Below are 72089 nucleotides of genomic sequence, written 5' to 3'. Positions count from 1 at the left end.
ATAATATTCCATCTTGATAAACTGACATAATTTATTAAAGCATTCTCTTAATTTAAATAGCTGACTTTATTTAGTATTATGAATGAAGTTGTCACAAACTGCTTCGTGCATATGGATATTTGCTTCTGTTACATTATTTTATTGACGTAAAGTTCCAGGGATAAAATTCCTGGGCTAGCATGTAAATCAATGAAACTGGAACACACCCTCACACCATGCATGAAAATAAACTCAAAATGGCTTAAAGGTTTAAATGCAAGACAAGACACCATCAAACTCCTAGAAGAGAACATAGGCAAAACATTCTCTGATATCAACCTTACAAATGTTTTCTCAGGTCAGTCTCCCAAAGCAACAGAAATAAGAGCAAAAACAAACCAATGAGACCTAGTCAAACTAACAAGCTTTTGCACAGAAAAGGAAATCATAAAAAAAAACCAAAAGGACAACTTTTAGAATGGAAAAAAATAGTTTCAAATGATGCAGCTGACAAGGGCTTAATCTCTAAAATACACAAACAACTTATACAACTCAACAGCAAAAAAGCCAACAACCCAGTGGAAAAATGGGCAAGAGACCTGAATAGACATTTCTCCAAAGAAGATACACAGATAGCCAACAAGCACATGAAAAAATGCTCAACATCACTGACTATTAGAGAAATGCAAATCAAAACCACCATGAGGTACCAGTCAGAATGGCTACAATAAATGTCTACAAATAACAAGTGCTGGAGAGGGTATGGGAAAAAGGGAACCCTCCTACACTGTTGGTGGGAGTGTAAATTGGTACAACCACTATGGAAAACAGTATGGAGGTAACTTAGAAAACTATACATAGAACTACCATATGACCCAGCAATCCCACTCTTGGGCATATATCCAGACAAAACTTTCCTTGAAAAAGACACATGCACCTGCATGTTCCTTGCAGCACTGTTCACAATAGCCAAGACGTAAAAACAACCTAAATGGCCACTGACAGATGATTGAATTAAGAAGATGTGGTATATATACACAATGGAATACTACTCAGCCATACAAAAGAATGAAATAATGCCATTTTCAGCAACATGGATGGAACTAGAGACTCTCATACTAAGTGAAGTAAGTCAGAAAGAGAAAGACAAATATCATATGGTATCACTTATATCTGGAATCTAATATAAGGCACATAAGAAACTTTCCACATAAGAGAAAATCATGGTCATGGAAAATAGACTTGTGGTTGCCAAGGAGGAGGGGGAGGGAGGGGGAGGGACTGGGAATTTGGGGTTAATAAATGCAAACTAATTCCTTTGGAATGTGTGACTGGGTCACCTTGCTGTACAGTAAAAATTGACAGAACACTGTAAATCAGATATAATGGAAAAAATAAAAATCTTTATAAAAAAATTACTGGGCTAAAGCTATGAATAGCATTACCTTGTACTAATTGTTTTTATATGTATTTCTCAATGTATACTGATTTTAAATAAATTTTACTGTAATAATATTAAATAACATTTTTATTTGAAACTTGTGTAGTTCAGTTTAATTTGATCAATAAACTCCCTTGAAATACAGATATGAATGTTTATTTTTAATGTGAAAAGATTTTAACTCCCCCCAAAAAATAAACTTCAAAAAGCTTTTCAGTGGTATAAAGAAAGCTCTTCTTTAAGTCCCTCTGATATGGACAAATAGTATATATGGATGACAACGCTTTGGTTGCAAGTACAAAATCAAACATACAAATTTAGGCAAGAATGAAGAGTTTGGAAAGCTATGTTAGGCCCCTATAATAATTTTAAAAGCTCAGAAGTACAACATCTGAGCATCACTAGAGACTTTATTAAGAATGGGAATATTATAAAAACTCTCTCCTACCTCCTCTGGCCAGACTCTGGCTTGTATCCTCCTGCTATAGACAGATGTCTGTGCATGGAGCTCATTCCCAGCAGCTCCACAAAAGGAAAGGAGCTGTGGTATATTGGAGGATGGACCCCAGGTCTTCACCCCTCCACGTATGCACACACTAGCCATGGCCTGATCATGCTGGTATATATTTCTGCCCTGGCTTTGGGATGGTCCATGTGACTTGCTTTGGCCAACAACATATAGGCAGAAATGACAATGTACCACTTCTGAGACTAGCTCTCTGAGACTTTGCGTGTTCTCAATTGCTTTCTTATGGATCACTCCCCAGCTAGTCTGCCAGAAAGTAAGAGACACATGCAACTGACATGCAAACCAGCAGTATGGAATGGAGATACCCTAGCTGTTACAACCTAAATCAATTCACCCACTTCCAACCTTAAGACGCATGAGTAGGCCCAGCTGAAATCTGCAGAGTCTGCCCAGCAGACCTGCAAATGTGTGAGATGAATAAATACTCACTGCTTCGAGCCACTTCGATTTTGTGGTTCTTTGTTATGCAGCAATAGCTAACTAACATAGGAAGCGCCAACTCTAGTTTGAAAAGTCCCAAGGAAGAATGATTTCATCCAACTTGTTTCAAAGGCCCATGTCTGTCACTAGGAAGTTAGGTACTTTAAGAACAGGGTACTGGTGCTGGTTGTCAGACAAAAAGAATAACTTTGAAAGTTCCCACTGTGGCTCAGTGGGTTAAGAACCTGACATAGCATCCATGATGATGCAGGTTCAATACCTGGCCTCACTCAGTGAGTTAAGGATCCAGCATTCCCACAAGCTGTGATGTAGGTTGTAGATGTGGTGCATAGCCAGCATTGCTGTGGCTGTGGTGTAGGCCAGCAACTGCAGCTCCAATTGGACCCCTAGCCTGGGAACTTCCATATGCCACAGGTGTGGCCCTAAACAGAAAAAAATAATAAGACTACATAATCTGAATCTCCTTTATGGTCAGATATGAGAGAAAAAGAAGAAGGAAAAGAAGAAACAAAAAGCAATATTAACCAAAGCTCTGAGAAGCAGCAACATTTCTTTACATAAAAAAATCTTAAAATGTGTATTTGGTAATAAATATATTTTAAAATCCAAGAAATAAATAAATACATTTTAAAATCCAAGGAAGAGTTTTTTTAAACTTTCATTTAAATAATAATTTATTAATAATATTGTGTTAGTTTCAAGTATTCAGCAAAATGATTCAGTTATATAGAGAGAGCGAAATACATGTATATATAGTTTTTGTTTTTTTGTCTTTTTAGGGCCACACCCACTGCACATAGAGATTCCCAGGCTAGGATCAAATCAGAGCTGTACACTGGCCTACACCACAGCCACAGCAACATGGGATCCTTAACCCACTGCGTGAGGCCAGGAATCAAACCAGCATCCTCATGGATGCTAGTCAGATTCGTTTCCACTGAGCCATGATGGGAACTCCATCTTTTTTTTTCGATTCTTTTCCATTATAGGTTATTGCAAGGCATTGAGTGGAGTTCCATGGGCTATGCATATACAGTAGGTCCTTGCTGGTTATCTTTTTTATAGGCAGTAGTGTGTATATTTTAATCCCCAACTCCTAATTCATCCCTCCCCCCATTCTCCTATAGCAACCATAAGTTTGCTTTTTGGTTTTTTGTTTTTTCACTTTTTAATTTTAAGGGCCACACCTGTGGCATATGGAGATTACCAGGCTAGGGGTACAATTGGAGCCGCATCAGCCGGCCTATGCCACAGTCACAGCAACACCAGATCCGAGCTACATTTGCGACCTACACCACAGCTCATGGAAATGCCAGATCCTTAAACCCACTGAGCAGGGCCAGGGATTGAACCTGCACCCTCATGGATACTAGATGGGTCCGTTACCACTGAGCCACAACAGGAAATCCATCCTAAGTTTGTTTTCTGTGTTTGTGAGTCTATTTAGAGTTTTTAAATTAACACTTACCAGAACCGAGAAAAACAAAGACTGTTTTCCCAGGGAAAGAGAGTATATTGTCTCTCAAGTCGCAGGTTAAAAGGCTGCCTCAGTATCCTCTTGTTGACATCTGGCACCAGCATTGTGTCCCAGCAAGGGATGAGAATCAACTATTTGGTGCCAAAAGCAGGTGAACTGAGATAGTAGAAGAAGATAAAGAAGGACATGAGCCAGAAAAATGAGGCAAAGGAGAATGAAACCGTACAAGGATGAAAACAGAGCAAGGATGAAGACTCACAGCCAGACAGAGCCCAGAGAGGGAGCTTCATAGCCTTCTAGTTCCAAGGGTCTAGGAACAAGCACAGAGGTCATCTTTGCTAAGGAAGGCAGTGCACAACTGAGCAGAGAAGCCTGGAACGTCAAACGGCTGCTTCTAAAGAAGCCCATCCAAAATCGAAGCAGGAACAAGAGCGAGATCCATAGGAATGACATTCACAAGAGGAAGGTGATGCCAGCCAGCTCCCATCTGGGAAAGAACGCAACAGCATTTGAAACCCAAGCATCTAAGAGAGTCAGGCAGAAAGAGGCTGGGTAGGCAGCCCAGCTAACTTGGGAAGGGCATTCCGAGGATCAATAGCTTCCAGTTACGAAGCAGACAAAAATTATTTCCAAATTCCATTATTTCCAAGGACAGTTCTATTGATATACTGCTGTTATGATCTCTCCTTGGACCCATGATGAGTTGAAAACAGCCTACAGATGTAATTGAGTACTTAGTATTAACAGCCAGAATGGGGTTAGAGCAAAGCAAAGACTGAAACCTGGCGGGGGGGGGGGGAAGGGGGTCGGGGGAAGTGGAGTGGGGACTGTTGCTTCTGCTAAAGACTTTAAAGACTTTAAAAATCATGTATTATGTAACTATGGGCATACTGCAGTAGGAAATCGGGTTAAATGCTAGAGGTCTCTCCCTTGCCCTTCATCTTTTTAAACATTTATGACCCCCTGCCATGAATTATTAAGAGCAATGGATGCAATAGCCAGAGTTATCCAGAGAAATAGAAACAGACTGATAGAATAAGTATGTATCTATATACATATATACAGTGGAGCTCCTTTCTAGAGATGGGACGGTATTCATGTCACTCAAAGAGCGTGGTTTGTGAATGGGGAAGGGGGTGGCTCTTCACTGGCTGGAGAAAGGTACATTACATGCTGGAGAGATGACCAATAGAAGCCCACTACCACCAGCTGGCAAGAAAGTGTCAGGGCCTTTCCCCTTCCATTCATTTCCTTCTGTGAAGTGAGGAACCCATATAATTACAGGGGGAAGAAATCAAAATATTCTGAGAAAAACTTCATCCCACCTATAAAACACTCCTCATCCACGCAGTAATGTATGGTTTTCAAAGCACTTTCCTGGTCAGCACTTGACCTGCATAACAGCATCTCTAGGGGAGCAGCCTAGTGGGTAATACTGTCCCATTAGAGGCCTGAAAAAAAGTCAGGCTTCTTTTCTCATCTCAGGACATGGCCCTCTCAGGCTCACTGCAGAGGAAACTCCCAGTCTACACATATGCTGCGGGAGGGAGGTCCCAGGAGCTTCCAGGAGAGGGTGCTGGAAGGCTGAGTGACAGTAAGGACAGCAAGAGGAGGAGAAAAGATTCAAGGCAAGACAAAGAAAGTTGCAGAATTATGGAACAAAGTGACCGCTACCAACAGCAGGAACTGTATTCATTTCCACAAACTGGGTGACTTACACAACAGAAATGGATTGTCCAATGGTTCTGGAGGCTGGAAGTCCAAGGTCAAGCCTCTTGAAATGTGGTTAGTCTGAATGGATATGAGCTATGAGTGTACAATAGACACCAGGGTTCAAACACTTAGAGTAGGAGTTCCCATTATGGCACCGTGGAAATGAATCCAACTAGGAACCATGAGGTTTCGGGTTCGATCCCTGGCCTCGCTCAGTGGGTTAAGGATCTGGTGTTGCCGTGAGCTGTGGCGTAGGTCGCAGATGCATCTTGGATCCCGTGTTACTGTGGCTCTGGCGTAGGCTGGCAGCTACAGCTCCAATTAGACCCTAGCCTGGGAACCTCCATATGCCACGGTACGGCCCTAAAAAGACCAAAAGAAAAAAAAAAGAAAAAAGACAAACAGAGTGGATAAAAGAATGTAAGATACCTCAACAATATTTCTATCAATTACCTATTAAATAGCTGTGAGCTGTGGTGTGGTTCACAGACGTGGCTCAGATCTCACGTTGCTGTGGCTGAGGTGCAGTCTGGTAGGTGTAGCTTGGATTCGCCACCTAGCCTGGGAATTTCCACATGCTGCAAGTGCAGCCCTAAAAAGACCAAAAAAAAAAAAAAAATTGCCGCTTAAAATGTAGATGGTAAATATTAAACTTTATACCATTATACACTAAATGTGAAATACCTTTTCATCTAACCTAAGTGGCAGCAGATATGTTTGATCAATAAAGACCACACTTTATTTTTATTACTAAGAACTCAATTTGGAACAGGCCACCCAATATCTTGTAATAGTGGCTCCCGTTTAAGGTAATCACGTTTTCATCCATCTTGGATGAGAAAAATGAGACTATGTCACAAGGGTGATTTTTATTAATGACACATCAGAATGGTACCAGTCTTATTAAAGACAGTTTTCCAAATGAAGTCTTGCATATGCTCTATGCAGGTAAATCATGGGTTCCTTAGTGAAGTCACATCAATGTAGATGTATTTTGCTTTAGAAAATGCGCTGGGTTATAAATACTCTGACCTTGTTTATAAAGGAAGCCCGGTTAGTCCTCTTAATGAAGACATTAATTTGCCATTCGTTGTGGACTGATTACTCATTAGCCACCCTCTCCTGACCAATGGCTCTGACTTATAAACTCAGCAGGTTTATCTGACCGTAGGCAGTGGTGTGCTGCCACCTACGGCTGGAAAGAAAAAAGGATAATGTGAAGAGAGTTCTGATAAAGCCACAACAATTGAAAAGAGTTAGAGTGAGAGAGAAAAAGGCTAGAACAAAACAGATTTAAAGGCATACTCCTATGGACCTTTCCCCCTGTTACAATCATTGTAAGACATTGACTTTGCAAGCAAAATAAAACTTAGATGAAGGAAGCCATATAGCATCACAACTGCAAAGCCTTAACCCAATTATTTTGGTGGGCTGGTGCTGTAAGTAAGATCAGCAATACTGATAAAGTCAAACAGTATATAATCTACTATAATCACTTTCTACTATAATCACTTTCTAAGCCTTGCCCAGAACTCACCTTGGGATTTTTTTTTTTTTTTCCACGCTTCAGACCTTGTCTCTACTGTAGTATCCCACAACAGCAACACTCAACAAATATTTTTAGGGACCCTCCAGTGTTCCAGGCATCCATCCTAGATACTTGAGATGCAGCGTGAACAACACAGGTCTCCTGCCTTTGGGATGCTTACTTTCTAGTGGAGTGAGACCGATAAGAAACACTTAACAAAAGAAAGAAGCCAATTAGCTAGTAAGTTGGAAGGTGACAGGTGTTATGGGAAGAGAAAAGGAAGGACAAGATGAAGAGACTGGAGGTAGGATGGCAGAATGGAGGTAGGGTACAATCTTAAGTAGGGGAGCCTTGTTGAGAAGGTGACACAGGGTAAATGTCTTCAAAGAAGAACCCCTTGGACCAAGGTCCCCTGGAGTGACAGTGTGTGTGTGTTAAGAGAGAAGAGGCCCGAGGAGCTGAGGGCGCAAGAGAGGAGGAGGTCAGGGACAAAAGAGGGAGCCCATCACAAGAGGCCTTGAGGGACCCCATCAAGATTTTAGCTTTTAGCTGAGTGAAACATAACTTCTGGCTTTTTTTATATTTCTGGCTGTCACGCCCTTAGAGTTTTCTCTTTCTGGTTTTGGTTTTAAAATCATGTTTAAAGAAAAGCCTGGAGTTCCCGTCGAGACTCAGTGGTTAAACAAATCCGACTAGGAAGCATGAGGTGGCGGGTTCGATCCCTGGCCTTGCTCAGTGGGTTAAGGATCTGGTGTTGCTGTGAGCTGTGGTGTAGGTCGAAGATGCAGCTCGGATCCTGAGTTGCTGTGGCTCTGGCGTAGGCCGGCAGCTACAGCTCCATTAGACCCCTAGCCTGGGAACCTCCATGTGCTGAGGGTGCAGCCCTAGAAAAGACAAAAAAAAAAAAAAAAAAAAAAGAAAAGAAAAAAAGCCTAGGAAAAGAACAGAGGTGAGGGGATGGATGCCAGGCCTCATGGACAAATTCAAAGGCCTATGGCAGCTGTGGGACTGAGAGGTTGGGAAAGAAAAGGATTTTACTAACTCCAACAGATCTAATAAAAGAAGCTGGCTTGGTCTCTGGAAAGAGGTTCACAGTCACTGCAGGTCCTGATCTCTCTAGCCTGAGGTTCTGAAATCTGCTGGTGGTCCTCAAAACTGCTCCACAGGATGTAATAATACATGTGACTAGACTGTTTTAAGAGCAAATTAGTCTCACACACATACACACACATACACACACATACAACCCTTGGATCCATACCTATTTCAAAGAGAAAAAGAGAAATAATTACATACCACCAGGCTCATGGAAAGGGAGCCTGAATATAAATTTTTGCTTATATGTCACTATGACATCTTTTATACCAGTAACAATTTTTTTTACATTTTTGATTTCTCCTTCTCAAATATACAGAAGCTTTTTTTTCACTTTCATCCACTAAAAGCTATCTTACATATAGCTTTACTCCCCTTACGTCTAAGTTTACAAATTACTAGCATCTACAAAGTTTTGATAGTCACTTGTATTTTATATTTCTATTATTCAATTTATTATTGTTTAACTATATCTAGAATTGTTTTGTTTTGTTTTGTCTTTGGCCACATCCACAGCAGGCAGAAGAACGTGGGTCAGGGATCAAACCCATGCCACAGCAGTGACTCAAGCCACAGCAGTGACCACATTGGATCCTTAACTCACTGTGCCACCAGGGAACTCCCTACCTGGAATTGTTTTTGATAATGTGAAGCGAGGACTGCTTCACTGATTGCTATTTGTTCTAGCATCATTTATCAAAAAAAATAATAAATGTAAACTTCCCTTTTCCTAAAGATTTATGTATATATTTCCAAGGGAGTGCTAAAAAAAAAAGATACATCAGTACTAGGATGTAATGTACAACATGATAAATATAATCAAAACTGCTCTGTGTTATTTACGGAAGTTAGAGTAAATCATAAAATCTCTCATCACAAGGAAAATTTTTCCTCTATCTTTAGCTTGATGTCTATGAAAGAAGATGGATGTTCACTGAACTTACTGTGAACTCGTATGGTGCTGTATGTCAATTCTATCTCATAAAACTGGAAGGAAAAAATAGAAAAATCCATTAAAAATTAATGGATGAACAAAGCGTGGTATATACATACAATGAAATATTATTCGGTCTTAAAAAGGAATGAAGTTCTGATACATGCTGCAACATGGAGAAATCGGAAACATCCTGGGAGGAGGAGAGATTGGGAAGTTACTATTTAATGAGTAGAAAGTTTCAGTTGGATGATGAAAAAGTCCTGGAAATGAATAGTGGTAATGGTTTTGGACATCTGTAAGTGTACCACAGAAGGCCAAAAAACATGTAAAGATGCTCAACAAGCTAATTATTAGAGAAATGCAAATCCAAACTACCATGAAGTATCCCTCACACCAATAAGAATGGCCATCATCATAAAGTCTACAAATAAATGCTGAAGGGGGTGCAAAGAAAAGGGAACTCTCCTATACTGTCGGTAGAAATGTAAATTGGTACAACTGCTATGGACAGCAGTATGGAGGTTCCCCAAAAAACTGAAAATAGAATTACCATATGATCCAGCAATCCCTCTCCTGGGCATATATCCCAATAAAATTATAGTTTGAAAAGATACATGCACCCCAATGTTCACTGCAGCACTAGTTACAATAGCCAAGACATGGAAGCAACCTCAGTGTCTATCAGCAGAGGAATGGATCGAGATTACATGTATATATGTATATATAAAATATTACTCAGCCATGAAAAAGAAGAAAATAATGTCATTCTTTCACTCCACAATCTGCTCTCCTCATATAGCCAAAGCAAACTCCCTAAAACACAAGAGTGATCATATCACATCTTTAAAATTTTTCGCATTGTCTTTAAGGTAAATTCTAATTTCTACAGTACAGTATACCTAAGAGGGGCTAGACTCTTCTCACCCCTCTCTCCACTCATCACACACCACCCCTCCAACCTGGAGCCATCATCTCCCTGACCACACACACACACACAGAATTCAATCATATTAAACACATTTCAGTTCCACAAATAAATCAAGCCCCCTCTTATCCCTCAGCTTTTGCACATGAAATCACCTAGGCTCAGAACACTCCTTCCCAACCCTTCTTACCCAGCTTCTTGCTCATCTTTCAGACTTCCTTTGGTTGGCTCCTTGCAATCCCTCCTCAGCATCTGTATTTGTAAACCTCAGATTCTTTCATTTAAAGCTGCCCCAACACCTGGCAGAAGCCCTCTTGTATTGGATCCCTGTGGAAATGAGCCCAAATAGACTTCCCTTGGATTCCATATCTAGTGGCTGGAATCCTACAGCTCTGACCCACACCAATGCAAATCCCACTTCTTCCCAAATATAGCCCTCTATTCTGCTGCCACAGGTGGTCCATCCATTTATGGACCATCTGTGGGTTGTTTTTGCTTTTTGTTTTCATGAGTCAGGAACCAGTCCTTTGCATCCCCCAAATTCTAGGTGACTTATGTCACAGCTTACGTAGTAGGTCCCTCATAGCCCCTCTCCCTAACTGTAAGATGGCTATATTCCCAGCAAAATAATTGTCTTTTTAAAAGAAATTCTCTATCTTCTCCAACAAATCCCTGTATTCTCAACAATCTCTGTAGGATGGAGGGTGGTGGTCAGTTTAGGATTCCCAAACCAGTTCTCGGCCAGCTCCTTTCAAATGCTGCTTAAGAGATGGAGGAACACGTCAGCAAGTTGAAGAAACAGAGAGAAGATTTCTCACTGAGAGAGAATGACAAGAGAAGAACATGATATGAAATGTAATCAGCGGGATAGGAAGGATGGAAGACCATGATAAAGAGTTTATATATTTTTTTTTCAATAAAGGAAAACTACTGGAGCATTTTTAGCAGAGGAGAGACATGACCTGCTCATATGTCATAAAAGCCAACCTCTTTCCTATGTGTAGAATGGGAGGTAAAGGGACAAGGCGGAAACGAGGAGACCAGTTAGAAGGCATCTCAGTGGCTCGGTAGAGAGATGGGAATGGCTCAGATGAGAGTGTTGACCTCAGGTAAAAAGACCACTCAATCAGATTAAAGCTACATTTTATCATAGAACCAACAGACATGGCTGGTTGACTGGATGTGAAGAATGAAATAAAAGGACAAATGAGGGATGGGTCTAAGAATTTTTCCTCAAGCCATGGAATAAGTTACTTAGTTGAAAATGACTAAAGGGGGAAGCAGGATTCCAGTCAGAAGAGTATTCAAACATCTGTTTTTAGAGAACAGACTTGTGGTTGCCGGGGGGGGATGGGGAGGGAGTGTGGGGTGGACAGTGAGTTTGGGGTTAACAGATGCAAACTATCATATTTAGAATGGATAAGCAATGAGATCCTACTGAACAGCACAGGGAATTATAGCCAATCTCTTGGGATAGACCATGATGAAAGATAATATAAGAAACGGAAAAAAAAGAAAAGAAAAGGAATGTATGTATGACTGGGTCACTTTGCTGTACAGCAGAAACTGGCACAGCATTGTAAATCAACTATAATAAAAAACAAAAATTAAAAAATCTGTCTTGGGAGTTCCCGTCATGGCTCAGTGGTTAACGAATCCAACTAGGAACCATGAGGTTGCGGGTTCAGTCCCTGGCCTTGCTCAGTGGGTTAACGATCCGGCGTTGCCGTGAGCTGTGGCATAGGTTGCAGATGCAGCTCAGATCTGGCATTGCTGTGGCTCTGGAGTAGGCCAGCAGCTACAGCTCCGATTGGACCCCTAAACTGGGAATCTCCATATGCCCCGGGTGCGGACCTAGAAAAGACAAAAAGACAAAAAAAGAAAAAAATCTGTCTTGGTTATATTAAGTTTAAGATGATTATTAGACATCCAAATGGAGAGGTCAGAGGGCAGCTGGAGTCTAGAGTCCAGATGTTCAAACATTCCAGTCATCCTTTTTCTTTGTAACCACCCCCCAAAACTCCATGCCATAACTATAATTTTTCTTTATGCTCATGGAATCTGTGAGTCAGGGACACAGATGGCTTGTCTCTGTTCTATGATATCTGAGCCCTCAGCTGGGGAGACTCAAACAGCTGGGCATGGCTTGAATGGCTGGGGGTTAGGATCATCTGGAGGCTTCTTTACCCACATATCTGGCACTGAGCCTGGGATGACTTGAGGGTTGGGCTCAGCTGGTACTGTCAACGGGAGAACGTACACATGGCCTTTCCATGTGACCTGGGCCTTCTCCCAAGCCTGAGGACCTCAGAGTAGTTGGGCTTGTTCTTGGTGGCCCAGGGTTCCAAAATCAAGTATTGTTTTAAAAAGTGGAAATTGCCTGGCCTTTTGAGATCTAGGTTCAGAAGCCCCATAGAATGAGTTCCATAGTGTCATATTCCAATGAGGAGCAGGTACCTCTCTCTTCACACAGACCACTCTCCTAAATTCCCCTCCCCCCCCCTTTTTTTTTTGGTTTTTAGGGCCACACCTGTGGCACATGGAAGTTCCCAGGCTAGGGATCTAATCGGAGCAGCAGTTGCCGGCCTAAACCACAGCCACAGCTATGGCAACATAGGATCCGAGCAGCATCTGTGACTTATACCTCAGCTCACATTAATGCTGGATCCTTAACACACTGATCAAGGCCAGGGATCGAACCTGTGTCCTCATGGATACTAGTTGGGTTTGTTACTGGGAACGCCCCAAATTCTTAAGAATACACATCAGGTTCACCCAAGAACCCTTTCCTGGGGGAACATCTAAGCTTCTGCAGCTCAGACATATGCAGCCAGAAGTGGCTGTCAGACTTCGCTTCCATGAGACAGCCCTATCTCTATGCCAGGTTCTCCTGGCAGCCACTTTGCTTGACTTGTAGGATCAGAAGCTCCCCCTCCACTCTCCGCAGCACTCTCCACTTTGATGAATTCACTTGAAAGAATCTAGTCGCTCAATGAATCATGAGGCTTCTTTTATCTAGAGACTAGAGATTGTCTGGCAAAAGATGGATTTGGCCACCGCAAGTAAGCCCTGCATGGATGTGTCTATGTGACAATTTCCTTAATATGTGGAGCACTTGCCTCCCGCTGTCCTCAGCTGTGAGGCTTGAGCTGAAATGCCAACACAACAACGTCCCATGACACTCCTATTATATACAAAACTATATTTTCCTTGATCTATCGATGTCAGTCTATTTAGCACTATGCAATAGAACTTTCTACAATAACGGAAGCGTTCCAGGTACGCCCTGGGCAAAATAGCAGTCACTAGCCACTCATGGCTATTAAAATTTTGAAATGTGGGAGTTCCCGTTGTGGCTCAGTGGTAACGAACTGGACTAGTATTCATGAGGATACGAGTTCTATTCCTGGCCTTGCTCAGTGGGTTAAGGATCTGGCATTGCCATGAGTTGGGGTGTAGTTTGCAGACGCAGCTTGGATCCCGCGTGGCTGTAACTGTGGTGTAGGCTGGCAGCTACAGCTCTGATTCAACTCCTAGCCTGGGAACCTCCATATGAGATTAATGCAACTGAGAAATTGAATTTTTAATATTGTTTTGTTTTAATTGACTTAAAATTGCCTCTTGTGGCTAATAGGTACTGTATTGGATGGCATTCTATATAAAAAGCAGACGAAAACTTTACTACATTCTAGCTGTGTACTAACTGGTCTTCTGATAGGAATTAGTCCATACATTCCTTTGATCCTTACTACAGCCATACAAAACTGGTGTTTTTCTCCATTTTTACTTTATAACTTAAGCCAAAAATAATTTTCAATGTATAACCAACTAAAACTCACTTAACTTCCATCAGTGTTTTATGCAAATGCCATCTTCTCAGATGAATTTTCGCTGGGACCAGCAGATGCAAACTACTATGTATGGACTGGGTAAACAACAAGATCCTATTGTATAGCACAGGGAACTATATTCCATGTCCTGCAGTAAACCATAACGGAAAAGAATATTGAAAAGAATACATATATATGTATAACTGAATCACTTTGCTGTTACACGGAAACCAACACAATATTGAAAATCAACTATCCTTCAATAACAAATAAATACATTTGAAAATTAAAAAAGAAAGAATGGCTGCATTTTCAGGTATTTGAAAACCCAGAGCAGAATCTATTTGAAATACGTACTGTATTTTGAAAATCTGGTAGTTTCACACAAAAATCCAGCAGCCTGGCTTTTTTGGAAAACTTCAAGATCTGATACAAGATCAGCTACACAAAATCACCACCCTGATCTTCCTCTGGTGCCTATTTTTCTCATGCCCATCATCTCATACATTCTATGCTTTATAACTGTGCTTATTGTCCATTTATGCTGACGAGAATATTAACTCTCTAAGGACAGAGATTTTTGTCTCTCTCTTTCTCTGATGGATCCCTGGAGCCACAGTGTTTAGTGGTTCTTCCTGGGGCTTCCTAGGTTTCTGTTGAACGAATGAATGAGCTGCCTCCTAGAGGGGAGAGATTCTGCTCCAGGAAACATGCTGTGTCTTGCTGAGCCCTTGTGTGAGGTTGTAAGTAGATAGAGTCCAAAGCCATCCTCAGAGGTTGAGACTGGAGAGGGCTGGACTGCTCCACATATTCCCAAGAGAAGAATGTAGGCTCCCAAGGGCAAGGGGAGGAAGGAAAGAGAGCAGAGCCAGCGGGCTGGAATGAGGCTAAGACGCAACGTGAGGCTGGGCAGCCTGTGAAAATTCCCTAGTACAGGGATGTCCTCAAGACAGCTTTCTAACAGTGTTTACATTGCAGCTGTCTCTATTGCTGCGAAATAAATATATTGCCCACGTTTTCAATAAAGCCTACTCTCCCCATAAAAGTCTAGTGTCAGAGGTATTTTTTATTGAACTGTAGTTGATGTACAATATGTTACAGGTGTAAAATAGAGTGCTTCACAATTTTTAAAGGTTATACTCCCGTTATTAGAAAATATTGGCTATAACCCCTGTGTTGTACAATAGATCCTTGTATTTTATTTTATACATAAGAGTTTGTACCTCTTCATCCCCTACCCCAGGGGTATTTTATTTGCTTGTTTATTTGCCTACTTGACTTATCTGCTTACTTATTCCTTTGGGTGAAACTAAAGGAAGTTACTGAGTTTAATGGCTCCGTCAACAATGTATCAAACAGCATAAAACAATGATAAGCTGAATTGTTTTGATGGAAGCAGGTGCCTAAGACTGGGTAACCATGAGCCTCTAAGCTAATTCAACCACAAATACCCACACTCACACTCCAGAAATCCACCCCTCCTCCCCAATTTAAGGAAGGCATTCAATAAAAATGAGTTTTAATAGCTGATTAGGACTTACGTAAGGTGTGATGAAAGTTTGAGTCAATCTGACTTTGATCTCAAGGGCCAAAGGACCCGATATAGAAGATGTACAGACAAGGGAACTATGGGGAGAAATTAAGTGCAATTTCCTATGGCTATTCAGTGACTAAGTGTCAAAACCAGGCTTCAAAACCAGGTCTTAACTCCAGGTCCATGTTCTTACTATTCACTTCCACAGTCCTCTTTCTGCAAAGGCCTGGATTTATGCCCGAGGCATTGCCTAAATTTGTGTAATTCCTTTGGTCCTTAAGTGCATATTTCATCTTTAGCCTGTTTAAAGTATGTTTACAGCTGTTGGCTGTCCCAGACCCTAGTGAGCCCAAGGCTAGTCTATGAAGTGCTTGGATTAGCCAAATTCTCCTACCTTATCTTAATTTATACGTGGTCCACTCCTCATTCTTGGGCGTTTCCGACCCTATCCTTGATTCCACATCAAGCTCCTCTTCCAGGATACTCAATTATCTAGTTAGCCAAAACAGGGGTCTCTGAGTAGATACCCAAAATTCTAGGAGTAGTAAGGAAGACTTCTTGGCAGATTAAATTGTCCACAATGTCCCACAGCAGACACCTCAAATACCAGATGTGAAGCGTAGTAGTTGAGGTCTTTAAAAAAGAGAGAGAGAGATCTCAGACAGGTCCAAAACAGTGTTTAAAAAAATTGTTTTCTTGGAGTTCCCGTCGTGGCGCAGTGGCTAACGAATCCGACTAGGAACCATGAGGTTGAGGGTTCGGTCCCTGCTCTTGCTCGGTGGGTTAACGATCCGGCGTTGCCGTGAGCTGTGGCATAGGTTGCAGACGCGGCTCGGATCCCGAGTTGCTGTGCCTCTGGCATAGGCCGGTGGCTGCAGCTCCGATTCAACCCCTAGCCTGGGAACCTCCATATGCCGCGGGAGCGGCCCAAGAAATAGCAACAACAACAACAAAAGACCAAAAAGACAAAAGACAAAAGACAAAAAAAAAAAAAAAAAAAAATTGTTTTCTTTAGAAAAATTTATTTTAAAGGTACTAGTAGTAGTTCTGTTCATCTAAGTTTATTTAAATCAAAGCCAGCAAAACAGAAGTTTACTTATTTTACATAGGAAAATTCTTTGAAATTAATATGCCAAAGCAAAAAGACTTTAAGTTTCTGAGTAGGATCAAAGAGGTATTACTTTAGAAGTCATAGTGGATATTTCCATATTTAATAGTGCTCTGGGTATTATTCACAAGACCTCCTGGCAAGAGATTAATATCACACCAGAAACCTGTGTATCAAGATGGTATCTAGGAGTTCCCACTGTGGCAGAGTGGGTTAAGGACCCAGTATTGCCACAGCTGTGGCATAGGTTGCAGCTGAGACTCCGATCCGATCCCTGGCCGGACAACTTCCATATGCCGTGAGTTTGTCAAAAAAAAAAAAAAAAATATCTAAAAAATGATTTAGGTCCAATCTCCTGAAAGAAGGAAATTAACCATTCCCTTGTGGCTCATCTGGTTAGCAACCTGACATAGTGTTTGTGAGGATGCAGGTTCATCCTTGCTCAGTGGGTTATGGATCCTTCGTTGCTGTGAACTGTAGCATAGGTCGCAGACATGGCTCGGATCCCAAGTTGCTGTGGCTGTGGTGTTGGCCGGCAGCTGCAGCTCCGATCGACCCCTAGCCTGGGAACTTCCATAGGCCCCAGGTGAGGCCCTAAAAAAAAGAAAAGGAAAAAAAAAAAAAAAAAAAAAAAAAGAAAACAGCTGGGTTTCTGGCTTTCGGGACGGTGATTAAATGTAAACTAAGAGAGGAAAAGAAAAACTATCTGCTGAAAAGACCATTATTTTTAAATGAAAAAGGAATGTGTGATCATCAATTTAAAAAATCATTTCCATCATTTTTTTGTTTAAACTTCCAGGACAATCTAAATAACAGAGGTGAAGGAGAAGAAAAAGAAGAAGAGGTGTTTGGGCTCAAGCACAAGGTAATGCTTTGTTTCTAAACCTAGGTTCCCAATAGGAGTGGAGGCTGGGAGAGCGAATCTGTGACTTTCATCGTGGCTGGCTTCTCTTGAATACCTGGCTGTTTCTTGTCAAGTTTCCAAAGCCCCCAGACTGGCCATGGAGATCACTCCTCGCCACTTTTTCCCCTTCATCTCCTATGTTTCAGCTTCCAGGAGAGCTTCCCTTAACCTCTTGATTCACTCCATTCCTGGAGAGATGGAGTGACCTATCTGATGGATGGATTTGAGAAATAATAACTGCTCTTCTCCACTCGGCATAGGCCTTCTTCCTCTTGGGATAGCCCTGTAGCACCAGTTGTGCTCAGCCCCTCTGATGAGGGTACAGCAAATATAGGTGGTGTGGTGCTGCTGAAAGAAGCACCATGCCACCTCTTCGTGGGAACCAGAAGTGTAAGTCACTTCCCTCCAACAGGAGACAAACTGATAACACAAACTTGCCCCATTTCAGAGATCCCATGAGGCACTCTCTCTAAGCGACTCCTTTGATTACTCTTCATTGAGGTTTGATTTCAGTTTTCCATCCACCATGCCTTCATGGTATTTCTCTAATTGTTCATAACTCAGGAAAGGAATATGACATGCTCCTCTAGAAGCCCAACATTTGGAGGGGGTGGGGGAGAGTGCTTAGAGATCCTGAGAAATCAAAACCCTAAGAATAGAATTTGGGGGAGTTCCCACTGTGGTGCCACGGAAACGAACCAATTAGTATCTGTGAGGACTCAGGGTTCAATCCCTGGCCTCGCTCAGTAGGTTAAGGATCCAGCATTGCTGTGGCTGTGGTGTAGGCTGGCAGCTATAGATACAATTCAACCCCTAGCCTGGGAACTTCCATATGCTGCAGGTGTGGACCTAAAAAGCAAAAAAAAAAAAAAAAAAAATGAAGAATAGTTTGCTAGTAAAGTATACATGTCATCTGGAACCTCACTGTGCCATGCATGGCACACAAGAGAGGCCAGGAATTTTAACTTTGGGCTGGTGGAGGCTTGAAGTAGGCCCAGTGAGTTTTCACAGCACTGTAGCACAGGTGGTGGCCTGGGTAAGAGATTTTAGGCGAGCCTGTGAGTCTTTTGAATCTGGAGGGTCACTGTTGCTTATGGTATTTTACTGGCAGAATGGGACTTTCTCCGGGGTCCCAACTGCAGAGGTGAGGGTCACCTCTCCCAAAAGCAATGTCATCTCTTCAGGGACTCAAAAGCTGTAATGGCTTCATGCCAAGAGTCTAAAGCAACTCAGAATGATCATGACACACAGGAGGATCACACAGCATCTGTGCCACCTTGTTTGAAAACGAGCCAATCTCCAATCATTAGAGCAGTTATCTCCGGAAAAGTTACATCCCTGGAATACAGTACCTAGTGTACCCAAAGGCTGTGGTGGACATCAGTGATGTGGAGAGATTCCTTCTATCAGTGTCCCCTGATGCCAGTCAATGCCCACTTGCCAGAATCTACAGTCTGTGAACTTAAACTCAATTGGCAGAAATATCAGTGCCACACACCCCCCAACCGTGAACTTGGTGGACTGCAAGAAGCCTTAGAAGATGGGTGCACTGTGGCACAGATTAACTCCCAGGTGGCAGGTCTGTGGGAGTCCTCTGCAACACCAGCAGTGCTGCAACCTTACAAAGGCCCAGCAGCAGCCGGCCCTCAGTCCAGACAGGCAGCCTCTAGGTACTACCGCTGCAGTTTCCAGGGCAAAGCACTTCACGGGGCTCTTAAGCAGAACTGGAAAAAGGATGCGTTGCTTTCCTGCTTTTTTTCAAGGCAGCTGGGTTCCATGCACTACAGAGTGCTGGGCAGGTTCTAGCTTTTAACTGGTGGAGTCAGGAAGGTATCACCAATGCTACACTCATTGTCCCCAACTCCCTTTTCATGCAGGCCCAAGAGGGGGATGGTAGGGACTAGCCTTGGACCCATATGGCTTGTTCTTAGTTGCCTCTAGATTGCTTAAGTCTGTGTAAAATATCCCTGGGAGACAGGTTTCTTAAACCTAAACCTTGCTTTGGAAGGGGACAGACTACACATCCTTAGGTTCAGGCCTGAAAATGCCTATTCACAGGAGTGTGGCCTCAAAGCCCCTAGAGAGAGCCCTCACTCAACCCAGCCTGGGTGCCGGAAACACCCTGTAGGAAGGGGAAATGTAAATGAAAGCAACCCAACTGAAGAAGGGGCACAAGACCTGAGACCAATAGGCACATGAAAAAATGCTCAACATTACTAATTATTAGAGAAACACAAGTCAAAACTACGAGGTACCACCTCACACCAGTCAGAATGGCTACAATAAGTAAGTCTACAAATAACAAATGCTGGAGAGGCTATGGAAAAAAGGAACCCTCCTACACTGCTGGTGGAATGTAAACTGGTACAACCACTATGGAAAACAGTATGGACTTACCTCAGAAAACTAAACATAGAACTACCATATGATCCAGCAATCCCCACTCCTGGGCATAGACCCAGACAAAACTTTCATTAAAAAAAAAAAGAGTTCCCGTTGTGGCTCAGTGGGTTAAGAATCCAACTAGTATCTATGAGGATGCAGGTTTGCTCCTGGTCTCACTCAGTGGGTTAAGGATCCAGCATTGCCACAAGCTGCGGCATAGGTCACAGATGCAGCTTGAATCTGACGTCGCCGTGGCTGTGGTGAAGGCTGGTGGCTACAGTTCTGATTTGACCCCGGCCTGGGAACTTCCATATGCCTCAGGTGCAGCCCTAAAAAAAGACAAAAATAAAAGATTCATGCACCCTTATGTTCATAGCAGCACTACTGACAATAGCCAAGACATGGAAACAAACTAAATGACCATCAACAGGTGAATGGATTAAGATGTGGTACAGATGCACAATGGAATACTACTCAGCCATAAAAAAGAACAAAATAATGCCATTTGCAGCAACATAGATGGAACTAGAGACTCTCATACTAAGTGAAGTAAGTCAGAAGGAGAAAGACAAATACCATATGATATCATTTATATCTGGAATCTAACACATAGCACAAATGAACCTATCTACACAACAGAAACAAATTTATGGACATGGAGAACAGACTTGCAGTTGCCAAGAGGGAAGGGGAGGGAATGGGATGGACTGAGAGTTCATGGTTAGTATAGGTGAACTATCTCATGTGGAGTGTGTAAGCAATGAGCACGTGGAAGTATATCCAATCACTTATGATGGAACATGATAGAATACGAGAAAAAGAAGCACATATATGTATAACTGGGTCATTTTGCTGTATGGCAGAAATTGGCAGAACACTGTAAATGAACTATAATAAAAGAAAATGTTTTTAAAGCATTATGCAGTATCTTTCTCCAGGAAATGACCAACGATCAATGAGCCTAAGGCCAAAACTAAGCCTCCACACAGGATGCAACATCACCCCCAACTGAGCCTCACAGTTACTAAACCAGAGGACAGGGATCTGGATTGCCAACAGCTCTGAGCAGTTGCTCAAAGCTTGACTACAAGGGCCTGGTTAGAAGTTGAATGTAACACAGTAGAACTGACTCAGCAGATAAATTTTTAAAGGACTGAAAGAAATACTACTCCTTAGAAAACCTACTGCTCAGACCAAAGACTAGACTAAAATTAAATCAGAAGCAAGGCTAATGTCTGTGTTTTCTTAAATGCTTGATTGCTGGAGACTTCTTTTCTTTTCAGACATGTTAACTCACAAAAGGCTCCTTCATACAAATGCCATACTCATACTGTTTACTGTTGAAAGACTAAATCAGTAAATTCATATGAGGTGAAAAAATGGAAATGGAATGTACAACTCTAGTCAATCAGAGGCAATTTGAGAATCAGAGGCAATTTGAGAGAATTTTATTGAACTGTCAATTTAATCAACATCTAACATTTCTAGTTTTGCTACATTTGGATAAGCACATCAGGAAATTAAATTAAATACTATGAGAGTTCACTTGTAATGAAACATGATCTTAACAGGATATGGGTATATAAATTTAGTGGTTTTATTGCATTGTTAGAAAATTATATTATGAAAGATACAAAAAAATCAATAGCTGTTATTACTTCTGTTTATTTTACAATCAGTATGCCATCTTTTACCATTATGGCTTTAAGTTTGCATTCTGCCCAACAGATTTCAAAGAATAGTTTATTATACACATGCCTTAATAAAACAGTTAAAATATTTACAAATTCAAAATAGATGTTTTATAACTGAAAAAAAAAAGTTCACCTGAGAATTCATTGTAGCATTGCCATTTTAAAATTTTTTCCAAGTTGTTAATGTGGCTACATGTCCACATTCAACTTGTATCGTCCACGGCATCAAATATATTTGATTCCTTATTTTAAATTAGTTGCACATTAAGCTATAGTAAATTGCTATAAAATGCACAGAGGAGAATGTAGATTTGTACCCATATTTGTTTTTAACATAATGATTTAACAACAAATTATGTGCTATAGCTGCAGGATTCAAATAACAAAAAAAAATTTTTAAGGTACAGTTATTTTACTGAGAGAGACCTAACAGCTTTTTAAAAATCATCAGGCAACGAGAAGGCCAACTCATAAAATAAGGAACAATGATTATGTAAATATGCAATACACAAACGGAAAACTACCTTGCCAAAATTCTGCATGAAGGAAAAGATATACACTGTATACACATAATCCTGTCATTTGTCTTCGGCAGCCTCAAAAAAAAAAAAAAAAAAAAAAAAAAACTTAAATTTTCTTAGAAAAAAACTTCTTTAGAAGTTAATGTTAAAATAGGCATAAATGTGTAATGCTATGCAATATATAAAAAACTGCCCCACTTTATGGCCAAAAGACAAAGATAATTTTTTTTTCTCTCTCTGTCCCTCTGGATTACAACTTGAAAATCATGTAGGTATGAGGTAGTGTAGTTTTACTTGTATTACATGCTGGCTATTAAAAGTAATGCTATATTTTATGAAATATTACACTTGGCCAAGAATCAGAGTATCATTTAAAATAAACCCTTAATGCTAAACTATTTATATGTAGAGAGAAATTTAAACCAAGTGCCTTAAAAATCATATTTAAACTCTGAAGACTATCATAAAATAAGTATTTCAAAGCAGTTATTTACAGTAGCAATTAAAGCAAAAGATGATTTGACATTTGCACATACACAAACTGATATGACAAACAGTCCCGTGTACACTGAGGTAGGAAATCCAGGAGTCCATTGGCTTGTATAAGATTTTACATTTTGTAAACCGGAAACGTTTTTATATTATTTTCTATTTTGAAGTTAAAATTAAAGGAACAAGTATCAAAGAAATAGCTACATGGAAGGATCTATACACACATACGCACATATTATTCTTTTATAATATGGGATGGACTATCACAGAGTTAACATTCTCCCTGACAAACTGAGTATACCTCTAAAAGCCTCTAGAAAATAAATGAGCCCAACTAGTTTTCTCGTACAACTAAGTTGATAACAGAGATAACTCACAAATCACTGAAGATACCAGGCAACCTCTCCACCAACACCCCCCCACCCCGCAAGAAAAGGGGTAACACTTGACAAATTGCTCTGAAATATGAAGTCTGGTCCCCAAACACTCACAGCAAAGGCCGCCTGGCTTCAGACCCACTGTTCTGTGGGGGATGGAGACCTCCCGCATCGGCTATGCAAGCCCTTCGCTAGACTCAGGGTTTCATCTACAAAAGTCTCTCTCTCAGGCATCTAATTTTGGTGAAATGAGATACTTTCTAACCCAAACACTACAAATTACTCTTTGTACCCTTTCAAACTGTGTTCTGCAAATGCTTCTGTGAATGTGAATATACATTTTTTTTCATTGTTGAGAGGCTCATAACTTGACCCCCCAACAAATCTATAACAGCAGAATGGCTAAGAACCACTGCAAAATGTTATGGGGCAGGTGCTCAGATTATTTAAAAAAAATTTTTTTTTTCTTTTTGGCCACACCAGCAGCATGTGGAAGCTCCCAGGCCAGGGACTGGACTGAACCCATGCCACAGCAGCAACCCCAGCCTCTGCAGTGACAGCACAGGATCCTTAACCACAAGGAAACACCTAAAAAAACTATTTTAAAATAGACCTGAATAAACACAAAGACTGATTTTTAAAATGCCCAAGTCCAAAATTACTTTTTTTTTTTCTTTTGCCATTTCTTTGGCCGCTCCCGCGGCATATGGAGGTTCCCAGGTTACGGGTTGAATCAGAGCTCTAGCCGCCAGCCTCCGCCAGACTCACAACAAAGCTGGATCCGAGCCGCGTCTGCGACCTACACCACAATTCACGGCAACACCGGATCCTTAACCCACTGAGCAAGGCCAAGCATCGAACCCGCAACCTCATGGTTCCTAGTCGGATTCGTTAACCTCTGAGCCACGACGGGAACTCCAAGTCCAAAATTACTTGTGTGCCCTTATACACTAGATTTGGGGAAGAGAGCAAGATTAAATCTGGCTTCCAGTTCAAATCCACAGTGGGACAAGATCAAGTTTCATCCTATTTCACAAACCTGCATGGTTGTTGTGGATACATTTTTATCTATAATAATGCCTTTTGCAAATAAATCATAGGACTTCAAAAATAGGATGGAAAATGAACTGCCATTCCTGACAAATGTAGGCAATTTTTGTCTCCCTGCAATATCTGGTTTTCTTGCATGGGTGACCTATGTAGGGCAGGCAAACAGCCTTGTATTTGGTGAGCCCTCCAGGACTCTAAGGAGGCTAAGACAATACTGCCAATGCATTAGCTCAGGCCACTGCATCCCGAGTCTTATTTCTTTTTCCAAAGGGACAAGAATGGCAGGAAGCAGAAAGACCATGATGGACTCAGATGCGGATGAGACTGAAGAGAAAAAAGAGGGAAATGACACTTATCTACTGTTGTCGTAGTCAGAACTCTTTTAAAGTTGACACGGAGGAGGAGCAGAAGCCTCTGCCTTAGGCCAGCTACCTGCCCTGTTTCCTAACTACTCCCCCAGAGCTCAGGACTCACAGTGCAGGCCAACCAACCTCTGGCTTTACTAGGAGCTGAAGAACAAAGTGCCAGGATTCAGGCAAGATGCTTTGTTTATTTTTTCACACTGCAGTTCTACACAAATATTCCTGAGGAGCTGACACCCTACTTCTCAGAAGAAATGAACTCTATCCGTGTTACTTGGGGGAAATTTTTCCTTTAAACCACTACATTGTAAGAAGGTCAGATTATTAAACTTCTGCAGGCTGTTTCTTTGTAGTAGGAACTAGCTGCAGATGTTTCAAGCTATTTAACTTTTGTTTGATTTGCTACGGTTTTTGATTTCTTATTTATTTTGAATCCTGGGCAGAGTCACTACTAATAGTTATTATTCTTTAGGACATGAGTTTTCAAAGCCTTACTACATGTTCACATGTGATGTTTCGGCATCCAGGAGGCAAGTCATTCCTGCCTCTCCTACCGAAATCACGGGAAAGGTCAAGGGAACTCTCTTAACAGCAAACTACCAGGGGAGAAAAACAGTATCGTTTTAGAGACAAATGGCTACATCGGGCTCTCAAGACGCTGTCCAAACTTCAGCAGAAAATGAGACGGTTTGGAGGAAGTGGATGCAAGTTTACTCATCAGTAGTACATTTGTCGGTCATCTGCTGACAGAAATCCGAGATGCCACCACTCTGGCGACACTGCTCCCCAGGCCCAGCCGGCTCCGAGGGGGCGCTGACAGTTGCCGAGGACTCCTGGCCGGCCTCGCTGCCCTTGGCGCTGGGATAGTGCGGGCTCTGCTCCCCTGAAGGTGGCGCAGCTGCAGGCCCTTCAGGCAAACTCAAGATTGATGGTAAAACAAGCTCACCATCAGAAGAACTCTTTCCTTTCTCAGAAACTAAAAAGGAAAGTGGGCAATCAGAGGCCGAGTACTTGGCGAGTATCTGTATTTGTTCTTGACTTAGAGCTGCTTCTTTACAGACTTGCTGGCAAAGTCCAGTTAGGTTCTGCTTTGTCTCGCCCAGAGTTGACAAAATGTGATCCCTTTCCTTCAACAAGCTCTCCTTTTCGTTTTGCTGTGAAGGTGAGAAAGAGGATACAGTGAATTGTGTTTATGAGCTCGATCAACATCCCTAAGGCGACCAAACATTCAGACTCGCAGTGTCTTCTCACTAAACAAGACCACATGGAGTTCTTCCTGTCAGTTCAACTCAAAGATGCATTAAATACCTCAGGTCCAGAAGCCCCCATCTTAAACTTTTAGGCCTACATGTATCTTGAGATTTCAAATTTTTCAGATTTTAGAAAAGAAAATACAGACACACACATAATTCCGCTAGTAGCACACCACTACCAAGCACCTTTTCATTTCTAAACACACACATTAAAGTATCAATGCACAAAATGTGAGTATGATAAATAAAGACTCTATATATCCTGATGTCAGTTTGTGTCAGCTTTTTTGGCCAAAATAGTTTTGTTGTGCAAACCTGCAAAGTTTTCAGAGCTTTTTGGATTTGTGGACTACAGATAAACAAACGCAGACTTTTTGGATGGAATACAACCCAAGAAGTACAACCACAGTGACCATAACTCCTGCAAGTTCTAAGAGTGACTGACATTTGGTGCGCATTTACTCTGTCCCAGATACTGGACTAAATATTTTAAAATATGCAGTCTCAACTACATAATCCTCAAGACTCTGTTGATCTCAGTAATATCAAATCCACTTCATGGGTTTTCAGAGTTTAACATGCCCAGAGTCAGAAAGCTAGTGAGTGAGTTACTAAAGTGTGAAGAATGGGAGGGGGGGGATTTATGTTTGTTAATTATTACTGGTGCTGCTATTATTTTCATTTTAAAAGTATATCCCTACCGGAAAACCTAGCATGGAATTTTTTTCAAGCTTTCCTGGTTCCTGCCTTTCAGTCCACTATCACTGGTTACTGCTGACAGCAAGTCTTTTTCTACCATTGCCCCACCTCATCCTTCCTATTCTATCACTGCATTGCTCCTAATGGCATGTGCGCTAGAAACCCAATAATCAAGCTATTCATAAGGTAAGAGTTAATAAATGTTGAGAGAGGGTCAAAGATTTCTCTTGTAAAATTTACGACAGCTCTTCTGGCCTTCTGCTCATTGGCAGCTTCTGGAGAGCTGAGCTATTAAAATGTTGTCAGTTAACATTTAGACAGGTTATTTCATAGTAATCATCTACAATGGCCAACCTTTAAATAGATTCCTTTCTGGGACAAAAATAGCCAAAAGGGTAAAAAGAAATTTGCTTTGCACAAAGTACTGTTGGAGTTTTATATAAAAGTTTTTCAAAATTGTGTGTGAATCCAAATACCAGTAGTTTACTTTTTAAATATTTCAAGGCCATCTAATATTTTGAGAAATGGTACAATGAATATAAAGCCCTGCATTTTTATACTGCAAGGTATTGTCCCAATTTGCTCTGGCTTAAATATTGGTAATAGGCCAAGGGGAGAAAATATATATATATAATAAAGACCAATGTTCAATAAGTACATTTTTCTTACAGCAAGCCTGTCAGTTGCAGTCTTCTGATAAAATGAGTCTGATGGTGCCCACAAGGTGAAAACAGTGAAAAACAGTAAAAACAGTGCCCACCACCTGACCAGAGAAGGAACACATTTAATGCAGTCACCTGCTTTTCGTCATGGCCTTTCAGAAGTCAATCCAAATGAGGATGGAAGCAAAGTTTCCAGAAAATAGTGAGAAACACATTTTTCCCTGGTCACAACAAAATACTCAAAATTTCAACTGCTGGCTAGTCTTTTAAACTAAATATGGTTAAGCAAAGTAATGAATATTTGAGTACCGTCCCCAAAATTAATACTACCTAACCCACAGCTACTATGAAGATGACAAACATTTTACAGCTTCCATATCTTTTGATAAATAGCAATACAATCTTAATATTCTGACTACTTCCTCACTAAATAAAAGATGTCAAGACTACACTCCAAGGGTGTCCCATACAAGATGGCTTGCTTCTTTACAATTAAAACCGAAAGGTACAACCCTAAAACTCTACCATGGTTATTTCTATAAATTAAATGTTCCCTTCTGTTCCTCTGTACTTTAAGCTAATTCCTACATGGGTAAGTTTTTAGGCCGTTAGCTGATTTTTCCATTTCACTCCAATTTAAAAAAAAAAATCACAAAATTTACTTACAGTCTAATCAAAGTAATTCAACTTAATAACTTCATGATATCATTATTAAAGACACCTCCCAAACATATTACTGGTGTCCTTCTACCTACTTCTCCGATACATTTTAAAAAATGAATCTTGGTACTATTTTCCATTTTATGGCAAGAAAACAAATTTACATCCAAATTCGCATTTTCAACAGCTAGTGTATAATATTCATTCAAATATAAGAAGTTTAAAAAAGATCCTAAATATAACTCACCCAATAAAGACAAGGAGTGGAAGAACTTGGCACCAAAAGAGTCAGATGACAGTTACTGGTTAAAGGGTACTTACTTTAGGTTAAAGAGTACTTACTGCTAAAAAGTGGTGACTAATAGTCCCTTATGATGTAAAACCCCTGGACAGACAGTTCATAGAAATATAAAAATGAGCCTTAAAATATGAATAAAAGTGCTCAATTTCAAAGCTACCATATCAATTCTCACAGTCAGACTGGAAAAAAAGCAAATGCTAACAAACTTTCGGCTGAGGTTGCAGAAGGACAAACATACATATTACTTACTGCTTGTGGGAAAGCAAAATGCCGTAACTCCTACTGAAGGGTAATTCAATAATATCTAACAAAATTATGTATGTGTTTTACTCTTGATCCAACAGTCCCACTTCTAGGACTCTATCTTAAAGACCTATTTTCTCAAACACTGGGGAAAAAAATAATGTTCCAAGTTATAAACTATTGCATCTCGGAGTTCCGTCGTGGCGCAGTGGTTAACGAATCCGACTAGGAACCATGAGGTTGAGGGTTCGATGCTTGGCTTTGCTCAGTGGGTCAAGGATCCAGCATAGCCGTGAGCTGTGGTGTAGGTTGCAGACTCGGCTCGGATCCCACGTTGCTGTGGCTCTGGCGTAGGCTGGCGGCTACAGCTCTGATTAGACCCCTAGCCTGGGAACCTCCATGTGCCGCGGGAGCGGCCCAAGAAATGGCAAAAAGACAAAAAATAAATAAATAAACTATTGCATCTCAAATGTCCATTAATAAGAGACTGCTTTGGCGACACTTTTCTTTTTTTTTTTTTTAGGGCTGCACCTGCAGCATATAGAAGTTTCCAGGTTAGGGGTCAAATCGGAGCTGCAGCAAGAGAGGTCAGGGATCAAACCTGCATCCTCATGGATACTAGTAGGGCTCTTAACCTACTGAGAGCCACAATGGGAACTCCAGTAAGAGACTGCTTTGGATTACCTGTGCTAGAGCCACAACTGAATACTACGAAGCTTTAAAAAGAATGATAACCACTACGAATTAAGAAAAGTATTTCCTGGAAATCACTTAAAACAGTAAAATACAAAACAGTACATATAGAATACTTCTCTGTAGCAAAAAGGGTAATAAATATATACACAAAATATTAACCTGCTTTTATAAAAGAAACACAAGGGAAAAAGTCTAGAGAGCAATGGAAAGAGTTACTAAAGGAAATAGCTATGAACAGGGTATAGGGAGAAGACGGGATCAAGACTGTGGAGTAGATTTTTTTGAATATAGCTTTAACTTGTAAACCATACAGATGTTTCACATATTCAAAAATTAAACTTAAAAAATGTGAAGAGTAAAGAGTTCCCATTGCGGTGCCGCGAAAATGAATTCAGCTAGTATCCATGAGGATACAGGTTCGATCCCCGGCCTTCCTTAGTGGGTCCGGGAACCAGCGTGGCCATGAGCTATGGTATAGGTCCCAGACTCGGGCTCAGATCTGGCACTGCCGTGGCTGTGATATAGGCTGGCAGCTGCAGCTCCGATGCAACCCTAGCCTGGGGACTTCCATATGCCTCGGGTGCGACCCTAAAAAGCAAAAAAACGGGGGAGGGTGGTGGTAAATCCTGGTAATAAACAGAAATAGAAAACAAATTAATTGCACATCAAATTGCTAACATAAAGGACTACATCTCACTGATCTGTGATTTCCTGGTACCCAGTACATCTAATAAGTAGTGACCAGCAGGTGCTTACAGAAAACACAACTGAGTATCTACTCAGCCCTGAACATGCACTGGACAGTACAAAAAGCTTTCCATACCTGAGAGCATCTGACCCTTGCACCAAACCCAAGGGAGATACTATGCTTATCTCCATGTAACCAAGGAGGGAATCAGTATTGGAGGTAAAATTATTTCTCCAGGCCACAAAGCTACCAAGTGGCCAGGCAGAATTTCCAGCTCTTTGACTCCAAAGCCTCCATCTAACTTCTGTGTTCTAGTGTTAGGTTCTCAAAATTTAATCTGCAAAATAAAGATGTGCACAGGAAATTTTTATAAAATGCATGCTCCCAGGCCCCTCCCACAGGTCTGGGATGGGCCTATGGATGCTGCATTTTGAGGGGGCACCCTTGGGTAACTCTGATATCAATGGCACAGAGACCACATTTCAAGACATGCTGCTCAAGGGGCCTCACAGAGTGGCAGAGACCAGGTTCCAGAAGGCCTATCAAGGGCCTGGGGATGGCAGTGCACATGTGGCTAGAACAGCCAGGAAAATGTGACAAGACAAGGTTTACCTTTTTTTTCCCTTGCTTTTTAGGGCCGAACCCACAGCATATGGAGGTTCCCAGGCTAGGGTTCAAATAGGAGCTGCAGCTGCCAGCCTACGCCAGAGCCACAGCAATGCCAGATCTGTGTCTGCAACCTACACTGGAGCTCATGGCAAAGCCAGATCCTTAACCCACTGAACGAGGCCAGGGATTGGCCCCTCATCCTCATGGATACTAGTCGGGTTCGTAACCCACTGAGTCACAATGAGAACTCCCAAGACAAGGTTTATTTTTAATAAAATAATACCACCTTCACAACAAAATCTGAAACACTGAAGACAGATGAGGAGGTCATTTTACTCCATAATAGATGAGGGCTTTTTTTTTTTTTTTTTCCATAAAAACTGTAGGGAAACCAAATATTCCCTTAAATTGCAAATCAGCAGAGATTCATTCCATTGACCATATTTAAAGGAACTTTAGTATAACAAGAGAAGCAATATGAGAATGAGGTCCAAACCCAGAGTCTATAGTTTTGGCACAGACAGTAGGAAAGAAGCAATTAAGGGAAAGAAAACTGAAAACTGATAAATAATAGTATAGCAATAAGAAGAAGAAGGGAAAAGCAATATTTATTAAGTGCTTGCTATGTGCCAGGCACTCTTTTAAGTTCTCAGATGTAGTAGCTCATTTAATCTTCATAAATGAACACCCACTCTATAAATACTAACAGTAATACTAGTATGATCCCATCTTATAGAGGAGAAACCTAAGGGACAGAGATATTAAACAGTGTGCCCAGCATTATTAAGTGCCACAGATGGGAGTGTGATTCAGAATCCCATTCTTTTAGCCACTATATCTCCCACTGCTCTCTGCTGAAGCAAAGGTAGAGGGAGCAGAAAGTCCAAAGAAAGTAGCAAGACCTCTTCACCCTAGACACCTACAATTTAGTAAAAACATCAACTGTCCAGGAATCCCAATGTCTGACTTCAACCAAGAAATATAAAAAAAGACCCATAAACCAGGAAATAGACTAGTTTCGAGGGTAATAGCTACTCTCCAACATGTCTGCATAGTACATTCATAAAATAAAGTTACCTATGAAATGAACTTGAGCAATCTAAAGGGTTTTTGGGGGGTGGTTTTTTTTTTTTTCATTTCTGTTTCTTTTTAGGAGGAAAAAAATTAATCAATTCTACTGAAAGCATAAATTATCACTAGCTGAGGGGGAAGACAGAACTTAAAAAAGCAGATGTAAGAACCAGTAGTACAAGTTTATGTAGATTTCAAATAGCTCTACACAACCCAACAGTCTAAAAAGCATCTCTGTATTAGAGCACAGAACAGTAACTAAAGCTAAGTGCTGTACTGTGTCTAAAGGTAGGTCTTTAATTCAATGATGGATAATAAGAAACGTCACCAGTGCTTAGAAGTATGGACTGATACACACCCTAAAAGCACTGGGTAGGTAAATATTACTGAATTCATAGCTTCTTCCCTTTGGTCTTAACAATTTTAATCATTTGGCAATATCCTATAGGTTTTTTTAATGTCTCTCTACTTCCATGTATAAAACATCTGGTTTCTTTCTCATGTTTTTATACAGTTTGCTTCATCTTTTCCTACAGTTATATATCTTCATCTGTTTACCTAAAGTATATGCATTATACTGTATGAATAACAAATTTTTACTGTTCTACTTTTTTTTTTTAGGGCCACATCTGTGGCATAGTAAGTTCCCAGGCTAGGGGTTGAATCAGAGCTGTAGCTGCCGGCCTACACCACAGCCACAGCCACACCAGATCCAAGCAGCATCTACCACCTACACCACAGTTCACAGCAACACCAGATCCTTCACCGGCCGAGCGAGGCCAGGGATCAGACCCACATCCTCATGGATACTAGTTGGGTTCATTTCCACTGAGCCACAATGGGAACTCCCTGTTCTACTTTTTCAAAGGCATATAAAGGCAATGAGGTTTTTTTTTGCTTTTGCTAAACCGTTGCTGTTAAACTGATATTCATAGTTAGAACATTCCAAGTTTAAAGAGTTGCTATGATCAAAGGAGTTCGCATTGTGCCTCAGTGGATTAAGAACCCAACACTGTCTCTGTGAGGATGCAGGTTCGATTCCTAGCCTTGCTCAGTGGGTTAAGGATCCAGCATTGCCGCAAGCCGTGGCATAGTTCACAGAGGCGGCTCTGATGTGGTGTTGGTATAGCTGTGGAGTAGGCCTCTGCAGCTCCAATTTGACCCCTAGCCCAGAAACTTTCATATGCCACGGGTGCACCCATAAAAAGAAAAAGGGAAAAATAAAGATTTGCTATAATCACAACTGTAAACTTTTACCAACAAAGACCCCAAACTGAACATTCAATTACTGTTTTTATTACTTGTAGGCACCATTTCCCTGCCATCTCTAACCATATTTTAGCTTTAGCTAGCCAGCACTATTAGGTATCTTTCTTCATACAATGCTTCCTTCTACCAACCGCTAGGGTACAGAGAAACATGGGTGGAACTTAATCCATTTCTCAGTTAATTTGTGTTTTGATGCTGTAATAGAAAATAAGATTCAATAAAGTAAGCATTCTTCTGACTTGGGTGTCATTAGATCTTAAAGTGTTTTATTCATATCAGCATGTGAATTTTTTCCCTTAGATGGAAAATCAAATTGGCTACTTTGTTTTGGTAAAACAAGTTACTAGTTAATCTAAACTAACAACTGGTACATTAGCTTTTATAGACACCACACACAGCACAAAGAGAGTAAAGTGCTTTATAACTTAACTTTTACTCAACCATTAAGAATTAGGTAGATACTAAAATTACCATTAGTCTGTGTATCACTTTTTTAAAGCACACACAGTTCTCAACTTACATACTGTAGTATATCACACTAAATATGTAGAACACTTACAAGGGTAAAATAGTCTACTCACACCCTCATTGTTTTTTATTTCCTAAACTTTCTGAAAATGTCATACTTTTGTTAAAATTATTAATTGGTAAATTTTAAAATTAATATATAATTAGGCATTATATCTAACTTAGGAACTGAAACAGCTATTTCTTGCACAAAAAAAAGAAAGTAGGAATTGCCGGAATTAGAATAACAAGAAACTTGTATGCTTACCAACTTCTCGATTTCTGACTCAAGATTCTGTATACAGTCAAGCTTTCTTTTGCGACAGCGCTGTGCAGCAATTCTGTTTTTACTTCTTCTCCGAATGTCATGGATGCAATCCAGTTGTTCTGGAGTCAGCTTGTGCATTTTCAACAAGGACTGAAAATCATTTCTAGAGAGTGAAATTATCCGTTGTGCGTTAAATGGCAGTTTCACCTAGAAGGAAAAATAAACATTAGTCATTGTTGCTATATTTTGTAGTTACACTTAAATCTAGGAAGAAGAAAAATACATATCTAGGTTTTCCAAGGAACTTCATTTAGACTTAAAGAAGACCCCTATTCCCAATTTCTAAATGATCTCTTATTAAAAAAGACTGAAAATTTAATGGATTTTTTTTTTTTTTTTAATGGCTGCACCTGTGGCATATGGAAGTTCCCAGGCTAGGGGTCAAATAGGAGCTGCAACAGCCGGCCTACACCACAGCCACACCAACACCAGATCCAAGCCATGTCTGCAACCTACACTTCAGCTCATGGCAACACCAGATGCTTTAAGCCACTGAACGAGGCCAGGGATCAAACTCTCCGTCTTCATGGATACAAGTCGTGTTCTTAACCTGCTGAGCCACAGTGGGGACTCCTAATTTAATGGATATTTCTATTCTATTTTCAAGAGGGTTCAGAAGATAAATAAATTTAGAAGCAGACTTTTTTTCAGTAAATCAAACATCCTGACACAAATATTAATATACTTAAGATTAAAAACAGAATTTTAATAATTTTACTAGGGCATATTAATACCCCACAGATATCTGTAAGGCTCTTTCTAAAGTGTGTTTAATGTATTGTTATCCAAACCAAAACCAATCGATTTTATTTTTTGATTTATATTACTGTGTAGCATTGATTTAATACTGGCATAAAAACACTAGTAATTTCTAAAGATTTCAGAGAACTTATTTTTCTGTCAGGCAAATGACAGTTTCACATAATTCATTTTACTTGCCAATGTAGAAACTGTTAGAAAAAAACCTTATGAATATTTTAAAGTCATTTTCAACACACTTAAATTTGAAAAAAAAGATAATTAGAAAGAAACGACACTGAGGGATAGTTAATTACCGTAATTATCAAAAATGCAAATGAAACACTGGTCAGTTTCTTTGGCAAATTACTTAGTCTTTCAAGCTGACAGAAATTAGTTACATGAAATAATCTAAAACTTCATAAATGTTTCATTTTTAACATTCTTTTCATAGTTCCAAACATTGGAATTACCAATGTCATATAAAAATTTATGGATGTAACTCATGCATACATATTACTTCTTAAATTAAATCAACAATCGCCTCCCTGCAAAGCCGGGGTGGGGGGGGAACTCTTTCATTCTTCCAAACTATGTCATCCAACAAATATAAAGACAAAGAGAATGATAAAGAACTAACAAGCCCTTATTTTTACTGGAACTACAGTAATGTTTTACAAAAAAGCATCTATCAAATACAATCATTTGTACACAAAGCATATAGATCATAATATGATTAATGCCATACCAGGTATACAAAATGCGTGCTAAATGATTAAGACATTCTCTAAATTAACAGCTGAAATGGCTAAGGAAAAAATAAGAAAAACATTAATAGCTATGAGAGGCTAATTTAAAGAAAACTCTGGATCAGAAGCCACATTCCTAAAATGAGTCACTGCTAAGTCATTGCTAAGTGACTAGTCCCGCGTCTAGACATCCTTGTGGCAATGAACACGACTAAATATGTGCTGTATTTAACTAGAAGTTATCACATAATGATTACAGAGTTATTACTCTTTTCCCTCTTGGGACATGGCATTTAATTTGAACAGTTAAACAGCCAATGTATGAATCTACTCCCTCGTTAACATAATAAATACACCTATTTGAAATATATGAAGACAGAAGTCTTTCATACTTCTTCCCGCACTCCTGGTATTTATCCTGTTTTTTTAAACTACTGTACATGGATGTCTCCCCTCCCTGCCTGAGTCGGCTCAGGTCCCTAGCAGTGCAACAGGTGCTGACACATTAATCCCAATGAATGGTGGTAAAACAATGACTTAACAACTCACTTATTTTCTGCTCACCTCACATTCTTGTTCTCTGGCTGAACAGGGTTCACTGTCTCCTTCAGTATCTGTTTCAGAGTCGTCTCCCAAGCTAATCACACACGCATAGGGACAAGGCTCCTGCTGGGGCTCTGAAACATAATCATCATTTCCGATTTCCAAATTGCTCGAAGAGCCTTCAGTACTCAGAGTACTTATAAAAGGGCAATTGACAGAACTCAGCGTTGTAAAAGTCCTCTGACCCGGTTCCGGGCTCTCGCTAATCCTGATACCTAGCCAGGGACACTCAGACCGTTTCTGGGAGTAGATCTGTTCTGAGCCATCTTTGGCCATGGCAGGTGATAATTGCATTTGGCATGGAGAGTCCGTGCTGCAAATGTCAGTCCAGAAGCCTTTCGCTAGGTGTTCTGCCACTTCTCGCTCTACACTACTCAGATCACTTGAGGCAAGGCTACTATCTTCCCTGGAGCCAGAGTCAGATTTCAAACGTAAATCTTGACTCTCACCAAAAGTTTTTTCTTCTTGAACATCTGAACCCGACAACGGCTTCTCTGTTAACACTGCTGTGTTCTGCATACCAGCAAAATTCAAGTCACCATATTGGTCATACGTGTGTAAAAGAGACAGAGAATAGAGCCCATGGGGGTCTGTAGAACTGGGGGGGAAAGGAGTTGCTCCTGTTTTTTCTGATGGGCACTGAGAGGCAGGATCTTTCTTCTTGGCTTCTTCATGTTCCATTGCTAATTTTCTTTCTTCACATTTTAAAATCACCTGCAAATCTGCACAGTCCTGGACACCTCCTGAACACTCACGTTCGGAGGGCTCGTTTGGCTGAACAGAAGAAGTGTGAATGTCTTTGACACTGGACTCCACAGCACGGACTCTGTCAGTTCCAAACGCTTTCTGGAACTTCCGGTATTTGGGGCATAAAGACGGCAGAGACAGAGCAGCATCCTTTTCTAAGCACATGGATTCACATGTTTGACTGGCACTGTCTTGCAGAGGAGGCAGTACTTGTGCACTCCCCTGATACCGGCGGAGTTTACAGTGAGGAGTCCGCACATTTTTGTGTTCCAAAAATTCCTCCACTTCATCAATTTCTAAATCCTTCTGGTCCAAAAGTGAAAATTTAAAATCTGGTTTCTGACAGGATGATGAGAAACATTTTTTTCTTGGGCATTCTTGCTGGTCTGCAGCAGAGTCCAAAAACTTGTATTTGAGAAACTGAAAGCAGGATTCCTCAATATCAGATACACCTAAAAATTCCACACATTTGCATACTTCGTCCACATTGTCCTTACTTAAAATCAGTTTAGCGGTGTAGGCAAACTGAATTAAAGGTTCGAATCCTTTAACTGTCACCTGTTAATATACAAAATAAAAACAAATGCATCACATGAAAGCTGTCTAGTAGATAAGTACAAGAGAAGTAGGAAGGGAATGAATGGCAAGATGGGTAACCTCTCCATAACGGCTTATTTTAATGGGTATTTTAATTTGGTAAGAAAAAACATTCTTCCAGGAAATGTAAAGCAAAGGGAGTCTGGGAAAGCATAGTTCGCACATCCTATTCATTACAATCACACCCTCCACTTTATAGATTTCACTCTCAATGACCCATGGAGTTCAGTTTACTGATAGGAGGTAAGACATAAACACCGCCACAACTGTCCACATTAGCTGAAAGAAATCATCTATGGAAGAAAGCAGCATGGACACAAGTTGCAACACAGAGTCAAGTGCCAGGTGTCTGCTGCCATCCCATCTCCATGTGGTCCCTACATTCCACCAACTCCCCAACTGCTATAAACTACAAATGTGAAATTTGTAACAATGGAAAACAAAGTATCTAAAGTCCTGACCCATGGGGAATGCACAGTAAATGGTAACTATTATCTTTATCTTTTATCTCATGACAAAAATCTAATAAAATTTTTTAATTTCAGTTTTAAAAAGTGAGCTAAGAGAAGATCTAAAAAATTATGCCAAGTATTGTTTCAGAAAAGATTCATGGACTCTAGGTAGTAACATCTTTAAGTAGGAACTTGTGCATTTACACTGCCTCTGCAAAATGAGGGGCAACTGAAGCCCATGGCAACACAAGGAAAGTCTCATTCTGGGCTTAAGACACAAAATTAGTTTTAAAACACTGAATTCTTCTAAGAATGATCAAGATACACTGTCATCAAAGAGCAGCCTGCACAGAGCTGTTACACACATGCTTTGTCCAAATTCCTTTTAACAGCTTCTGATGTGTGTCCCAATGCCTAAAGCTCAGCACTCTTCCAGCTGTAGATACTAACGCAATCAAGCAAGCTGCTGGAAGAGTCCCTGCACCCAGCTCCAGCCCTAGAGAGAGGTCTCCTAGAGGCAGGATGGTAACAAAGACTTAAATGTCCAGATGAGTAAGCTCCACAACAGGCTGGTGGGCAAAAGGTGTGTGAGAACAAGGCTCTATAAAGATGACATAATAGCACCCTTTTTCTAATAATGCATAAGCCACAATCTCAAGAAAGAAGAGAGGGAGAGAAAAAAGAACAGTTCTGGAGTACCTTAACACCCACACGTAGACAAAATGAGGAGGCTGGAATGCATAATCTTTTGGGTTCCCTCCAAATTCTAAAATGCTTTGCTAAGAGCTACTTGAAAAGCTGAAAAATCTGGCAACTCTGGCTCATAGTTAAAACAATTAACACTGAGCATCCCAGGGAGCCACCAATTCACTCCCAGCCCATGTCCACGAGGGCATGTCTGAGAGGAATGGAGGCTGTGGAGACCCCTAATCCCCATCACAGCTCCTCATCACAGGAAAAAAGGAAGAGTATGGCCTGCAGTGTGGTCCCTCCCACCCAACATGACCTCACCAAATGTCTGTAATCCACCCGCTGCGTCATTTCATCAAAAATAATGTAACAGGGGTCAAATTATTCAACTGCTCAATAAATACTAACTAGCACCCAAAGTTAATCATTTTACATGGAAAATGTCATCATTTCCAAGAAAACAAAAAAGCTAAGGAAATGCACTGTTGCAGAAGCCAAGGAAGGGCTCCTTGGCCTATTTTAACTTTATAAACCATGACAGAATTAATGACATTCGGTTAAAATCAGGGTGACCTCTCCCACCTCCTCAGGCAGAGTGATGCGCAGCTCAGCGTCGGCCTGGCCCGAGAGCCTGGCGTGGAAGTAGGCACTGCAGGCCGCCAGCACGGCCCGGTGGGCGCGGAAGGGCTGGCCCTCCACCAGGACCGTGACATCACACAGCACGTCCTTCCGGCGCTGCTCGTCCAGGCTGAGCAGCACGTGGGCGCTGTGCACCGAGGACTCGTAGGCGAACACCGCGCTCTCACCCAGCGACATTCTGCGTCACAGATGGTGCCGGGAGGTTCCGAGAGAGCATGCTTCTGATCGGCATCAACCCTGCCAAGACACAGGCCGGGGGTCACTCACAGGAAACGGTGGGAAAGCAGGTTTTAACAAATGACAGTGGCAGACATCCATTAAAACACCCATCACTAAAACCCAACTGAAAACAAAAGCCTCTGGAAGAGCCTTTGGTCACTTGAGCTCATTTAACATAGGTTCTTAATAACAGTTTTTCTAATTAATTTTAGTTTTTCTAATTAATTTTAGGTTCTTGGGGTAACAGAGGGAAGTCCTTTTGGAAGTCAGGATTTCATAGCTCTCTGAAAATAAGACATTTCCTACAGAGAAAACAGCTCCAATGAGCAAATGGGTAGAGCTGAGAAACTTCTGGGTGGCATCCCAATTCTGTTGCTTTAAGACACTAATCAGTGTGTGTGTAGGTCCCCAGAGGTTGGTTACACTTTAGGATGGGACCAGAGGAACAGGCACGTGGCACTCCACAATTCTCCATGCCGCATTCCCCAACATCTGACAGCAGGTAGGAGGGCTTGATGCTTCACAACAAGGGGCGCATTCTACAAAGAAACAGTTCCTTCAGCACAAAGAAGAAAATGACGTTGATCTAAAGACTCCAATATGTCAGGCTGGATCTTGGTAATGAGTCCTTTTTTTTCCTTCTTCTTCTTTTGGCCACACCCACAGCATATGGAAGTTTCTGGGCCAGGGATGGAATCTGAGCTTCAGCTGAGAACTATGCCACATCTGTGGCAATGCTGCATCCTTAACCCACTGGGCTGGGGATCAAACCCGTGCTGCCACAGAGTCAATGCCGGCTGGGTCTTTAACCCACTGCACCACAGCAGGAACTCCAGTAAATGGTCTTTTTTTACATCACAAGTCTTACTTGACAGTATAAAATGTAGGCAACAAATATGACTACTCCATCATTAAAATTACGGTTTACCATATATAGAAACTCTCGGTTTTCTCAAAATGCTAAAACGTAAGAGAAAGTTCTCAAAAATGTTTATTTTTAAAAGTACATAGTAACATATAGCAGCGCCCAAACATTTTTTGATCACGTACATACTACTGGCAAAAAGAAAGGGTGGTCCCAATTTTGTCTACATATTTCAGCTCCTCATAGGGGTCATCCCCTTTTGATCTTCTGACACCTCTCTCACCGTCTGAAACAAGAAAGCCTTCAAATATTCAGTAACTGATAAATGTTACTGCTTTCAGATTCACTATATTCTAAAACAGAAATGAAAGGAAAAATAAGAACTACTAAAGTTAAAACAGACTAGGGTGAATTCTACCTTAAAGTCAGGGTTGTCTTAGTCATAAACATGTGAAATGCATTTATAAATTCTATTTCACTTATGTATTTATTTTTAAGGTGTTCATTATAGCTGAGATAATAAGTTCCTCGGAAACAGTCAATGAATATAAACTCTCTCCCTATGTGGTTAAACTCTACCCAAGGTTAAGGATCACAACCTCTCATTTACTGATTCAGTATACCACATGAAATCATGGCAACTACAAAATCATGTACTAGAACTAACTCGACTTTGGGGTTGTGCCCATACAAAATAGTAAATTCCCTTTAGCAACTGGTCTTAATATTTCAGTTATCAACACGAGGAGTTAAGTGTTAGGAGTAGCGGGAAGGAACCATCATTCAAAGGCACACAGACCACTGCCTTCCACCTGCTCTAAGACTGTACACCCCCCCCCCAGCCAAGCCAGATTTAACAAATGACCACGTGCCTTGCCACGTCCCTGTACAAGTCCCTGCCCTCCTTATTCTTTCCTATCATCTGCCTTGCAAACCACTAAATCTATACTAATCTTACCCTAGTATTCTGTTGGTGAGAAAGTAAACTGCTGAAGCCACTATGGAAAACAACAGGGAAATTCCCCGCAAAATTAAGAATAGAACTACCATATAATCCAACCATTCCACTTTTGGGTATTTCTCCAAAGAATACGAAAATGCTAGGTTGAAAAGATATACAAATCCCTATATTCACTGCGGCATTACTTACAATAGCCAAGATATGGAAACAATATAAATGTCCATCAATGAATGAATGGATAAAAGAAGAAGTGGCATGTATTTATAATGGACTACTACTCAGCTGAAAATAAAATAAAATCTTGCCATTTGCGACAATACGGATGGATTGTAAGGATACAATGTTAAGTGAAATAAGTCAGATGGAGAAAGACAAATACTATATGAGCTCACTCATATAATGGAATCTAAAAGAAAACAGAATTAAATAAAATTCACATATTCAGAGAACAGTATGGTGGTTACCAGATGGGAATGGAGCTGTGGGGGCAACGGAGGTGAAAAGAATCAAATGTATGGTTGGTGATGGATGGTAACTAGACCTTTGGTGGTAATCACTTTGTAATATATATATATATATATATAAAGACATTGAAGAACACCTAAATAAATGAAAGATACGTTTACATAAAACAAAGCTCATACCTTCACTCCAAAGCTACTTAGTTATTAGCCCACATGTGTTTGTGTGGCCCATTGCCACCAGTTTGCTCACTACTCACCTCAAATTCAAGAAAGATAATTTATTCTTGGTTTAACCCTCTGTTTAAGCAATTTTGGGTTACAGGTCACCACACAAGTTCATGGCCAGCTCACAGATTTGGGTCAATGCCAACTGTAAATCTGATCAGCTGCAGCAGAGAGAAGCTAGAGAATCAGGTAGTGAAACAAAGAGCTACCTGGGAGGACCCCTCTAAGAAAGGTCAGTCTTCCTTAAAGTGGACTGATCTTGCTCCCACCATCCCTGGCACTCCCACATTTTGCCCCTGTATCCAATCTCCTCCCATCCATGACCTGGTGCCCTCTGCCTCTTACAGCTGAGACCCACTTCTCTCTGTCTGCACTGCCACCATTCCAGTCCACGCCATCACTGGCTCTTACCTAGATATATCCTGTTAGCCTCTTGCAATGGCTTACAAACTCACACAGTACAAATACAGTCATGTAAAAAAATAGTGACACAAAGTTTCACACATCAACATTTTATCCTTATTAGTGCAAAGTACTTTAATTTCTACTCTGTTTTATTTTTTTTTAAAAATCCAGTTGTGAACCACTCAAATCTTAAGAGCCAATAATGGACCATATTTTGAAAACACAAGCCCATCAGCTAAGAGAACAACATCTAGAACCACACACCATCTGGGTTCAAATGTCAGCTCTGCCACTTACTATTTATCACATTGGACAACCTGCTCAACCTCTCTGGGTTGTGTCTCGGTTTCCTCACCTATAAAACAAGGAGAGTAACAGCACCTCACTGGGTTGTTCTGAGGCTTACATAAGACAATGAGGGTAAAGGATTGAACACAGTGGCTGCCCCAGAGCAAACAAATAATAAATATTAGCTGCTATTAATGATGATGATAATAAAAATAACAAAAGCCTCAAGCCCCTCTGGATCCCTTTCAATGTACGCTCCTTCATCAAAGTTACATCTCCCTTGACCAAAATCCCACAACGTCTTCCAAATTTCTTAACATCAATTCCAAATCTTTAGCATGTTTGCCAGATCTGCATGGTCAGGTTGTCTGTCTATTAATCCACCTTTATCTCAGGCCTTTGTCTCCCACTCTTGCTATTCCACAGCCTGACCATCCTTCTCTCCTGCCCTACAGGCACCAAGGTCCTTCCAACCTCAGGATCTTTGCACATGCTATGCCCACTCCCTAGACTTCTGCTTTTCAGCTGGCTAACTCCTCACCTCTTAGGTCTCAGCTTAAATGTCAAAACCTAACATGACTTGTTCTCTGCCATAAGTCACACATATAACAGATTACCTGGCCCAATGCAGGTATTTGCTTCTGAATGAATGACTTGGCATTTTGAGTACAAATCCAAAACTCAGATCATCTACATCTTCTTCCAAACACAGCACAGTCAGCTATTCCGATACGTAAGGGAACAATGCCACTTAGCCAAGTACTTGGAGAAAAGTCCTTGGATAACTTTTCCGGAGTCAGGAAGTGCAAAAGGGAGCCCCAGCTCTGGGAGCTAGAAGCATTACAAGCATATCTGCAGGAAACTAGCAGGAGAAGAGCAAAGGTTGGCAACTATAAACAGCCAATATAACTAACTACTTGACCTTGGCCTCATCATTACGGAGCACTACCTAAAGCTGTCCTGAAATTCAGTATCCTAATTCTGAAAATCACCTAAGTCATAAATTCAGGTTTACCAAATAACGTTACCTAATTAATGACTGAGCCAGGTAAGAATGGTGTATATCCTTCTAATATCTCTCAGTCACCATCAAACATTTCTCAAACCTAGACAGCAAAATAGAGCACCTCACAGAGTCTTCCAGACTTAAATTCTGTTAATTTATTAACACCAAATTTAGATTCCTGTGCTACACCTGAATTTTTTTATATTCCTGGAAACAGAAACTATTGTTATACTCCAAAATAAAGGTTCACTGACCTGAGCAAATTGCTGATTCACTCAGTAATGCTGACAAAGGATGAACAGGCATTTTAAAGTTTTTGCACCTCATTTGGAAATAACTTCTGTACTCTGCTCAATATACACAGTGTAAGCTTTAACATAGTTACTACTAGATGCTCTTGCTTTCAAAATCTTTTTTTTTTTTTTTTTTTTTGTCTTTTTAGGGCCGAACTCACAGCATATGGAGGTTCCCAGGCCAGGGGTTGAATCAGAGCTGCAGGTGCTGGCCTACGCCACAGCCATGCCAGATCCAAGGAGCATCTGCGACCCACACCCCAGCTCACAGCATTGCCAGATCCTTAACCCACTGAGCAAGGCCAGGGATTGACCCTGCATCCTATAGTCAGATTCATTTTAGTTGAGCCATGACAGGAACGCCTCAAAATCATTTTTTAAATGAAATAAGATGCTATGGCTTTATCACATTTTAATAACTTTAAAGATAATTTACTTAAAAAAAAAAAAAAAAACTTTTAAAACCCGAGGTGACTATTCAATCATGGAGCCAGATCTACAATGCTTCATAACAGAAACTCAGATGAGGGCAAAGCTCCGTGTGTACAAAAGAGCTTGAATTTTATTCACCTGGAGTCTCACAAGACTTCAGTGTTTTTTAATTCTTAATGTTGAAGGGCACACACTCTGTAATCTAATACCAAGGATTCATTTAAAAGGGAAAGATTATCATCCAAACATCCTTTATCTTCACTGAACAATGACGAGTATTCTTTCTGCAAGTGCCTACCTGTACCACACAACAGCCTAGATGCCATGCAAACACAAAAGACAATCCCGACATTCAAGAAGAACATGACCTAGAGATGTTCAAAATGAACATGATACCTGGGGGTGAAAGAGGTGACAACGATCATCGTGACCAACTTACACAGAAATGAGGACACTCCTAAAGGTATCTACAGTAAGACTCCAAACCGAAATCTATTTTCTGGTCAATTCTCATTTAGCCGTAGCATTCAATTAATGAGAGCAACTGTTTTTAAAATAGATCTGTTAGCCAAGGGGGGCATATATGTGTACGGCTGGGCATGAATGATTAGTGACCTTGGACCTCAGAAATGGCACAACAGGCAACTATCTCCGCCTTCATATAAAAGCAGTGCCCTCCACCTACAGCATGGTTGAGTTTCTTAGATCTTGCCTCCCCCCCCCCACCCCCCGTTCTCACAGCCATTCGGAATTTCTGCCTTTTTCTCCTTACTGCTTCTGCCTACCACCACCTCCATCATCCTGTCCATTTCTTTTGCCTCACTCAATTTCAGGGCAGGGTCTTCAGGAGACAGGCAAATTCCTCATACCATGCCTCCGGTCTTGGCTCCCTCCTTAGCTTCAAAATCCTCTAAGCCAGTTCCTTTTACAATACACCCAAGATACCCAGAGTTTTAACTGTTCTGAAATTAGGTGAGCCTTGTCCTCTATTTTTAAGAGCATGGCAAAGACCCAACCGTTTCATGTGTTTACACCTTTTGTCCTTTGTCTTTCCTTTAAAGGCCTTTAAAAACTTTTTTTTTTTTAATTTAAGGTGGAGATGCTCATAGGAAAAAAATCTTTTTCAAAATAAGCCTCTTCCTGTTATCATTCCCCCCACCCCCGTTTTTTTTTTTTTTTTTTTTTCTTTTTCGTTTTAGGGCGGCACCCACAGCACATGGAAGTTCCCAGGCTAGGGGGTCAAACTGGAACTGCAGCTGCCTGCTTACGCCACAACCACAGCAATGCCAGATCTGAACCGCACCTGCGACCTACACAACAGCTCTCAGCAATGCCGGACCCTTAACCCACTGAGTGAGGCCAGGGATCAAACCCGCATCCTCGTATGTACTGGTCAGGTTCTTAACCTGCTGAGCCACAACCTGCTGAGCCAGGAACTCCCTGCACTATTTAATTCAATGAGTTTTGACACTTGTACAGCAAATAAAAGGACCACACAATCAAGATAAATTTCCATCACTCCTCAAAATTCCACATGCCTCTCCACCTCCCCATTCCCCTGGCTCCAGGTAACCAACGATTTGCTTTATGTCACTTTCAATGAGCATACATTTCTAGTGTTCCATTTTTATATAAATGAAATGACACTTTATGCATTTGGGTTGGGGGTTTCGTTCACTCGGCTTAATGACAATGAGGCTGCACACATCACATGCTTGGGATTTTTACTGCTGACTACTACTCCACAAGGATGTCAACACCATTTGTTTACCAATTTAACTGCTGATGGACTATGTATTGTAATAAAGACAGACAGCTGCACTGTTTACAGTTTGGGATTACTGTAATAAAGCGTCAATGACCATCTGCATGGACATATACTTCAATTCTCTTGGATAACTAAATACTTAGGAGTGGATAAGCTAAGTGATATGTAGATTTCTGTTTGACTTCTTCAAATATAGTAGGTTTCTCTTTGACTTCTTCAAAAATGCTAAAACACTTTTCCAAAGTAATTAAGTAAGTATATCATTTTCATTGCTACCAGCATTGTATGACAGCTCCATCTGCTCCATATTCTCATCAGCCTCGATACTATCAGTCTTTTTAATCTTAGGTATCCTAATAAATATACAGTGGTACATCATTGTGGTTTTAGTTAGCATTTCTGAATGGGTAATGATATTGAAGATCTCTAAATATGCTTATCGTCCATGTATGCATCCTGTTTTGTGAAATGCCTGTTCAGTTGTTCTGCCCATTTTAATTTTTTTTTTTTAATGGCTGTACTCGCAGCATATGGAAGATTCCTGTCTAGGGATTGAATCTGAACCACAGCTGAGACCTATACAGCAGCTGCAGGAATGCTGGATCTTTTAAGCCACTGCATCAGGCCTGGGACCAAACCTGAACCTCTGCAGCAACCCAAGCCACTGCAGTCAGATTCTTAACTCACTGTGGCAACTCCCTTCTCCCATTTTAAACTGGGCTGCTTCCTTCTTGAGTTGTAAGAGCCAGTAGAATTTTGATTAGGATTGCAGTAAATCTATACAGCAATTTTGAGAGTACTGACATCTGACAAACTGAGTCTTCTGATGTAGGAACATGGAATACTTCTTCATCCATTTAGGTCTTTAATTTCTCTCCGAATTATTCTGTTTCTTAGTAAAGAAGTGTTACATCTCTTTTGTCAAATTTATTCCTAAGTATTTTGTGGTGATTTGTAGTTACTATAAATGCATTTGTCTGTTAAACTTCATTTTCTAGTTTTCTGCTATTATGTAAACATAAAATTTATTGTTTAATATTAATCTTGAATTCTCCGTAACCTTACTTATTAGTTCTGATAGTTACTTCTTAGATTCATTAGGCTTTTCTTGGTTTTTTTTGTTTTTTGTTTTTTATGGCCACACCTGCAGCATACGGAAGTTCCCAGGCTAGGGATTGAATCAGAGCTGCAGCTGCTGGCCTACACCACAGTAACAGCAATGCCAGATCCAAACTGCAAATGTGACCTACGCCAAAGCTTGCAGCGACACCAGATCCTTAAGCCACTGAGCAAGGCCAGGGATTTAACCCACTTCCTCATGTGTACTAGTCAGATTAACTCGCTGTACCACAACAGGAACTCCTCCTTAGACTTTCCTATGGAGGCAATCATGTCATCTGCAAATAAAGACAGTTTTAATTCTTTCCCATCTTTATACTTATTTCTTTTTTCCCCTTATTGCAAATGAATAAAGAGGTGAGGAAGAGCATCCTTGCCTCATTCTCCTATAAGGAAAGTGTTTAATATTTCACCATGAAATATGACGTTAACTGTAGGTTTTCTAAGATAAGCAATGATGGGCAGAAAGGAAGGTGCAGTAGTTACTCTCCCAGTTAATTTAGGATTCCTATAAAAAACCTGGGGCAGGGGGAAGCAAAGTGTGAAAATTCCTAACAATTCCCCTAAAGAGTAAAATTCTCAAACTCAGCCTCTTTCAAGGGCACACTCATTCCTACACCACCTGCAAAGTATTCACCCCAAACATAAGTAAGAGCCCACAATCAGCGGGGATCAGATAAGGAGGACAGAGATTAATTATCAGAGAGCACACCTAAGCTTTATAGCTTGATGACAACCCTGTCAGTTGGGTAAATTACTTCACATCTCTCTGACAATCCTCCCCCTTTTTTCAATAAAGGGACAAGAGTAGTACTTTTTGCTGAAAGAATCAAATGAAATAATAATATAAATAATGCCCAAGGACAGTGCCTGACACGTATGAGTGCTCAGTAATTAATTGTTAGCTATTATTCGAATTTGACATTGGAAATGTTTTTGAGTGGCACAAGGTGACACAAACTAGAAAGAAAGAATAACACGTTACTTAGCTTTCCAGTGCCCAATATTGACACAGGCATAATAACATGAACACTGGTAACTGGTTTTCAGAACAGACAAATAATGGAAGACAATCACAGTTATAAAATGAAATGTAATTATTAACCTTGACAAAATAAAGGGACAGACTGAGAGACTGAATCAGAGAGAACTGAAAGGAAAGACAGCGTTTCTATATGACTTATAATGTACAGAGTGAAAAGATACTGCTGTAGATTAATGAGATCAAATTAAAAAAAAAAAATTGGGAGTTGTAGAGGTGACCAAAAACAAAAATGGAGTGATTATAAATACAGGTGAAGGGGATGGTAAAAGCAAACGAAATCTACATGGATGGTAACAGAAAGTAAACAGATGACAGCTTAGGTTGATAAATAAAATGATATATAAACATCTTAGAGACACAGAGGTAACCACCAAAAAAAAATTAAGTAGAAGAAATGGATAAAGATGATTATCATCTTTGAATCAAAATTAGGGATTAGGTGGGGTGTAACAGATGAAGTTGCTTTATGATAAATCTATTGTTTTTAAATCAACAATATGAAATACTCTGTAAAAACATACTTAAAAGATGTTTAAATACATAGTAAACAAGAAATAGGGAAACAGTTAAGTCTAAACTTTATAATTTGGCTGCAAATCTTAAAGCAACTTTTTAAAAATTCTTCAAATAGAAGAGGAATTTGGTAAAGAAAAAAATCAATCTTCAACTAAAATCTTAGATTATTTTGACAAAACAGAGAGAGAAAATGCAGAAAAAAATAAAGTGAAATTTCTTGTTTGGGAGCAATGTTATATATACTGTTTAATATTTCATACTGACAAAGATACCAATTCAAACAGATTCTTTAAAAACTGAAAGGTATCTTTCAGGGAAACAAGCTGTTGAACTGTCAAACCAGACAGAGCAAGGGTTCTCTGACTTACAGAACCTGATAAAATCTATTGTACTTCTGTCCAAAAAAACACACTCACATAACAAAATTCTGTACCTGCTTTTGACAGAACTCATGAACTAAACCATGAGCTGATTCTTTAAGAGGACCAAAAATATTGACAAACTTCTACAAAGTCTCACCAAGGAAAATAAGAGGGAAAAAATGAATACACAACATTTCCATTATATGAAAATACCGTAATGGCTCTCCCCTTAACATGTCTTGACCTTCCCCATACCCTAACTATAGGAAAATTCACTGCTCATCTTTATAGTTAACTCCCCCGAAGAGTATCTCCACTTTCCTCTCTCCTAAAGTCGTTTGAGCCTAAAATCAGGCCTTTTCACCAAACTCCATGGGAACCACCTTGTGACGATCAGTGGCCTTCACCGTGCCAAATGTCAAGTTTTCAGGCTTTTACACAGCATCTCAGCAATGTTCAACGGAGGACTGATCACTGCCTCCCTGAAATCCTTTCTTCACTTGGCTTCTTGGATTCCATAATGTCTTTCTTTCTTTCTTTTTTTTTCTTGTTTGTTTGTTTGTTTTGTTTAGGGCCACACCCACAGCATATGGAAGGTCCCAGGCTAGGGCTCAAATCAGAGCTTCAGCTGCCGGCCCACACTACAGCAACGCCAGATCCGAGCCAAGTCTGCAACCTACACCACAGCTCATGGCAATGCTGGATCCTTAACCCACTGAGCGAGGCCAGGGATTGAACCCGCATCCTCATGGATACTAGTTGGATTCGTTTCTGCTGGGCCGCAGGGGGAACTCCCCAGATAGCATAATTTCTGACTTTCCACTTCACTCACAGCCACTTGTCCCTTTAGTGGACCCACCCCCTTCTTCCAAACCTCAGAACTCTCTCCTCCTCCCTGCGTGAACTCATCCAGAGTCACGGCAAGCACACCATCTCGTGGATTTGCCTCACACTCTCATATTTGTATTTGATATAATCTCCACCACTGTGTTGAATTTCCTCCTCAAATACCCAACTGCACATTCAAATTACTACTTGTACATCTAACAGGCATCTCACATTTAACATGTCCGAAACCTTCTTTCCTCCACCTCTAGTTAGAATGTACATCAAAATATTAACAATTTTACACTGAGGTAAGTTTTGTTTCTGCATCCAAATTCTTAACCATATAAACACATATTTATAATCAGAAAAATGTTCAAATAGACAAACCACAAACAAAAAAAAATATGCCTCTGGAAAAAATACAGTTCACATTAATTTCAGTTTTCTTAAAGGCTCCCAAAGAATGTCAGTTACTTTCTCCCCCCTTATAATGGGTATTTCCTCTAGTCATCATGGGTATCGGGCTGTCACTATATGGAAACTTCATGGGCAACTCGAAAACACAGTAGCCTCCACTGATATCTTCATAATACTAACAAAACAATAAATAAAATGTTACAGAAATTTAAAATAAAAAGATGCTTTGCTAAGGAAAAAGAGAACCCTTTTACAAGAAAATAAGGAGAAAAGACCCATCAAATCAGGTCTAGTTCTGTGAACACGGGCAAATGGACATCCTTGAGACTTAAGGAGGGAGCCCCTGCCCTACTTGTCACAAAGTCCTTTCAAAAGGATAAGCGCTAAACAAATATGCAGAATTATGAAATGCAAAAGAAAATCAGTCTTAGGTTATTTTCACACTACCAGCAGCTTGATATTGTGAAGAAGGAGGTACTGGGATATCATCAAGGCTTTGCAGATATTACCAAATGTGTGATTTTCTGGAAGATCTGAGCTCACCCTTCTGGTTCCCCAGAAAGAAAACAACATCAACACTTACTGTAAGGACTGAATGATTTGGCACTTTGTGTTTTTTTTGTTTTGTTTTGTTTTATTTTGTTTTCGTTTTGCCATTTCTTGGGCCACTGCCACGGCATACGGAGATTCCCAGGCTATGGGTCCAACTGGAGCTGCAGCCACCGGCCCACACCAGAGCCACAGCAACGCGGGATCTGAGCCGTGTCTGCGACCCACACCACAGCTCACAGCAACGCTGGATCCTTAACCCACTGAGCAAGGCCAGGGATTGAACCTGCAACCTCATGGTTCCTAGTCCAATTCACTAACCACTGTGCCACAACGGGAACCCCTGATTTGGTGCTTTGATAGCACAGTGCCTAGCACAAGACAATTAACATTTTATTCTTCCTACTTGCCATCTTTATGCACGTGAACAAAAGAAAACTGTATGCTACAAGGTTCTAGGAACCTAGGAGTTAATATACAAAATAGAGATGCATGAACATTTACGAATGTCAGTAAGCCTAATAAAGATCTCAACAAGATAAAAAAGAAAGTATTAAAATGATACACACTGCTCAAGATAGTTGGTAATCTCACAGACCTAAAGAATTCCTAACCAAAAGAGCACATTCATCCAATACAACCCACTTCCCCACTTCGGTTACAGATGAGGAATCTGAAGCCCTGAGAAGATCAGTAACTTAGAGTTTAAAAAGGTCTCTGGGGTTTCTGCCGTGGCACAGTGGGTTAAAAATCAGACTGTAGTGGCTCAGGTCACTACAAGGTGCAGGTTCAATCCCCAGCCCAGTGCAGTGAGTTAAAAGATCTAGCATTGCTGTACCTGTGGCATAAGTCATAGCTGTGGCTCGGATTCAATCCCTGTCCTGGGAACGTCCATACGCTGAGGGTGCAGCCATAAAATTTTTAAAAAGGAAAAACAAGGGTCTTCTGCCCCCAGGTCCAAATATTACATTTCAATTCATATTACATGACCTAAGTAGCAAAGCTGTGTTGAAGGTGGGGGTAAAAGTGAGGAGGATGAAAAAACAAGAATAAACAAAAATGCCTCAAGGATCCTCTGTGTATAACAAGAACAACTTTAGACAAGCAGATTCAAAGGACATTTAAGCAACAGAAAATCTCTCTTATGACTCAATGTTTAGAGAATTAATTTCTGATTAACACTTCTTAGATTATATAAACAATCTCATGTATCATTTAAAAAAGTCTGAAACTAACCTATGCTGAACTTAAAGTCTGTAGTTATTCCGAACTACATATGGAAAATTAAAAGAAGGACATAATGCTGGGCTCCCTGAAAATTCCTCTCAATGCAGAATATTAAGTCTTCTTGTCCCATATTCATGTCATTTTGTTTTCAAACTGTGAAAACTGTAACCATGATCCACATTATTTATTTCTGATTGCTTAGAGGAAGTGAAAGCCCCAAAACTAGATCTAGGTCAGAATGACTCACTGTAGGTCTAAGAGGTGACAAATATAACATGCAAAGTAACTGAAAAAGGTGCCCTTCAAATTCCTAACCATTCCTTAAACACCTTATCGCCCCAGCTCAGAATAAATTTGAGTCCAAAAAAATGGGGTGGGGGAATGTTAAGTAACAATGTTAATAAGGCAGAAATTATAGTAGAGCAATTAGAAAATTTCATGAATCATGGATTTGAAACTTTTAAATTTCAGTAGAGGTACTAAATTAAAATGCCTTATATTTAAAGATAACCTAATCTACTAATCCTTGATAGCTACTATAGTGCTAGGTATCTCAGTATACAAAGCTAAAACTAAAAATTTTCATCTACTTCTTGTTTCTATGTTAACTTGGGAATCAAAATTGCCATCTCTAAATGAGCTGTCGACTTTCCACCTAAGCCCTCAAAAGTTACTTTCCAATACATAACCACAAGATCTAGTCGAATCAGTCATAATTTGAGGCCTAAAAAAAAAAAAAAAAAAAAAGGAGCTGAAATATTTCTCAGTTCAAATAATATCTGAGGAACAACTGAGTAGGTAAATACTATTGCCTTTTGTCTGAGATGAAAATAATTTTGGCAGTATTGCTAAGACTTTCTAAATTCTACCACAAAAGTAATACCATTTCAGAAGCCTACCCTAACCATCAGAGCTATTCATACCTCCAATAGAAAATAAAATCATGATTATTTTCTATTTTGCGAATTTACAGCACTAAGTGTTTATGTATTTACATCATCCGCTTGCCTTTCCCATAGCATACAAAGTACCAAAACCTGCAACTGAGAAGTAGGAACAAGAATGACAAAGTCCTCTGAACATGTCAAAGTGCTCTAAGAACTTTAGGAGGCTACTGGAACAGTGTATAAAATTAAAATGGAACTATTCTTGAAGTCTGAAGGAAAAGGCAAATAAGCTAACCACAGGACAGAGTGCCTTTCTAGAAGAAGAATGGGTATGTGGAGAGGGAGTGACGTTCCTGTTTGTATCTGAGATTCAAGAAGTCGATTCTATCCAAGCCTCACCACTCAGTGAGAGCCGCAGACATCACAGAGCTCGCCCTTCAGAGGAAGAGAGAATGGCCCTCTTGGTATAGAAACAATCAGAAGCTGCAAGATATAATTACATATTCTCCTCTGCCTGAAAGTATTAGGAGAATCACAGAGAATTTTAGAGGTGTTTAGAGTCCTGAAGAAAATATATTCCTTCTACATGTAATTTTTTGGGCAACATTTCAATTTTGAAATCATTTTAAAATAAAACATTTATTTGATCTGATTGTAAAAATAATACTTGACTATAGTAGGAAATATGACGAAATAAAAGGGAAAAAGACATAAAACTCCAAATCCAAAGTCAACCACATTTCTTTTCTTTTCTTTTTTTTTTTTTTTGTTTGTTTGTTTTTAGGGCCACACCTGCAGCATATGGAAGTTCCCAGGCCAGGAGTTGAATCGGAGCTGCAGCTGCGTGCACAGCCACAGCCATGCCAGATCCGAGCCGCGTCTGCAACCTACACCACAGCTCACGGTAACACTGGATGCTTAACCTACTCAGAGAGGCCAGGGATCAAACCTGCGTCCTCGTCCTCGTGGATGCTAGTCAGATATGTTTCTACTGACCCACAACGGTAACTCCACATTTCTTTTTCTACTCACTGGTATGTGTCTGTGTGTAGTGTTGGTGTAAGAAACAGGCAAAGATGACACTGCTGAACCAGCCAGTACCCTTCACTCCCTCATTTTCTAACCAAATCCTGAAAGTGCCCACAAATCTCTCTACCTCAGGCCATGTGTTTCTGGGGATGCAGATCCTAGTCCCAACCCAAGATGAATCACAAACCATTTAAGCCAATCACAGTGGTTCCACTTCCCTTGACATTGACCAATTTAGGCATAAATGTAGGCAATGCTGACCCAACAGAGAAGTGAGGTGGCATCTATTATGCACCTTTGGGAAAGGCTTTCATCAGTGATAAAGAGACATCACACACACAAGAAAAATAGTCTTCTTCCAAGCAACTTAATCATATTTACTTGTGACACTTGAAGTTGCGGCAGTCACCTCGCAACCATAAGAAGAACTAGCCACGGACAAAATAAAGACATATCCTGCATTTTAAACCTTTTCCCACTGACCTTATTTTTAAATACATACATACACAGATACACAGCCTTCCTGACCCAAACTCCCCCTACTAAAATCTCTCTCTTCATTGCTAAGCTTCTCAAAAGTGTTGTCAAAACAAGTGCTGTCCTCCACTAAACTATGCATTTATCACTGACATTCCTAAGGCTTGCCTAATTTCCCAAAACTTAAGCTTCTTATATCCAATGGTTTCATGGCACATTTTACATGTTGCTATTTTAGCAACTGACACATGCTATAGCAATGGTGTGCCCATCAGACTGTAAACTCTGAAAAGTTCTGTATTGCCGATATCTAGAAAAGTTCCTGGCATATAAAGGTACAAATATTTGTTTCACAAATCAAATGTAAACCCAAAACCTAACATGTAGACATACCACAAATGCTGAAATGAGCTTAGCAACCCTACTATCCGCACACACTGAAAGGTGAATATGTTTTTGTGTGTAAGTTGGGGGAGAGGAACAGCATGCACAGAAAGATAAAAGACCAAAGAGCCTTGAAACTCACAAACACAATAGTTCTTTACGCTCCAGGGATCAGACAGCTGATCCAAGCTGACTCAGTAGAAGAGAGGAGGACATTTCCACACGGGTATCTGAGAACCAAAGGCAGGGAGGTGTGCTAGTGTCTGAGCATCTCCGCCACTGGTGGGCACTGCCATCAACCTGCTCCAGAGGAAAAGGTGTCCCGGCCACCGGGGTCTGACAACAAACCAGGCCATTGATGCCCTCATAGGCAGAACACATACTACAAAAAAAAAAAAAAAAAGAAATATATCTAGAGCTTGAACACTACTTGCAACAGTCCTTCACCACAAAGAGACAATTACGTAGGCAAAGTTGGACATCCCTAACGAGCATTTCCTTTCATTTCTTTGGATGACAGCTGGAATGAAGGCATGTAAGCAAAGAACCCTATTCAGCTGACAAAATGCTTTTCTACTTCACAAGTCTCTTACTAATGTGGAAAAACTGATTAAAAGGGCCATCCATGGCTTTTTTTCCTTACTCCTCCTAATTTTAGTAAAAAATTCTATCTAGAGGAGAGCCCTGTGCCATGCTGGGAACATTCCTTAGAAAAACAAAGAGACACTAGGTACTTTGAAAATGAAAAGTGTCTTGGGCCAAGATTTGCTAAGTACCTGACATTTTATAAAATGTTTCAGTGCAAAACACACACTAATGAAATTACTGACCTTACCGAAACCACTTACTACTCCAAAATGACAACCTAATAATTTACAGTCTAATAAATTTTTTGAAGGGCTAATAAATCTTTTACATCCCCATATTTTACAGCAAACTCTCTGATGGATAAGTAACTCTCCTTACTGATTCAGCTGACTTCCAAAAGACACCGGCACATTTCAGAGCAGTGTGGCATTAAGGGCATGAAGATACCAGCGAATAGGAAGTTGAGCGATGGGTCTTCCCAATTCTTCAACAAGGCCCAAAGAGCTTACCTCCTTAGGCCATAATATCTCTCCTGGGAATTCTAGAGGCTGATCAGTCAGTGAGGAGAAGAGACTAACGGGAAAAAGGCAGGAGATGTAGGCAAGACACTTCCTATACCCCACCAAAATGAGTCTATACCCTTAGAGGTGGGGTATTACCAATATCCAGGACATAAAGGAATTGAAAAAATGACCCCATGATATAAAACCCTTTTTAGTGTAATTCCTCTTTAATGGGGGATGGGGAAGTGGAGTGTAAGTGTCCACTATGACTCTGATCCAATTTAAGAAATGACAAATCACCTACTATGAGGTACCACCTTACGCCAACCATAATGGCCATGATCAAAAAGTCTACCAACAATAAATGCTGGAGAGGGTGCAGAGAAAAGGGAATCCTCTTACTCTGTTAGTGGGAATGTAAACTGGTACAACCATTATGGAAAACAGTATGGAGGATCCTCAAAAAACTAAAAATAGAACTACCACATAATTCAACAATCCCACTTCTGGGCCTCTATCTGGAGAAAACCATAATTTGAAAAGATACACACACTCCAATGATCATAGCAGCACTATTTACAATAGCCAAGAGGTGGAAACAACCTAAGTGTCCACTGGTGGAGGAATGGCTAAAGAAAATGCAGTACATGTACACAATGCAATATTAGTCACAAAAAGGACGAAATCATGCTTTCTGCAGCAACACGGATGGACCTAGAGTCTATCATACTAAGTGAAGTCAGTCAGACAGTGAGAGACAAGTATCATATGATATCACTTATATGTGGAAGTGTTTAAAAAGATACAAATGAACTTATCTGCAGAACAAAAACAAACCACAGACTTTGAAAACAACCTTACCGTTACCAAAGGAGACAGGTGGAGGGGTAAGGATGGGCTGGGGGTTTGGTTTTGGCATATGCACACTGAGGTATACAGAATGACTGGCCAATGGGGACCTGCAGTGTAGCACGGGGAACTCTACCCAATATTCTGTGATAATCTACATGGGAAAGGAATTTGAAAAAGAATGTAAAACTGACTCACTTTGCTGTAGAGCAGGAATTATCACAACACTATAGATCAACTATACTTCGATAAAACTTAAAAATGAAAAAAAAAGAAATGACAAAAAAAGTGAAAATGACTTTTTCAGGTAGAAGCCAGAAATAATTATTCTCTTACAAAAATACCCTTTAATTAATGTTTCCTAAGGCGTTAAAAAAACGACTTAAATATATGTTTAAAAGGCCATGATTTGCACATAGCTTCAGCTGCACAGAGGTACATTTTCTAACTGTGCCAGGACTGAGAAAGGAGCCAGCAGCCCAGTAACTTCACTGCTTGCCCACTGTGCTCCTATGACAGTCATTAACAACTGAAATCCTGGCAATCACTACTTCTTTGTTCCTTATGTTTGCTTGGGGGCAATTTTTATGATCCTATTAATATTCTCTAAACTGTCTCCAATCCTAAACAAAACAAAGGATCTGTTCTAGAAGAGTGATCATATTAAAGGAAAGTATGAGATGCATAAGAGGTTTAACATCTAGACAACCCAAATCACATTTTGCTCAATCCAATTCTAAGTCAATTACAAGTACAAAAAAGTCACAAGACAAATTTTCTTTCTATCTCAGGAGATGAACTAAAACAATGATTTAAATCTAGCTGCTTCCTCAATCTTCACACCAATGATAGAAACAGAAAGCAGAATTCTAAATGACGAGGAGTTTCAACTCAGTACACATTTAAAACTGAAGAGGTAGAATCTATATTGTTCTCTTTTACTCTCTTATTAAAAATTCCCAAATTTCAAAACCATAGAACTAAACTGAATCCGTTTATACCACTAGTGCAGCAACTGAGAGTTTACTAAATAAACACACTGAAGCCAAGGCATTCAAAGTACCATGGAAATAAAACAGAAGACATATAACTTCATCATTAAGAAACTTACACTCTAGTCAAAAGGATGGTCAAAATATTTGACTCAGGAGTTCCCGTCGTGGCACAGTGGTTAACGAATCCGACCAGGAACCATGAGGTTGCGGGTTCGATCCCTGCCCTTGCTCAGTGGGTTAACGATCCGGCGTTGCCGTGAGCTGTGGTGTAGGTTGCAGACGCGGCTCGGATCCCGTGTTGCTGTGGCTCTGGCGTAGGCCGGTGGCTACAGCTCCGATTTGACCCCTAGCCTGGGAACCTCCATATGCCGCGGGAGCGGCCCAAGAAATAGCAACAATAACAACAACAACAACAAAGACAAAAGACAAAAAAAAAAAAAAAATATTTGACTCAACCCTTCTAAATTACTATCAGGTGCAAGAAGCCATATGCTAAACATATCCACTATTTATCATGGATAATTTTTCTGCCTTAGCACAGGCATGTCATTTAAAGAAGTAACTGGCAGGTAAATTCACATTCTAAATGTTCACAATGTACAAGCCAAGAATGAAAATCCAGAAATGAGTTCTGTCCTGTTCTTAATAAGCAAGAAGAGAGCAGACAGCTACTAACCTTACCGGACCACAGTGTCTTCAACTATAACATGAAGAACAGATTACATGCAGAATGGCAGGTGCTTTTATTTCTTCAAATGCCCATTCCAGTTAATCAGTAATAACTGCCTCTGGAACATTTTGCTGAGACTGTTAAGATTCCTTTCATAAAAAGCTACGTCCTGTGTCCCTAACCCTCAAAGGTTAGATATTTGTTTGAGATGCTGCTACTGATTTGTCAGAATGTTCACTTGAGTTGTTTTCCCAGTAGCAACAATCCTGCTACACACCTACATGCTTCTCCTCAGTCTCTCCTGTCATCAATGGTTAAAATGCAGCTCAAGGAGGCTGTAACATGTGGCTTTGTAACCGAGCATTTCCCTGATTCTGAAGAATAGACAATAAGACCCAATGTGTATTAATGTTAAATATGGAGCTGGCACTGTTCTAAGACTTAACACATATCAGTGCACTTTAATTTGCAAACAATCCCTACAATACAGATTCTATTATCATCATCCCATTTTACAGATGAGAAAAGGAGGCACAACTAGGTGAAGAAACTTGCTCAAGGAGTTCCCATCATGACTCAGCGACTAGTATCCATGAGGATGCAGGTTCCATCCCTGGCCTTGCTCAGTGGGTTAAGGATCCAGTGCTGCTGTGAGCTGTGGTGTAGGTCACAGATGTGGTTTGGATCCCACAGTGCTGTGCCTGTGGTGTAAGCTGGCAGCTGCAGCTCCCATTGGACCCCTAGCCTGGGGACTTCCATTTGCCATGGGTGTGGCCCTAAAAAAAAAAAACAAAAAAGAAAAGAAAAAGAGAAAAGAAAAAACTTGCCCAAGGCTTCACAGCAGGTAAGTAATGGAACAAGAACTCGACCTTGAACAGTCTGGCTCCAGATCTCCCACTTTCAACAGCTCTGCTTACTGTTTCTCTGTCAAGTGTACAATGATCAAACCGACAACTTCAGTTCTGTTAATGCTATGCAATAAGCCAGAAGCCCAGGTTTCATGGTGGGTGTTAGGTCTTCAGTCATGAAATGTTTACTTTCTCCAAAGGGTGTGGGTTCTTGCAAATGGTGTTCAAATTACCCATACTTTGGGCTTCAGTAGATTTCCTTATTTGGCACATTTAAAAAGTCAAAATAGTTTCACAAGTAATCCATTCCACCACATAAAATACACCCTCCATTGAGTAGAACCCTCAGGAAATGGGAGTTAAGGAAATTCTCCCATTAACAGAACATTGGAAAACTGGGAGGAGATGACTTCTAAAACATAAATATTGGAGGGAATCAGCATTGTGAAGACAATCTCTGATAACTGGTCATTTTAAAGGGTTCTTATAATCATTATTCTCAGCATCATTTCTCTCAGTGCAGGAATGCAAAGGCTTATGATCTATGAGACCTAACTGAATGGTAAACACTAATTATCCCCCAGTATGCCTAGAAGGTTGATTTTCTGAGTAAATCACATTCTCCCAAGGGAGAAAATGCTGCTTCCCAAGTGATTTGCTGAATATGCAGTGTTATTAATCTTTGTTAAAGGGGCTCCTTGTAAACTTGGCCCCCAAAATACAGACTTCAAGGAGTAGCAGTACAGAGTAATTTTCGAGGAATTTGTTACATCCAAATCATGCTCAAATGTGGATTACCTTCCGGTGGTGCCATTACACCCTTCTGTTATTACTATACCTCAGAGCACATCCATGAAACAAACCAACTGCCTGGCTTGTCTCCAAATTCAAAATACATGATATCATACGTAAGGAGCAACTCTATATTTTTTGCTATTTCCAGTCTGGACGTCAACAATGTAATAAGGAATCTATACTCAAGCTTCTAATCTTTGAAACAGAGCATAAAAAAAACAGAACTACATAGGAAATAAAAATTAAATGCACTAAGAACACTTGAAAGATGACAGCTTTGGGGAAGAAATCAGAAGTTTAAAAAAAAAAAAACAAAAAACAGTTGTTCAGAGTGTTATTGGCAGTGGTTAACAAACTCTTTATGTTTCCACAGGGCATAAATCCACATCACATAACATGCACATACTACTGTTAATCTATATAATGAAGATTGTTTTTCTTATTTTATATAAAAGTGAAGTTTTTAAAAATCAAGTGTTTAGTATTTTCTTCCAAATGACTCATTTTCCATCTGCTTTAGAAGTCCCAACCCCTAAATAATTCATGATATCTAATTTCTTCCAGTCCCAAAAGTAAAGCACTTTTTTCAACTACAAATGTTTTAAATGAACTACCATGAATAAGAATCATTCTTTTCACCACAGATAAAGGCCAGATAACCCTACTCCATATTTCCCATCCCTAAACAGGGACTATATGCTTGGGCCCTGTGGTCATTTTTAAAGCCAGAAGTGATTTTCAAGATGTAAAGACCCCAGCGCCATGACTGAAGATACTGAAACAGATATACACATGGTTTGCCTCTCATTAGACAGCTCTTTCCAGACTTGCCCCAAAGACACCTATGAATTCCACCCACATTCTCCTTACCCTCTTCTCAGCCACCAGAAACTACCAGTGTCTGCATGAAAAGCCTGGGGCCATGAAAACGAAGAGGAAGGCTCCGTTTGCAGTTCTCCTAAAAAAAAAAATCTATATGAAGAACAAACTAAATTCACTTTCTAAAAGATATAAGCCACACACCAACAAAACCACAAAAAGGGAAACAAAACACTCCATACATTAAGAGGAGTAAATGCTTTTGTTACAATACTGTTAGGAGGTCACCCCTTAGCTGTGAATTTCTTTCTGAGTTTCAGCTCTCTCCAGCACAAACTTCTTCTCAGGCAGCAGGTCACGAGGCTGCTCTGTTTAAACACCACCTCAGCACTCCTTGGCCACTTCCTAAGAGTGCTGGCACCTCACCCACCGATCACCTGTACCAACAGAGACAACCCCAGCTTCAGCCCTCAGAAGCAACCCCTCTTGAGTGCTCCTTGGCCTTTTATAGTGGAGGCATGTGATGAGCCTATCTGCACCAGCTGTTCCTAATTACCTCTCAGGCTGGGGCGAATGACTCAGCAACCCAACTTTTTTTAAGGAGTCATCCACCTTGTTAGCCAACCAACCTATTGAACAATAGTAAACCACTTGACACAGCCAGAGGTTAAACAACAACAGTAAGCCGTGGTGCCATGCAATCACTTAAACCAAGGCCATCCTACCCCAAGCTGACTCACCGAATGTCTTTTTTTTTCTGCCCTGGGCTTCTCTAATCCAAAGGCTGAAGTGGCAAGCGTCTTCAAGCCCAGCCCAGCCCTTCCACCACTTACCCAGGACCAGGAAGAAGCAAGCCAGCCTCTTCCCATTTCTCTGCTTGACCATGTGAAGCGCCCCAGCGCTCTGTCACTACCACGTCCGGTCTTTCCAGCCTTTATCTTTCGGAACTGCTTTCAAGGCAAACCTTCCTGGACATAGATGAACAAAGACCTAGTCGTGGCACCCTTCAGGGTAACAGACCCAATACTGATATAATTCTCCAAAAAGACAGACATTCCTACAAAACAGCCTTTGTTCCTTCCAGCTTGACACTGTAGCTTGTTTTTCCCACACACGTTCTTTCACAATTACTACTACGCTATACACCCTGAATCAGCCCAAATTTCACGCAGCAGGCTCAGGGCACAAAAGCCTTTGCTACTCAATGACATAAAACTGCCCTGCAAAAAAAAAAAACCCAGAAAGCCACGGCACTCGTGTTACATTAGACGTACACAAAGCTGGTGTCTCTATGATCAAAATCTCTCTCACCTGACTGTGGGAGTCTTAAATTACAACGTGCGGGCAAAACTCCAACAAAGGGGGCCCTCGGATCTCCGGGGCCCCAAACCATTCTTCACTAAACCCAGCCCCTTAAGGTGGTGTTTTTGCTCCAGCCACGAACTCGGCCTGTCTTACGCGATTGCACGCGCGACACACACCCAGACTGGGCGGACGGGAGGCCAACAGCTCGCTGGACGCGGCAGCGGCCGAGGGTGGTGGGAGGGGGCGGGAGGACAATACGGAGCCGGGCCCGGCAGCGCGGGCGGTGCCGATGTGTCACAGCCCGGGCGGGCCGCGGGCTCGGACCCGGGTGACCAAGAGGCGGGGGTGGGGAAGCGAGCGCCCAGCCCCCCGCCCGCCGGCCCCGGGGTAAAGAACAGCGCGGGCCCGTAAACAACGGAGCGCGCCGCGCACCCGGCCCCAGGGCACCGACCGGTCACCCCTTCCGGCGGACGCGGCCACTTCCAGGAACGGGAACCGCAGCCGCCCCCCACGGGCCCCGCTTAGTAACCCCCGCCCAGAAAGCAGCCGCCAGGGTCCCCTCCGCCGCCTCCCCGGAACCTGCCCGCGGGCCGCCCCTCACAGGCCCGCGGCCCCGACCGCGCGCCGCCGCCGCGCGGACGCTCCCGAGGAAGGGCGCGCGGGACAGGAGAACCACTCACCAGAGCCGAGGCGCGGCGCGGCCCGACTGACTGCAGCGAGCAAGCCTGGCTGGCTGCGCGGGCAGCGATCAGGTGACTCACTCCCTCCGCGCGGCCAGCCGCCCCCTCCCCTTCTCTTCTCTCCGCCCCCCCTCCCGCCCCGTCTCCTCCCCTCCTTTCCTCTGCGGCCGCGGCCACCGCCCCCTCCCGGCCCTAGCCCCGCCCCTCCCGCTCGAGGCCCCGCCCCGTAGGCCTGTCTCGCGGGCCCCGCCCCACCCGCTCCCAGGCGCCTAAACCCCGCCCACAACGGAGGCCACGCCCCACCAGCGGCTTAGTCCTCTTTTCCAAAGATCGGTGCGGCTCCGTCAGCGCAGCCTGAAGCCCACGCGAGGGGAGGTGGAGAGGGACCTCGCAGGCCCGGGGCTGAGCAGGCCTCAGGGAGGCGATGATGGGATCCTGCAGCCTTCGCGCACCGTGCCCCTTTGCGAGCGCGACCCGCTGCCTGAAGGAAAAAGGCACCCGAGGACCACCTCCTCCTTTGCTGCTGAGAGCAGAAAGGAAAAGCCTGATGGCCTACTCGCTCTAAGTGTTGCCGGGACACCCGGAATCGAGCGCCGGCGGACACCACGAGAGTGGGAGAGCCCTGACCCAGTCCCTCCCCGGAAACCTGAGGGGGTAGCTTCTGGAAACCCTTTCCCTGGGGCCGGCGGGTCTCCCAGGTTCTCGAGGTGTCTAAACCTGCCAATAGGGATGCATCAAGTGCATCCAGGATTTTGTAGAAAGCATCTGGCAGCCCTGCTTGTGTCTGACAATGAAAACAACGGCGTCCGCTAACAGGTGTTCCTTTTACGCGGTGGCTGCCAGGAAACTTGGAGCCACGTTCAGCGCCCAGCGATGTCAGCCCGCCCATCTCAAGCCCTGGTCAGATTTTCATCTTGTGTTGTTTATTCTGGGTTTATCCAATTGTAGGTTTTTAAGTTATGTTCCCAAGCCAATTAGCATCTCTGGAGTCCAAAGCACCCTCTCTGCGAAAAGTTGCTCCCCTGGCAAAGCCTGCGCTTACCAATCTAGCGGGAGACCCAGCGCACTGACACTGTGCCAGCCAACCGGATTGAAGTTCCGATTGTGTGAAAGGATTTTACCATTGGCTTTTGAATTCAGGTGGAGAGATCGAAAGAAACTGGTGGCTGGACAGCACCAGCACCAGGATGTATGAGCTCATTCTTGCTCACCGGAAGATAGCCCTGGACCTCCCAAGGCAAAATAAATAAATAATAAAAAAGCTTCCAATATAATAAAGTCAGATACTGTCTCTAATATGACTGTGTTTGTAGTCACAGGCTGTGAGACTTAGGGCCATTTGAGTTACATCCAAAATGCACGAGAAAATGACGAGAGGGTCCAAGGAGTGAAGGGATTCATCGTGCCCTAGAATCAGGCAGAAGGTAGCATTTGCATTGGGTCTTAACTGGGAAGAATGGGGCCCTGCCGTCCAAGGAGGGAAGAACATATGCAATAGTCCAGAGGTTAAGAGGCAGATGGCAGTTCCAGGCTGCCTGAGTTCATGGTGGAATACAAATATTTAGTGAGAAGGGAGGAAAGAATAGTTTAGAATAGACATGAAATGACTGGGGTTCTTACACACACCTGAGAGTTTTTGAGGCTTCACTCTCCTTCCACCCTAAGCCAGTGGAATTCTATCTTTCCTTCCTCCCACACTTGTGCAGTTTCTCTTAGAGGAAGAACAGACCCTCCTCTTTGGGAGGAACTCTTCCTCCTTTACTCTGGACAAATGGCATATGGTCTGGTATGTTAAATTATTTGAAAAGTCATACAAAGGTATATTAAGGCGTTGAGAATATTAAGGCTGTTAGGACTACTCAGTCTTTAGTGTGCATAAGAATCTGTGGGGTATTTGTTCCCATGGTGGCTCAGCAGAAACAAACCCCACTGGTATTCATGAGGATGCGGGTTTGATCCCTGGCCTCGCTCAGTAGGATAAGGATCCTGCATTGCCGTGAGCTGTGGTGTAGGTTGCACACGAGGCTCAAATCCCATTTTGGTATGGCTGTGATGTAGGCCAGCAGCTACAGCGCCAGTATGAACCCTAGCCTGGGAACTTCCATATGCTGCACTTGTGGCCCTAAAAAAAAAAAAAACAGATTTCTAGGCTCTGCCTCTAAAGATTCTGACTTCATAAGTCTGAATATGATCCAATGATCTGGGCTAAATAAAACAAAATATGTAGAAGATATTGTATAATTTTGAGCCTGTTTTTACTTATCCTGTGTCAATCTCCTTCGTCTGAGATAGCACTGGAGATCTCCCTCAATTACAAATTAGGGCGTTCCCATTGTGGCATGACAGAAATGAATCTGATTAGTATCTGTGAGGATGTGGGTTCGAGCCCTGGCCTTGCTCAGTGGGTCAGGGATCTGGCGTTGCCGTTAGCTTTGGTGTAGGTCACAGACGCAGCTTGGATCTGAGGTTGCTACGGCTGTGGCATAGGCCTGAGGCTGTAGCTTCAGTTGGACCCCTGGCCTGGAAACTTCCAATGCCTCACGGACGGCCCAAAAAAATAAAAATACAAATAAAATAATGATGCCCCCAATTTCCCTCAGTCTGCCGTATATATTTATATAATGAAGTAGAGAAACTTATTCTCTCAGATGCTACTTTCGAAATCATACACAAACACACACATATACATACATATAAGTGCTTTTGGGTAGAAGATAAAACCTTCAGGGTTCTGAGTGTAGCCTGACTGCTCTGCACCCAGTTTGGGAGGTAAGAGAAAAAAGAGTAGAGTTGGAGGCAGAAAGGTGGCAGAAGACTGCACAAAGCTTGATATAACCAGTCCTTCAAGCCCGCATAAAGTTACTAAATATTTGGTGCAAATGCCTTCCTGTGGAGCCTAGGATGTTTGTGCTGAGTCAGAAACAACACCGAGAACCTTCCCCCATAGTCACATATCTGCAAAGGGCAGAAAAATCCAGCCTGATAGGTTTATCCATGCATTTGTTGATGTTTACACCCAGAATTACAGCCAGCAGCTCTTGATCTTTTATCTTTGAAATTCTTGCAGGTGTTAAATTCTACTCCATAATATATTTGTTTTAAGATGACTGTTCTCAAAATATTTTTTTTAAAGTAAAACTGACACAACTAGTAGAGGTGCCAATATTTTAATTCGTAGTTTACCTATGGCATGTGTCACTCCATTTACCCAGAGCAGTGGGTGTCAACAGAGGCAGGTTTTGCTCCCCAGTAGATATTGGTATTGATATAGGATGGATGCTGTGCGGGAAGGGGATGCTACTACTATGTAGTAGGTAGAGGTCAGAGATGCTGCTAAACATCCTGCAATGCACAGGACCACCCCCATGGATAAAATCCTTTGTGAATAAAGACTCCTTATTCACCATTCACAATGAAGAATTCTCTGGCCCAAACTATCAATAACTCCATGGTTGAAAAACCCTGACCTAGGTGTACTTACATGCCAATATGAGAAATGTGTATATAAATTAAGAGGAAGGAAAAAATGGGGGGGGAATAAGTGGCAAGAAATTACAGTGGAGCCTAGGAAGAAGCTAAAAGTACCTATCACAAAACACCTATCTTGACAAGAGCTACAGAATTCTCGGTAGCTTCCTAGCAGCCGGGTAAGAAGGGAAATTTGGTAAGTCAATAATGAGCTAACTAGGGGTTGAACAGGGATGACCCCTGTAGGAGGAAGAAGTACTAAACTGTGGGAGAAGAAGGAAAAATGGGCACAGGCTGTGACCCCCATAACAACAGCACATTTCCTGAATGCAGGGAAGGTGCATATGTAGGATGTACTTGGGAAATAGAGTAGAATGGGTGACCTCTGAGATTTAAAAGTTGTAAATAAGGGAGACCTACAGGGTCAGAGGAGAGATAGGCATACTATCATAAAGAGATGAAACCATCACTTGCGGTTCTGGATTTTCACCATTGGACACTCCAGATTCCCTGTCCCATCTTCCTCACCCTGCTCTGAGCTCAGGGTGTTGGTTTCTAAGCAGGGCATCTGGGGCGAGGGGTCCCCTATACCCTCACTTCTGGTTGCAACTTGCATAATGGGACATGTCACTAGGAACACAGCTCCCCCAGTGGTAGATTGGCGGCTCTACTGCTACCTTCACCCTGAGCTACATCTAAAGCAACAACATTCTCAAGTGGCCATACTCCCTAACTTGGTTAGCCACAGGGTGCAGCCCTGTCTCTTAGTGGGTTAGCAGCTCTCACCCTTGTGAGCAGTCTTATCCATTTCATACCAGTTCCCCAACTAATTCCCTAGATCAGGACCTGGGGAGAACCAGAGTGAAATACTAACACATACGAGAAAAGAATGAATGTCAAAAAGAAGAGTTCATCAAAATCTGAAGCCAAGAAGAGGGGAGCCAGAGGTGCAAACACAGGCAACAGAGCATCCCTGGCACTGGAGTGGGAGGAGTGAGGGTGTGTCAGCCAAGGACAAAAGACAGGTGTCCCTTGCTTTTCAAAAGTGCATCATATATCACTTTGATTTTACAAAACACATACATCAGAACTTACTTTGCTAAACAAAAAAAAATATGAAGAGGATTTTTACTTTTATGGGGGAAGAAAGGGAAAAGTGAAAATAGAATTCAGTTTTCTTTGTTTTTAATTAAAGTATATTTGATTTACAATGTTGTGCCTATTTCTGCTGTACAGCAAAGTGACCCAGTCATACATATACATTCTTTTTCTCATATTATCTTCCATCATGCTCTACCCCAAGAGATAGGATATAACTCCCTGTGCTGTACAGTTGGACTTCATTGCTTATCCATTATAAATGCATTCAGTTTTTGTTTTGCAGTGAGCCTTTACAGAGGTAACACCCACCCTGAGCATCAAGAGTGGTGTCACCAAACTCCTTACCCAAGAACTACACCCAGCATCTCAGCATTAAGCCACCATAGCTTTGAACTGTGTCTGAGCAACTGTGTTTTATCTCAGTTTGTCTTGTACTTTCATTAGCAAGATGAAATTGCTTCTTCACTTTATGCCATTTCAGCTTATGAAAGGTTTCATGGGAACACTCTACTTTTCTCAGAAAGTGGGGAAACTTGTATTTTACTCTTCCCTGCAGAACGTGGGGAGGATGGGAGCTGAGGGCTACTCTGTCTCTTGGTTGTACTAGATTAGCCATCTGGGTCACCCAATTTATACCACCATTCGATTTCTTTCTAGTGATTGGCTTTGCAGATACAGCTGCTACAGGGAGAGATTGTCTGGTTGGTGAGCATAAACATTTGGTGCATTTCCTGGCAACACACCCATTGGAAACTAGTAAATCATCTTTCCAGTTTTCTTCTTGCCTCTGCACCTTTGAGTGAGTGTGCATCCAAAAGACAGATCATTACTGTTCTGCTGGCAGTTCAGGTTTCAGCTTTACAAGTACAGAATCGTGCTGAGTGAGACAAGGCAAAGCCCGAGGTGACCTGGTCCAGGTGGTACCTACTTCACAGGAACATTCTTTGTAGTCGTCACTAGGGAACCTTTGATCAGGGGCACTTTATTCCCCATTCACTTCCATTTCCCTAAATCCCTTTTTGGCAGACTGCCTGTTGTCTACCAATGTTTATTCCCCTTCTTCCTTTCTATTCTGATTGAATGTGTGCTTAAAAACACCTCCCCAGGGGTCCCCACTGTGGCATAGCGGAAACGAATCCAACTGGTAACCATGTCTTTGCAGGTTTGATCCCTGGCCTCGCTCAGTGGGTTAAGGATCCAGCGTTGCCATGAGCTGTAGTGTAGATTGCAGACGTGGCTCCAATCCTGTGTTGCTGTGGCTGTGGCCAGCAGCTGTAGCTCCAATTCAACCCCTAGCCTGGGAACTTCCATCCTCTACATGCTGCTAGTGTGGCCCTAAAAAGCAAAAACAAAGAAAGAAAGAAAAAAACAGCTCCCCAGACTCCCTCAGCCATGTGACCTAGTTCTGGTCAACCAGATGTAAGCATATATGCATGCACTCAGTGGAACTACCAGAAAATCTCTTACTTTCCTGATAGCAAAAGACCAAATCGGCTAGTATGCAATTTTGCCTTCTGCCTTCCCTTGCCTTGCATGGCTGGAGGTGGGGCTCTTTCATCTTTGAGGATGAGAACCACACCCTAGGGATAGAAGAGCAGGAAACTAGAAAAAAAGCTCAAGTCCTTGACAGCTTCCTTGAGCAGCTGACCAGCACTGGAGATGGGGTTCCTTCTTCTTATCATACCAGAGGGAGAAAACCCTATTAAGGGAGGCTTCTAGATTTGAGTTTCTGTTACGTGAAGCCAAATGCAGCCTTAACTGATGTCTTTTCCTAATCTCAAGGTTTTGCCAGATCTCCCATATCATTCTGTTTAAATGCATGCACTAAGAACCCTGAAGTCATGCATCCTAGGTTATGTGGGAATAAATGAGTTGCTATGAACATATGCAACCTATGCATATGACCCCAGAAGCATATGATGGGGTTAGAGTAGTAGGATGAAAATCAATCTTATTATGAAATTATGAAGAATATTATTATTGACTTCAGGATTGCCATCACCTCTTAGATACAACTAGGTCACAAGTAAGAAAACAGAGATGCAGTTAAGTCAGTAAAAAATATGCTGATAAAATTCCAGGAAATGGCTCTTTTGAAACATGGGACAGCTGCCAAAGGGGGGAAAAATAGGAAGTTAAAATCTTTCAAAACAATTTCATGGATTTTAGCTCTGCATAAACACTGGGAAAGCATAAGAAATTGTATGGAATTATTCTGATAACTTAAACTCTTCTTCTTTTATTATACATTTCATAACTGAATAATCAAAATCTGCATCACAGTTAGTAGATTGTGAGACTAGAAAGAGGCATATCCACTTACGGCAACCAAAATAAAGAAATACATGTCCACGCAATGAAGCTGTAGGAATTAGGAGATGTTGAGTTCCACTTAGTAAAAGGAAATATCTTTTTCTACAAATAATTTGAGAATTTTTTTCCCAAGTAAAAGGAGGCTTTAGAATTAATATTAAGCTTAGAGTTCTAAATGCATCAATTTGAATCGATTAGAACATTATAAAATTGCCTCCTGGCTAAATAAGATTTCCAGAAGAAACTCTATTGGGAATGTTTTTTATATCCCTTCGAATAAACAAGGAAAGGAAACCTAGGGCATATCTCTAATTAACTACATGTGCCCCTTGGGTTTCCAAAAACAAGCTCTAATGTGATTTGATTCTTTATCCTTAGCAATGAGAAGTCAAGCATAAAACCATTTACAAGCACCACATGATGTGCCAAAGAAAGGAACCAAAAATAATCATAGACATTTTTATCATTTTTAATAGACAAAAATCCATATTTCTCTTATCAGATGCGGGGAGATCAATCTCTGCCTTTCTTGCTTCTCCACTTGGTGCCTGAAATCCCTTGGAGATTAATTTGGGGGGATAAAGGTTTTGCATCTTCAGAAGCTCTCCGTTAGAATAAAAATTGTTTCAAAGGGCGAGCACATTAAGCCACCTTCAAGGACAATCACAATTACTCTAGAGAGAATAAGCTTGTAAACACACTCAGGGTGAAGGGGGTTCTGTGCATTTTGATAGGAAAGTAGAAGAAAGTTGTTAAGCTACATCTGGGAGCCATGCCACTTAGAGAAATATGATGGGATCGGAAAGGGCAGAAGAAGGGGATTGAATGCTAAGTAGTAGGATACTGACAGGCTAATTTAGAATGATTGCCAAGAGCTGGCACAGCTTTTGGAAATAAGTGTAGCCTATTCAGTAAAATTTTTATTAAAAATCCATCTAAGTATGATTTTGAAAATAATATCCTAAGTGGGATGGACTGGGAATCTGGGGTTAATAGATGCAAACTACTGCCTTTGGAGTGGATAAGCAATGAGATCCTGTTGTATAGCACTGGGAACTATATCTAGTCACTTATGATGGAGCATGATGGAGGATAATGTGAGAAAAAGAATGTGTATATGTATGTGTGACCAGGCCATTTTACTGTACAGTAGAAAATGGACAGAACAGTAAACCAGTTATAATGGAAAAAATAAAAATCATTAATTAAAGAAAATAATATCCTAAGAAGTTATAAATTCATCATGATTAGTAGAAAAACTAAGGACATCAAATGTCATAAATATGCAAAAAGCAGGAAAGATTCAGATACGTGTATCCATCAGTCAGTATACCAGCATGTGTATTTAATTCTTGATAATTTACCAAGCATTTTCATAGAGTTTGGTTCATTTCATACACCACCCTCTAAGGTAGATAAAACAGAAATTATCCAATTTTAGAAATGAGGAAGCTGGGTTTTCAGGCCAAACCTGGCAAAAGTTGCCATGCATTTCTTTGGGCTCCTTGACCACAAGCCCTTTCCTCTACCTGAAATTGTCTCCCTGAGGATCCTGTAGAAAAGCCCAAGTAAATAAATTTGAGTCTATGGATTTTAATATTGTCCTCTTACATTGATTTGTATGCATGTTTAGAAGCTTTATATTGTACAATACACAGTTATATCCTTTATTTGTTAAGTATGGTTTGTGATCATTTCTGTAAAAATTATCTGTCAATGCTATCAGAGAACAACTTGTAGGAGATTGGTAAATTGATTTAACCTGTCGTGGTTAAAAATGGCAAAGTCCTGGCCTCTGTGGAGTCCTGCTAGGAGAGAGTAGAGACCAAGCCAGGAAGGTCTAGAACAGAAGCTGAGAGGAAGTTAAGTTGGGCTTCCTGCTATCTAAACTGCTATTTCTTGCTAAAGACCAAATTCAGGCACTAAGTATTTACTAAGTCTTGAGTACCTCTTTGTCCAACTCAGGTTGACAGGGAGTCATTGATGAGAAAGTGAATGGGGAGTTCCCGCCGTGGGCCAGTGTGTTAAGAATCCCATTGCAGCAGCTTGGGTACTGCCGAGGCCTGGGTTTGATCCCAGCCCAATGTAGTGGGTTAAAAAGGATCCAGCATTGCCACAGCTGTGGTGTATGTGACAGCTATGGCTCAGATTCAATCCCTGCCTAGGAACTTCCGTATGCCATGGGTTCAGCCATAAAGAAAGAAAGGAAGAAGGAAAGAAGAAAAGAAAGAAGGAAATGGAACACAAATCACCGTAGGCTGCTTTTGTAGGGAAGTCTGTCCTCATAGGAAGGCATTTCAGCATAGAAGTTGCAAGCATGGACTCTAAAACCAGACTGTTTGAATTCTGGCTCTACTCCTTAATCATTTATCCTATTTCTTCAACCATAAAGGGAGTTATGCTCTTAGGATAGTTGTAAATATGAAATGACTTAAGGTACAAAGAGCGTTTACAATAGTACATAGCACAAATTGTATACGTGTTAGCTTTATTATTCTGGAAGCCAAGAATATGTTAGACGTATAGGTAATTCGCTGATTCTGAGAAAGGAATAAATAGCCTGAAGAGGTTGGAAGATGATGACATAGAGGATTTTTTACTTTTGCAGTTATATAATGGACATACTAATCATTTATTAGTGTGAAACTACCCAAGAGCTTTTTACCCCTATTTATTTATTTATTTTTGCTTTTTAGGGCCACACCCTCGGCATATGGAAGTTCCCAGGCTAGGGGTCAAATTGGAGCTGCAGCTGCCAGCCTTCACCACAGCCACAGCCATGCAGGATCTGAGCCGCGTCTGCAACCTACACCACAGCTCACAGCAACACCAGATCCCTGACCCACTGAGCAAGGTCAGGGATCAA

At 41.2% G+C, this 72089-nt stretch overlaps 1 protein-coding gene across 11 annotated transcripts; it reads right to left on the bottom strand.

The window, feature by feature from the left end:
* Positions 21259-62506, bottom strand: BACH1 (BTB domain and CNC homolog 1). Of its 11 annotated transcripts, XM_021070888.1 has the most exons (8): positions 62342-62458; positions 61190-61324; positions 60599-60793; positions 60408-60495; positions 38467-38760; positions 35360-36703; positions 33249-33455; positions 21259-25476 (listed from the first exon to the last, which is right to left on the bottom strand). In XM_021070888.1, the coding sequence occupies exons 5-8, from the start codon at positions 38698-38700 to the stop codon at positions 25033-25035; spliced, it is 2229 nt and encodes a 742-aa protein (XP_020926547.1). In that variant the 5' UTR covers positions 38701-38760; positions 60408-60495; positions 60599-60793; positions 61190-61324; positions 62342-62458; the 3' UTR covers positions 21259-25032. The 11 variants fall into 11 exon arrangements, with proteins under 11 accessions (XP_020926547.1, XP_020926549.1, XP_020926545.1 ...); XM_021070890.1 differs by lacking the exons at positions 60599-60793; positions 61190-61324 and adding an exon at positions 54432-54671 and having other exon boundaries at positions 62342-62476; XM_021070886.1 differs by lacking the exon at positions 60599-60793.

The sequence above is a fragment of the Sus scrofa genome, chromosome 13, assembly GCF_000003025.6.
Source record: "Sus scrofa isolate TJ Tabasco breed Duroc chromosome 13, Sscrofa11.1, whole genome shotgun sequence".
Lineage (NCBI taxonomy): Eukaryota > Metazoa > Chordata > Mammalia > Artiodactyla > Suidae > Sus > Sus scrofa.
The sequence above is the reverse complement of the archived record's forward strand: the minus strand, read 5'-3'. Positions and strand labels throughout refer to the sequence as shown.

Excerpts from the sequence above, each read along its gene's own strand:
- BACH1 (XM_021070889.1), bottom strand. The coding sequence starts at position 38,700 with ATGTCGCTGGGTGAGAGCGCGGTGTTCGCCTACGAGTCCTCGGTGCAC. Across the intron at positions 33,456-35,359 it reads CCAGAGAACAAGAATGTGAG|GTGAAACTGCCATTTAACGC; the intron begins GTGAGCAGAAAA and ends TTTTCCTTCTAG. Across the intron at positions 25,477-33,248 it reads AGTCAGAAATCGAGAAGTTG|CAAAACGAAAAGGAGAGCTT; the intron begins GTAAGCATACAA and ends TCACCTTCACAG.